Genomic DNA, 72,089 nt, shown 5'->3' with positions numbered 1-72,089 from the left:
CCTGAACTCAGAGGAAGCTGTTTATTCAATGCTGGCTGTCATCCAACCTAGAAGACTGAGAACATCTGTAAAAACACACACAGGAGGGAACAACCACTTTGTGCATTACCATAGATAATGTTTATTTATTCCACATGGACAAATGGATACTCACATGCAAGTAAAAAAAACATCAAGCAACACAGATCTGCTCCAGCTGGAAAGCAATGCAGTACATCCTGGGAAAAAATGACTAGATACCCAACGCGTTTTTGGGGTCATGCCGGGGGCACATGCCCCTGGAATATCGGCAAACTACGGTACTTACTCTTATGCGTTTTTTCCAGTGCTCTTTATTGCTACACCAATTTTAGATGGAGGCTGGCTGGTGACACACACCCCTAGTCACCTGCTCTCCATCTACTCATTAGCACTTGTATGCCTCTACTGAGGAAACTAGAAAAGTTTAGTTAGGACCACAGGAATGCAGAGAGCCTTGTAAGCGGCCTGTGGCTTATCCATATATTTGCAAATGTGTGCAACCAATCCTCTGCTTTTAACATACTAAGTTAGACAGTTGAATTCGGCTTGCAATCTGGTTGGTAAGTTTGAGCCTGGTTATTACGCTATACAACTTTATTTATTTACTTATACATACTATTTGCATCAACACGCATCTCATTTAAAGTCCCAACCTTTTCTTTCTTTAAAAGCCTTTACGGGTTACTAGTTTAGAGTTACACAGGTGGTCTGGTGCTAGAAGTATTGCTTTTGCTCTAATGTTTGTGGCAATACCACACATATCCAGTGCAATCACCATTTACATATGCATGCGTGTAATGCCGCGTACACGCGATCGTTTTTCATGTCATTGAAAAAAGTTTTTCTCAACGTGATTCCTCTCAAGCCTGCCTTGCATACAGACGATCGTGAAAAAAAATGCTCGAGCAAAGCACGGTGACGTACGACACGACACGACACGTACGACACCACTATAAAGGGGAAGTTCCATTCGAATGGCGCCACCCTTTGGGCTGATTATGCTAATTTCCCATTTCATAACGTGCTTCTGAGCATGTGCGTTTTTTCCCGTCGTTAAAGCGTACACACGACCGTTTTTCACGACGAGAAAAACGACGGCGTGAAAAAAAATAGAGCATGTTCTAAATTTTTAATACCCATTTTTCCCCGACGAGAAAAATGCTCTGGAGCCCACACACGTCCGCTTTTAACTACCAATTTAAAAAATTGCATTTTTCTCGTCATGAAAAACGGTCGTGTGTACGCGGCATCAGCGTTAAAGTTATAGACCCATTTTTGGACATCCTTGGTATGCTGGTGACATTTTTTCATTTTGACTTTGAATGGTTCCAGCCATTGGTCACTGCAGCACCCACTCATTTGCACAGGAACATGCGTTGCGTTGGGATCAGTACGCTTTATATATATATATTTATTTAAATGAAAAAAAAATGTACGTTTCTTACATTTTTTTTTATTCCACTTTGGGCCAAATTCTCAAAAAGTCTGCCTAACTTAAATTTCAGCAGTTAAGTTACACTGACTTAAAATTTCTACCTAAGTGCCCGATCGTCAAAGCACTTACCTAGAAATTTCAGGCCGTGTAACTTAAGTGCCGCCGTCGTAAGGCGGTCCTCCTCTCCTGGGGGCGTTTAAAATTTAAATGAGGCGCGCTCCCGCGCCGGCCGTACTGCGCATGCGTGTGACGTCATTTTCCCGACGTGCAGCGCGCGAACGTAATTAACGCCGGGCGGCTTTGAGAATTTTGACGGGACACTAAAGTTGCGACGGGTGAAAAAAAAAAAAGACGCGCCGGGAAAACAAATAATTATTCAAAAAAATGACAGCGTCGCTCAGCATGCATTCCTGAGAGGGAGAACTCCATGCCAATTTTCAAAGAAAAAACCGGCATGGGTTCCCCCCCCCAGGAGCATACCAGGCCCTTAGGTCTGGTATGGGTTGTAAGGAGACCCCCCCACGCCGAAAAATTGACGTAGGGGGTCCCCCTACAATCCATACCAGACCCGTATCCAAAGCACGCTACCCGGCCGGTCAGGAAGGGAGTGGGGACGAGCGAGCGCCCCCCCCCCTCCTGAGCCGTGCCAGGCCGCATGCCCTCAACATGGGGGGGTTGGGTGCTCTGGGGCAGGGGGGTGCACTGCGGGCCCCCCCACCCCAGAGCACCCTGTCCCCATGTTGATGAGGACAGGACCTCTTCCCGACAACCCTTGCCGTTGGTTGTCGGGGTCTGCGGGCGGGGTGCTTATCGGAATCTGGGAGTCCCCTTTAATAAGGGGGCCCCCAGATACCGGCCCCCCACCCTAAGTGAATGGATATGGGGTACATCGTACCCCTATCCATTCACCTGGAGGCAAAAAGTAAAAGTTAGTAAACACACAACACAAGGCTTTTTAAAATAATTTATTATTCTGCTCCGGATGCCCCCCCTGTCTTCTTTATTAGCTCTATTTCCAGGGGGGGCTTCTTCTTCCGCTCTCCGGGGGTCTTCTTCCACTCTCCGGGGGGGTTTCTTCTTCCGCTCTCCGGGGGGGGGCTTCTCCGCTCTCCGGTGGGCTTCTTCCATCTTCTCCCCTCTTCCGCTGTTGACTCGGCGAACCCCGGTTCTTCTCCAGCTGTCCGGTGCCTTCTTCTTCAGCGCTGGCTGCCTGCTATGTTTGTGTGTTAGCTCAATTAGTAACAGGCAGCCGGCGCGGTCTTCTGTGACGTCAGGGTCTTCTGTTCTTCTCCCCTCTTCCGATGTTGACTCGTCGCCTGTTGTCGCTGTAATGATGGAAGCGCGCCTTGCATCCCATTTATATAGGCATCACCGTCCCATCATGCTCCGGTAGGTACCCACGTGGGTACCTGCCGGAGCATGATGGGACGGTGATGCCTATATGTATGGGATGCAAGGCGCGCTTCCATCATTACAGCGACAACAGGCGACGAGTCAACATCGGAAGAGGGGAGAAGATGGAAGAAGCCCACCGGAGAGCGGAGAAGCCCCCCCCCCCGGAGAGCGGAAGAAGAAACCCCCCCCGGAGAGTGGAAGAAGACCCCCGGAGAGCGGAAGAAGAAGCCCCCCCTGGAAATAGAGCTAATAAAGAAGACAGGGGGGGCATCCGGAGCAGAATAATAAATTATTTTAAAAAGCCTTGTGTTGTGTGTTTACTAACTTTTACTTTTTGCCTCCAGGTGAATGGATAGGGGTACGATGTACCCCATATCCATTCACTTAGGGTGGGGGGCCGGTATCTGGGGGCCCCCTTATTAAAGGGGACTCCCAGATTCCGATAAGCACCCCGCCCGCAGACCCCGACAACCAACGGCAAGGGTTGTCGGGAAGAGGTCCTGTCCTCATCAACATGGGGACAGGGTGCTCTGGGGTGGGGGGGCCCGTAGTGCGCCCCCCTGCCCCAGAGCACCCAACCCCCCCATGTTGAGGGCATGCGGCCTGGCACGGCTCAGGAGGGGGGGGGGGACGCTCGCTCGTCCCCACTCCATTCCTGGCCGGCCGGGTAGCGTGCTTTGGATACGGGTCTGGTATGGATTGTAGGGGGACCCCCTACGTCGATTTTTCGGCGGAGGGGGGTCTCCTTACAACCCATACCAGACCTAAGGGCCTGGTATGCTCCTGGGGGGGAACCCATGCCGGTTTTGAATTTAAAAATTGCCGTGGAGTTCTCCCTCGGGAATGCATACCAAATGCCGTCGCTGGAATGGGCCTTTACAATGTGTGACTAACTTTCCACATTATAAAACCAGCCCTAGTTTTGCGCAGGCAAATTCGGAACTTAGGCAGAAATCACAGTGATGAAATGCTTTGAAAATCTGCTTAAGTCCTCATTTGCATACGCAAAGCTGCATTTCAATGAGAAATGCCCCCAGTGGCGGATGCGGTACTGCATCCTAAAATCTGACCGTGTAAGTGTCTTACACATGTCAGATTTTCTGCCTAACTTTGGAAAAAGCCTTTTGAAAATCGTTTCCAAAGTTAGGCACAGGGATACGCAGGCTGAACAGCAGTTAAGTCTGCGTATCTCTTTTGAGAATCAGGCCCTTTATTGCTATCACATGCGATGAACAACATCCCTTGTTATAGCGTGGGCAGTGATAGGTACTCTTTATGGAGACATCTCTCTGCTGCCCTCCAAAGCAGCCGATCAAACTGAGAACAGTTTGATCAGATGCTTTACTAGATGGCAACGACTAGTAAACAAACAAATTGAAACCCGAAGTGGCAAAATCCTTGTTGCTTCTGGTTTCATACACCACGGAGGCGATGTTCCTCCTTCTTCCAAATGGTAAGCTGGCCAGACTGCCCACAGTGGTCCTGGGCTCTTTCATTCCACTGGTGGTGGGCAGCAGTGGGCAGGGGGAACCCCCTTCTACTTCCTGTAAAAGTAATCGACAGCTGTATATAAAAAAAAAACGTCCCATTCTTCTCAACATGGGTTATACAGCTCTACTGAATTTAGCCACAAACCTGGGAATTATTTAAGCTTTCTTTAGAAAACAGGTCCAGGAAACTGCATGGTCTTGCGACTTCTATCAGTGTCTGGGTAAAGCTTGTAGGAAGAGTTTTCGTTCTCCTCTGTCTGTCCTATGGGGCTGCAGGACCCCTAACCCTTTGTCTGGACAGTACTGATTGGCCCTGTGCTGATCACATGCACTCTCCCAATAAAATAAAATAAAAAAACTCTCTAGTAATATACTCCAAACTGAGCATGTGCAGAGTGCCCACAACTGGGTGTCACAACTCGGTGGACTCGGTCGCAGTGCTCTGCGCCCAGAGTCCACCCTTTTTTTAAGCCAATTAAAGCCCATGCCTCTAATCACATGCTTCTAAAACATGGAAAAAAAACCCTATTGGAATCCATGCGTCTGGCGCCCTGCATGTAGATTAGGGGTCAGGCGCATGGATTAGGAGGGTGGAGCCCCTGCGCGCCACTGTAGTTAGAATGCTGAAATGTGGGGCGGGGCTTATGGTCATGTGACCACTGTGATTGGCTGTCACGTGAACGGAAAGCTTTTGATCGCAAGCAGCGAACAGGAGATTTCCATTAGCCGCCAGTAACTATGCCTCTCAGCACAGCTCTATTGGTGCTATTGCACGCAAATATGAGGCCACTCGGCGCCAAGGCCCAGCCAATGAGAGACCACATATTTGTGTGCGCTCAGCGCAAAGAGGTTAATGAAGTGGCCCCAATAGGGTTGCCATCTGTCCAGAATTCACCCACACAGTTTGGGTTTTGAATCACTTGTCCGGGTTTCAGTCCACCTTAGACCCCAACACATTTTTCAGGCAGGAATGCAGCTCGGAACAGGGCTTGATCGGAGAGGTAGGGGGCACTATGTGCAGCACATTATTATTCAATTTGGAGTGCCCAAAGCTGTCCCAGGTCTGTTACAATCCTATAGTGTATACTAAAACAAAAGATGACTGTGCATCGCTAAAGTGTTCGGGTTTGGATGGAGGAAAAAGTGGCCCCAATGATCGGTTGCTATGGGCACATTGGCGTATCTAGTGTATGGCAGCCATGGAAAGTGCCATGGGCGCCATATGAAGGGGGTGCTGTTGAGTGGCTGGGCAGCAAGGCACTTACCAGGGTCTGAGGGTCTCTTCTTCCCTCCTCCCAAGCATAGGCAGGATCTCCTTTTCAGCACCTTTGCTAATGGACAATGGCAGCGCTATCCCTGCTGCGTTCAGCCACAGCCCTCCCCTGTTCTCCCGGGCTCTCCCATTCCATCTGGTCGGGTTGGCAGCGCACAAAGAAGAAGGAGGAACATCAGTTTCTCCCTCTCCTCTGTGAAAACTGAGGCCTTAAGTGATGAAGATTTCATCACTTCCAGTATTGGTTCTGCATTTTCCTGGCCTTGGAGGGCAGAGGAGGGATCAGGGGTCAAATAAACCCCAGATTTCTCCATAAAGAGGATATGTCACTACCCAAGGAATCACAAGGGATGATAAATATCACTAGTTTTGTTAGCTGTTTTTTTTTTTGTTAAGGTTATCTGAAAGATGGGTTTCAAATGTTTCCACAGGGGCGCAGTTTCAGCGCTTGCCATAGGCACAATTTTCACTAGATACGCCTCTGTATGGGCAGCAAGGAGTTTTCTTGTAAACAAACCTTTTATACCCAATTCCTACAATAGCTTACTGTAGGAAAACAGGCCTACTATGCCCAGCTCCAGTTTCAAATGTGCATTAGCAGTTGCATGTTTATTTTCTCACCTAACAAAATGGCTTCCTGAGCAAACATGGCTGACGGGTGTGCACTTTACAGGCCTCGCGCTGTGCCATGACTTCATTTCTGGAAGCTCACATCATTTCAAATAAACAAAGTAAAAGAGATTTACTGTTAGGAGTGGCATGACTTAAACTCGCAGCTCCAGAGCTCAGCCTTGTTTATCTCTTGGATCATCTGCAATGCCCCTGGCTCTATTTACAGCTCTGCACCGAGAGTCTCCCAGCAGATCCCTGTATTTGTCACGCTATGATAAATTCTCAAGCCCTTTTCAAGTACAGAAGGAGGAGGAGGAGGAGGGTGCCCCATGGCAACGTTCTCCCAATGAGAATTGTACTTCTAGTGTCGGATCTTTAAGTACTCCCAGTGCACCTGTTACCTTTACTGTGCATGACTTGCTAGAGCTCAGCAGTGCTCATCCTGGACTTTCTAATAATTATGCATAATATGTTTACTGCTAGAAGGAGACTTTCATTGTTAGGAGTGCCAATTCCTAACCATAGTATGTAACCGATGATTCATTCGGGCTTACATTTTCTATTTAACAAAAAAAAACACTACTAGGCATTTGTTGTTTGTCTAAAGCAATGAAAAAGTGAGGTTGCCTTACAAGAAAACATTTTTAATTTATTAAACAAAATTTCCCAAAACAATGAAAATTTTTCACTATTTGTGACTCATATTAGTGAAAATTTCCAATCACGTTCACTCAAACACATTTTGAGTTTCATTTACTGTTGGAAAGAGTTCTTTGGCGGAAAAGGAGACATGACGGAGGAAGCCTGAGGAGCCAAGCGGACACAGGAGCCACAGCCGCCGCTACAGAAGAAGAAGGAAGTGACGCGTATGACGGGTACAAGTGACTGCATATGGAGGGCACAACTGCTGCGCATGACGGGCACAAGTGGCTGCAAATAGTGGGCACAATGGCTGCGTATGATGGGCACAAGTGACTGCATATGGTGGGCACAATTGCTGCGTATGATGGGCACAAGTGGCTGCAAATAGTGGGCACAATGGCTGCGTATGATGGGCACAAGTAGCTGCATATGATGGGCACACTGGCTGGGTATGAAGGGCACAAGTAGCTGCATATGGTGGGCACACTGCCTGCGTACGATGGGCACAAGTGACTGCATATGATGGGCACACTGGCTGGGTATGACGGGCACAAGTGGCTGCAAATAGTGGGCACAATGGCTGCGTATGACAGGCACAAGTAGCTGCATATGGTGGGCACACTGGCTGCGTATAATGGGCACAAGTGACTGCATATGGTGGGCACACTGGCTGGGTATGACGGGCACAAGTAGCTGCATATGGTGGGCACACTGGCTGCGTATGACGGGCACAAGTAGCAGCATATGGTGGGCACACTGGCTGCGTTTGATGGGCACAAGTGACTGCATATGGTGGGCACACTGGCTGCGTATGACGGGCACAAGTAGCTGCATATGGTGGGCACACTGGCTGGGTATGACGGGCACAAGTAGCTGCATATGGTGGGCACACTGGCTGCGTATGATGGGCACAAGTAGCAGCATATGGTGGGCACACTGGCTGCGTATGATGGGCATAAGTGACTGCATATGGTGGGCACACTGGCTGGGTATGACGGGCACAAGTAGCTGCATATGGTGGGCACACTGGCTGCGTATGACGGGCACAAGTGACTGCATATGGTGGGCACAATTGCTGCGTATGATGGGCACAAGTGGCTGCAAATAGTGGGCACAATGGCTGCGTATGATGGGCACAAGTAGCTGCATATGGTGGGCACACTGGCTGGGTATGAAGGGCACAAGTAGCTGCATATGGTGGGCACACTGCCTGCGTACGATGGGCACAAGTTACTGCATATGATGGGCACACTGGCTGGGTATGACGGGGCACAAGTGGCTGCAAATAGTGGGCACAATGGCTGCGTATGACAGGCACAAGTAGCTGCATATGGTGGGCACACTGGCTGCGTATTATGGGCACACGTGACTGCATATGGTGGGCACACTGGCTGGGTATGACAGGCACAAGTAGCTGCATACGATGGGCACACTGGCTGCGTATGATGGGCACAAGTAGCTGCATATGGTGGGCACACTGGCTGCGTATGATGGGCACAAGTAGCAGCATATGGTGGGCACACTGGCTGTGTATGATGGGCACAAGTGACTGCATATGGTGGGCACACTGGCTGGGTATGACAGGCACAAGTAGCTGCATATGGTGGGCACATTGGCTGCGTATGACGGGCACAAGTGACTGTATATGGTGGGCACAACTGCTGCGTATGATGGGCACAAGTGACTGCATATGGTGGGCACAACTGCTGCGTATGACGGGCACAAGTGACTGTATATGGTGAGCACAACTGCTGCGTATGATGGGCACAGGAGCACAGGAGCCAGACATATAGGGCCAACTTCTCGTAGAATGGCATATCTTTGCGGCGGCATAACGTATCCGATTTACGTTACGCCGCCGCAACTTACACGGCCAAGTGCTGTATTCTCAAAGCACTTGCTCCGTAAGTTGCGGCGGCGTATTGTAAATCGGCCGGCGTAAGCCCGCCTAATTAAAATTTGGATCAGGGGGGCGTGTTTTATGTGATTGACGTGATTGACGTTTTTCACGAACGGCGCACAAATAGAGATTTCTTTGGTGGTATTTGATCACCTCTGCATTTTTTATTTTTTGCGCTATAAACAAAAAACGATGGGGTAGATCCACGTACCTGGGTGCATTAATACGCTGGGCGCAGCGTATCTAAGATACACTACGCCGCCGCAACTTATTTTTATTTTTTTCGAATCCACAAAGATTTTGCGCCGTAAGTTACGGCGGTGTAGTGTATCTCTGGCGGCGTAAGGGCGCGGAATTCAAATGGATGTAATGGAGGCGTGTTTTATGTTAATACGTCGTGACCCGACGTAAACAACGTTTTTTTTTTTACTTCGCATGCGTCCGTGGGGGTATCCAAAATTAACCCGGAAAAAGCCAATGCTTCCGACGGTGACGTCATTCTACGCAAATCCCTATTCGCGAACGACTTACGCAAACAACGTAAACATTTCAAAATTGTACGCGGGAACGACGGCCATACTTAACATTGAGTACGCCTCATAACAGCACCTTTAACTATACGCCGGAAAAAGCCGAACGAAAACAACGTAAAAATATGTCGGATCGATCCCAGATGCCGTCGTATCTTGTTTTGTGGATACAAAACAAAGATACGACGCGGTAAATTTAAAATTACGCCGGCATATCAATAGATACACCGGCGTAATCCTTTTGTGGATCTGCCCCTATATTTTTTAATTTCTGCTATAAAACAAATCCTGTAAAATGTCTTTTTAAAAAATGTATTTCTTTATCAATTTAGACCGATATGTATACTGCTACATATTTTTGGTAAAAAAAATCTCAATATATTGATTGGTTTGCACAAAGGTTATAGCATCTACAAACTATAAGATATATACTGGAATTTTTTTTTTTTTTTTTTTTTTTTTTTTAATACTAGTAATCAGTGACTTATACTGTAAAAACAGCAAAAAACACCAGCGATAGAATTGGTGGACGAACATGAATGACGAACATGAATTACTCTGACCATCAAGAGGTGCAAAAATCCAAAGGAGGATGTGAGTCCAGAGCAGCAGGATAAAATTCGTACCCAGAAGTACCAAATATACAACAATCAAACACTAAAAAAACGCGCTCATGAGCAGGCCCGGACTGGGACAAAAAATAGGCCTGGGCATTTTGGATTGAGCAGCCCATGACATGCTAACTGGCACCTCCGGCAGAGAACATGGGGGGAGGTGGAGAGCATGGGGGGAGGTGGAGAGCACAGGGAGGGCGGTGGAGAGCACAGGGGAGCGGCAGAGAGCACTGGGGGGTGGCAGAGAGCACTGGGGGGGGGAGGTTGCGAGCACTAGGGGGTGGCAGAGAGCTCTGGGGGGTGGTGGAGAGCACTGGGGGCTGGCAGAGAGCCCTGGGGGGGTGGTGGCAGAGAGCACTGGGTGGGTGGCTCCTATCCAGGTTACAGGAGGGGGGGCTGCACTCACGTTTTCTGCTATCCGGGCCGGTGTTGTAGCAGCAGGTGTCTGCTCTGGCTCCTATCCCCTCGCAGTCACGCAGTCACGCCCCCCGGCCATGGAGAGCGTCTTACAGCTACTTCAAAGCAAAAACGAACAATGAGGACATGAAACCAGTACTGCAGTAAGGTAAAGGAAGCTATTTAGCTAAAAAAAAAAATTCCTTTAGTGACCCTTTAAGATGACTTCCGTGCAAGGGACATGCAAGCTGACATGTGGAGGGGCTTATACTGTAGTGACTTATACTGTAGTGGGACTGCGATATTGTAGCAGGCAGTCTGCCATTTTGTGGTTACTCGTGACACTTAGGCCTCGTACACACGACCGAACATGTCTGCTGAAACTGGTCCGCAGACCAGTTTCAGCAGACAGTTCCGACCGTGTGTACAGCCTAGCAGACAGGTTTCCAGCAGACAAAAGTTTTAAAGCAGGCTTTAAAACTTGTCGGCTGGAAACCCGTCCGTCCGACATGTCCGCTGGTTAGTACACCTAACCAGCGGACAGAAATCTCCCGCATGCATCGAATGGATTCGACGCATGCGAGGAAGTTTGCGGACGTGGCGGCGTCAACGTCACCGCCACGTCACTGCGATGTCTGTCCGCGGGGATTTCGGTTTGATGGTGTGTACAACCATCAGACCGAAATCTCCGAGCGGACATGTCGGATGAAAACAGTCCGCGGACCGTTTTCATCGGACATGTCCCCTCGTCTGTACGGGGCCTAATACAGTGATCAGTCCTAAAAATATGCACTGTCACTGTACTAATGACATTGGCTGGGAAAGGGTTAAACACCTAGGGTGATAAAGGGTTAAATGCGTGCCTAGTCAGTGTTTGTGTTTACTATGTGTGCTGCTTTCACTAAGGTAAGTGATGGATTTTATTCCCTGCTTTGCAATGACACAAAATCAATTACTTTACTCCTGTCAGAACAGAGCGCTGCCTTATTTACATAGGCATCTACTGGCCGGTACCCGCTACGTGGCTTATGCGGTGTCAAATCACAGCCACGGCGCTGGCGGCACAGACACACGCGCTCCCTAAAAGTGTCGGATAAAGTACTAGGTGCCCAGCACAAATGCCCCCCAATCACCCCTACTAGCACAAATCCCCCCCCTACAAAAAAAAATCTCCTCCTATCACAAATCCCCTTTCCCGTTCTACCATATCACCTCTAGCACAAATCCTCTACCTTCACCCCTCTCCCAATACAAATCCCCCTGAATCATTACCCCCCCTCCAATTTCCCCTTCTAGAACAATTCTTACCCCCTGCCACCCCCCAAATGTTCTCATCCAACACAAATAACCGCCCCCCCTCAATCTCCTTGCGGTGCTCCCCCACCTCACATCATAGTACTTTAGTTCCCAGGGCAGCCTCCCCTCCTGCCCACTCCTTGTCCCAGCCATGACTGAGAGACAAGGATAGATCACTATCATTCTATAACAGGAAGTATCTAAACAAGGATCCAAAAGCAGGATCACCATGAATTATCCCAATAAAAACTGAAGATCTAAAAATATTAACAACTTTTTTAAATTACAGTAACATAATAAAGGATCATGCAAGATTTTGGTGACTGGATTACCATCTACTATAAAGGGAGGCCCGGAATGGAGAGACAAGAAACAAAAGTAATGGAGGGCTGGTCATGACGAGGTGGAGAAGAGAGGCAACATAGGGTTAAAATTGGTAAAGGTTTGGGGGGAAGTCCAGAGAGGCGGAGGCTGGAGGAAACATGAAGCAAAGGGGGTGGAGCAGTATAAACGGAGGGGCGGGAACTTGCAAGGGCACTTGGGGACGTTTCAGACAGAGAGAGGAAGCTTTCCCACCCACCAGTGGCGGCTGGTGCTCACAATTTTTGGGGGGCGCAAACGGAAAAAAAAATTGCAGCCTCATGCACTGTGCCCATCAAACGCAGCCACTGTGCCATTAATTGTCACCACTGTGCCATGCCATCAAACGCAGCCACTGTGCCATCAATTGTCACCACTGTGCCATGCCATCAAACGCAGCCACTGTGCCATCAATTGTCACCACTGTGCCATGCCATAAAAACAGCCACTGTGCCATCAATTCGCACCACTGTGCCATGCCATTAAACGCAGCCACTGTGCCATGCCATCAAACGCAGCCACTGTGCCATCAATTGTCACCACTGTGCCATGCCATCAAACACAGCCACTGTGCCATGCCATCAAACACAGCCACTGTGCCATCAATTGTCACCACTGTGCCCTTTAATTGTCACCACTGTGCCCTTTTATTGTCACTGCTGTGCCCTTTAATTGTCACCGCTGTACCCTTTAATTGTCACCGCTGTGCCTATTGTCGCCACTGTGCCCATTGATGTCGCCGCTGTCCCCTTTAAAGTGCCCCTTTCCCCCCCCGCCCCGGCACTTACCTTTACTGGAGTCAGCCATCCACGTCCCTCGATGACTGACAGGCGTCTCAGCCAATCAGGTTAACGGTAGCCAGAATCGGCCAACCTGATTGGCTGAGACGCCTGTCAGCCTTATCCAAGGAGCGCATCCCTAGTGCGTTCCTTGTATAAGCTTCCGGGACCCGAGGGCCGTACAGCCAACCAGCTGCCGTTATTCAGATGGCCGGACATGAGCACCGACCATCTGAATAGAACACCGCCACTGCCACCCACCCTCCCTGTTGTGTTGTGTTTTTTCTGCGTTGTTGTTTTGTTCTCTTTTCTTTCAGGATGTATGGATTCAGAACGTCATAGCAGCTGGAACAGGCGGTGTCTTTGGTCTTTGACGGTGACAAAATCAGATGTCATGGAAATGGTGGGGGGGCTCATCGGTGGTATGTGCCCCTCTGATGTATTCCAGTGGAACGGTGTCTGCTGGAATACGGGTATGGTTGCACTGCGGGAGGGGGTTGTCTCCGAGCTGGTGATATGGCGGAGGCCTGGTATGGTAAAATTATGATCCCGCAGTGTAGTGGTGGAAAGTGGAAACGTTTCGGGGTGCCGTCAGAGACCAACAGACTGGGAGTTAAGAAACTGTGTCTTCAATTGTGGAAAACATGTTAATAGAAAGTTATTTGATTAAAGTTATTTAATATTTGGAGTTATTTATTTTATTGGTTAAAAAAAAGGCTGTTATGGCCAGTTATACTCCAACTCCGGTGTGGTCTATTATTATTTTGAAATAAGGGGGTAAGATATGGGGAAAGGGGGTGTAAAGGGAAAATGGGGGTGTTATTTGGAAGGTTGGTAATATCTCGAGTACACTGGTCATGTGTTTTTTACTGTGGTTTTCTAGAGACAGCAGAGGATCCTGCTAAGCCTATTTCCCTTCTGAAGTTGGCATATCCTGAAAGTGACATGAATGAAAATGGGGACTTTATTAATATGTCTGTGCCAACAGGAACTCTGTATATTCTAAAAACAGGTTTGTAAAGAAGACACCTTTTTACGCCTGGGGGCATCAACTAATATCCCAACACCGGTTTTCCCGTCGGAATAAACTTTTTTTGGACGGAATTCCGCTCAAGCTGTCTTGCATACACATGGTCCCACCAAATTCCGACTGTCAAGAATGCGGTGACGTACAACACTACGACGAGCCGAGAAAAATTAAGTTCAATGCTTCCAAGCATGCGTCGACTTGATTCTGAGCATGCGTGGTTTTTAATCGAAAATTCCAATAGATAGACATGTTCTCTATCTAATTTTGTCACAATTTCTGACGGAAAAAGTCAGTTGGGGCATACACACGGACGGAATATCCGATTAAAAGCTTCCGTCTGACTTTTTATGTCGGAAATGCTGCTCATGTGTACAGGGCATAACAGTGTCAATGGTTGATGTACATCCAGGAGTGCCCATCAGAGTCTTCCCTTACATCAAGGAGAGTCCTTCATTGTCCCCCCTTACATCTAGGAATGCCCATCAGAGTCTTCCCTAACATCAAGGAGCACCCATAATAGTCTCCCTTTACATCCAGGATTGCTCATCATAGTCTCCCCTTACATCTAGGAATGCCCATCGGTGTCTTCCATTACATTCAGAAGGGTCTATCAGAGTCTCCCATTACATTTAGGAGTGCCCATCATAGTCCACCCTTGCATCCAGGAGTGCCCCCTGCAAAGTGCTGCCCTAGGCCTGGGGCTAGTTGGCCTAGGCCAGGATACAGCGTTGGGGTACAGTTAGATTTAGACAGTTGTCACAAAATCCTGTGTCCCCCATTGGAAGCTTTTCCTTCTACTCGTCCTTTGGTGATAACTGTAACATTTAAAAAATCCCCCCCCCCCCCCTACTGTCTGTTGCAATGACATTGGTTACCAGGACAAATAGAAGACGGAAGGAATCTCCCCACTTCTCTACTGTTTCTGCACTCTACTACTCACTAATAGAGTGGGTCAAAGTGGTAGGGTGTCACCACTCACCAGCATACTGAAATTGGCAAAGCAGGGACATGTGCGGGCAAAGGGTGCAATAAAAACCTGGTAGAGGGTCTAAGCACTTCTTACGGTGTCTAAAACTAAAAAGCATAAAATATTTCCCATTACATACACAAAGGCTCTATCAATGACTCATCCTAAAGCTAATAGCTTCTCTGTTGGCAAGCAACAGTTTCATGATTTGTTCATTTCCAACCACTTGATCCTCATGTCACCCCATAGAAAGCAGACAAACTGGATTACATCTATAGAGTTATTCAATTATTGATAGCATCATCTTTTAACATGAACAAAGGGTTTATTTAAAAAGAAAAAAAAAGAAAAGTTAAATATGATCTGGATTGGATTAAAGAGTTGCTTCTTCAAAAGTGATTAAAGTATGATTCGGGTGCTTACATTATACCACCCCCCAAAAAAATGTAGTCCTTTGACTGTGGTGGCTTCGTTAGTTTTCTTTTTCAGACTTTTCTTCCTTAATTTTCACCTAGTGATCCTGCCAGTAACATACTTCCTCTTTTAGGGTGACAACACTTAAAGCGGGAGTTCACCCAAAAATCAACTTTCTGCAGTTAGATCCAGCATACTGCTGACATCTGCAGTATGCTGGTCTTTTTTATTTTATTTTGGTACTTATCGTTTTAGCAGTATTTCTTCTATGGCTCTGAGCGGGGAATCCTGCGGGGAATGGGCGTTCCCGAAGGCAAGCAAGTTGATTGACGGCCTTCGATAGCGCGTCACAGCTTCCGAAAACAGCCGAGGTGACACTTGGCTGTTTACAGCGCCTGCACCTGCCGTGTAGAGCTGACTGAGCAGGCGCCGTAAATTGCAGAGCGTCACTCGTGTATCTTCGGAAGCCGGGACGCGCTATTGAAGGCTGTCAATCAACTTGCTTGTCTTGAAGGGAACGCCTATACCAGGAAGTAATCCCCGCTCGGAGGCATAGAAGAAATACTGCTAAAACGATAAGTACCAAAAAAAAAAAAAAAAAGACCAGCATACTGCAGATGTCAGCAGTATGCTGGATCTAATGCCGCGTACAGACGGTCGTTTTTTGTGATGAAACAAAACGACGTTTTAAATCATGAAATAAAACAACGTTTTTGAAACATCATTTTCAAAAACGATGTTGCCTACACACCATCGTTTTTTCACAATGCTCTAGCAAAGCGAGGTTACGTTTCACCACTTTTTTCCATTGAAGCTCACTTCATAACTAGCTTCTGGGCATGCGCGGGTTTAAAAACGTCGTTTGAAACGTCGTTTTTTGGTACACACGGTCAATTTCTGTGAAACAAAAAACGACGTTTTGAAAAACGACACAAAAAATTCGAGCATGTTCGAATTTTTTTTTGGTCGTTTTTTTGAAGACATAAAACGACGTTTTGCCCACACACGATCATTTTAAATGACGTTTTTTAAAACGTCGTTTTTTTTCATCACAAAAAACGACCGTCTGTACGCGGCATAACAGAAAGTTGATTTTTGGGTGAACTCCCGCTTTAATTAAAGCAGAACTAAACGCTCTCAAATCGACATTACCTACTTTTAAAACGTATGTTGCCAGCCTTATAAGATAAATAGGAAAGTATATTCTATTTAGTTGTTTTAACTTTTTTTATTTTTACATTTCTTCGGTTGGTTTCTGGCCTAGGCCAAAATGATGTCATATGTCCCAGGAGTCTTCATAGGCATTTTTTTCTTTCATCGGGGAGGAGAGGAGGAGGGGCTTTGTCAGCCTAACATGCCCTCCTGTCTGCCTAAACGGATTCCCCAGGAAGTAAATCCTACAGGAAGCATCTGCCCTTACTCAAAATGGCCGCCACTAGAAAAGCTAGGGGGTGTTTTTCAAAGTGATTTCATAGCAAAATAAAACATGGAGTCATGGGTGGACTGGTGTGTTTGAATATTAAAAATGAATTAAATAGCCTCAATAGTTTGTGGTTTTCAGGTACAGATTAGTTCTGCTTTAAGGAGTCTATTGGGGAGATTTACTAAAACTGGTGCACACAGAATCTGGTGCAGCTGTGCATAGTAATCAACTTCTAACTTCAGCTCCAATTAAACTTTGATAATGAGCCTAGGTTCACACTGCTGCAAATTCAAAATCGCGGTAAAATGCGCGATTTTACCGCGATTTCGCGGCTGCGATTTTGCCGCGATTTTGGCCGCAATTTAATGTAAATCACGGCCCGAAATCGCAAAAAGTAGTACAGGAACTACTTTTTGAAATCGCAGATGCGGCGTCGCACTGATTAGGACAGTGCCATTGCCGACAATTGCCGCCGATTTGAGATGCGATTTGACATGTCAAATCGCATCTCAAATCGTTCCAAATCGTACCCAGTGTGAACCAGGGCTAAAACATAGAAACGGATTGGTTACTATGCACAGCTGCACCAGATTCTGTGTGCACCAGTTTTCCTAAATTTCCCTATGTATTAAACTGTCACTGGGCGGATGTCTTAAGCGTTCCCACCGTCACCAAAACGTGACCGCGATCGTCAACTCCATCTAGAAGCCATAATACAGTATTTTTTCCACAAAAAAAAAACATTATAGCCACTAGATGGAGCTGACAATCATGATAGATAAAAATACAAATGGTGCGCTATTTTCTTAATTTTCTCTATAAATCCCTGTAACCACGTACTACAAAATTGTGTTACAAGGGGCCAGATCCACATACAAATAGATTGGCGCAGCGTATCAGAGATACACTACGCCGCCGTACCTTACCTGGCGCATTTTCGAATCCTCATCGATTTTGCACCGTAAGTTACGGCGGCGTAGTGTATTTCTGGCTGCGGATTTCAAATTGGGCGGGTTGGGGGCGGGTTTCATTTAAATGAAGCGCGTCCCCGCGCCGAATGAAATGCGCATGCGTCGTCCAGAAATTTCCCGCCGTGCTTTGCGCGAAATGACGTCGCAACGACGTAATTTTTTGAACTTAGACGTGAGTTACGTCTATCCCTATTCACGGACGACTTACGCAAAAAAAAAAATTCAAATTTCGACGCGGGAACGACGGCCATACTTAACATGGCAATTCTATCTATACGCCGCATAATACCAGCTTTAACTATACGCCGGAAAAAGCCGACTACAGACGACGTTAGAAAATGCGACGGCCGCGCGTACGTTCGTGGATCGTCGTATATCGCTAATTTGCATACCCGACACGGAAAACACCACCCAGCGGACACCGAAGTATTGCATCTTAGATCCGAAGACGTACACCTGTCGGATCTAACCCAGAAGCCGTCGTATCTTGTTTTGAGAATTTAAAACAACGATACGACGCAGGAAATTTGAAAGTACGCCGGCGTATCAGTAGATACGCCGGCATACTTCGTCTGTGAGTCTGGCCCCTGAAATGTGAATTCAATATTAAAGTGACCAGTGCATTATTGCAAAAAATGTAAATCCAATATTAAAGTGACTGGTACGTTGGAAATTATCAGAAAAAAAAAAAAATTCTAAGAAAATTCTAAGGATCCCAAGTGTCCAAAATGTCAATATACCCATCATAAAAAAAATAATACAGTTTTTGTGAGTTTATGGTGGTAAATAAACTCCTTATGCATGCTAAAGTGAATGGCCATCAGTCCACAGCCCTACTATACATCAAGGACTCTACCCCAAGGTGAAATGTTAGCCTGTGGGTAGGTGCAGCGGGGCATGGCAGCAGTAAACACTCAAGCCTCGTACACAGGTACGGTTTTCCCGATGGCTGTGTGTATGCTCCTCGCAGTTTTTCCGACAGGAAAACTGCCCAAAAACCGCAGGACAAAAAAAGAGAACTAGCTGTCTTTTTTCCTCCTGGGAAAACCGGCGGACTTTTGCCCAGTGTTTTTTGGCAGTTTTCCTATGGAAAAAACTGCGATGGAGCATACACACGGCCGGGATTCCCAACCAAAGCTCCATCGTAGTTTTCCTGTCAGGAAAACCTCTCGTGTGTAGGGGGAAAGACTGAACGAGCAGGTTCTCGGCTTTCCCCTCAGAATTTCCAATGAGAACTTTTCACGTGGGAAATCTCGTATGTGTGTACGAGGCATCAGAGTCCAGATGCAGAACTGTATTAAAGTTGAAGTTCAGTAGTGCACAAGCCCATCGTGAAGACAACCCAACCAGGTGCACTCACAGAATGTACAGCGTGGAGTAGTAACAACAGTTCTCCAGTGTGCTGATAGTGTCTGTCTCGAGTGGCAGAATGTGGCCTGGCTGGTCAGTACCCAAGAGGAATCCAGGAAGAATAGCATGTCTCTGCAGTTTCTCTACTCTACTGGAACCTTCTCCCTATTGCTAAGCACTGTCCCTGGCAGATAGGTCGCTTGTTAAGGTTTTGCCCACACATGAAATGTGCTCCAAGCCTGGAAGCCAGGGTTCTAAATAGACTCTGCGTGACCTAAGATGGCCACCGGAGTCAAATGGGCCGCCAGCACTCATAGCTGACCCAGGAAACCATAGAAGAACCATGTTCCTCTCAACTTCCTCTCCCTCTGCAATGCTGTGGAAGTTGAGGGCCACCTGCAGTGTAGAAAACAGACTGCACCTGCCTACAAGCCAGCCCAATCACTGAGCATTCCTATCACATAGGGGATAAAGGGGTGCTACACTGGAAAGGTCAGGAAAATCTACCAGTAAGATTTTAACAAATGGATTTACATGTGCTTTAAAGTACTGTATATTATACTGAAAAATGTGCTCAGCTATCATCATCCTGTCTATTTAGAGTAGAGAAGAAGATACATGACTATAGAGACAAAGAAACGTGACTATACAGGTTACCATGCACATAGAGCTCTGTATGTGGGAAAGAGGATGTTTGTTTATTCATGATTCCTAAGCAGTGATTTTGTTTGGCTTTGCTTATTTTAAATTGACATTTTATTATCACATAGTTTAGGGATGGATGCTTGAAAAATAAACCCATTACTCAAGATTTATGGCAGATAGGCAGACCCAGTATGTAACCACTAACTCCACTGTTATTGCTGTCAGGTTTATGTACTGTGGCAGTCCTAATATTGAAGGGAATCACAGCTGCAGTGTAAATGAATTATTGACAACCTTAATTAGTGTTATAAACAAGGAATCTAATAAATAAAAGCAAATATATTGGCGTTTCTTTTGCAGTATGGCTTTGCTGGGGCCCTAGTTTGGATATTTGTTTCATTCATTTCTAAGAATCTCTTATACTAGAATTAGAGAATAAAGGACTGTACTGAACGATGTATATATGTATATATATATAAATATATATATATTCTATATCATATTTTCCATCCATTTACATCACGTGAGCTGTAATTGACTGACAGCTGATCACATGGTAAGGGGCCGAGATTGGCCCCTTATTCTGATCTGTGATCAACCGAGTCTCATTGACTCAGTGATCATAGAGCATGGCACGCCCCCCCCCCCCCCGCTGGGGGACATACAGGTAGCTCATGCACAGGAGAACGTTATATAATGGCATCCCGACAATGTAGGTCGGCGCTGTAGCCATCATTCGGCTAAATCGCAGACACGAAGAGGTTAACACACCTGCTCTCCATTCACATCTGAGACCTTGTAACACTAACGAGTCACATGACACCGAGGAAGGAAAATGGCTAATTGGGCCCAATTTGGACATTTTCACTTAGGGGCGTACTCACTTTTGTTGCCAGCGGTTTAGAAATTAATGGCTGTGTTGAGTTATTTTGAGGGGACATCAAATTTACATGGTTATACAAGCTGTACACTCACTACTTTACATTGTAGCAAAGTATAATTTCTTCAGTGTTGTCACATGAAAAGATATAAAAAAATATTTACAAAAATACGAGGGGTGTACTCACTTTTGTTAGATACTGTGGCCCGGATTCAGAGAGCAGTTACGACGGCATATCTCCGGATACGCCGTCGTAACTCTTGAGTTGCAGGGTCGTATCTATGCGACTGATTCATAGAATCAGTTACGCATAGATTTCCCTAAGATGCGACCGGCGTAAGTGTCTTACACCGTGGTATCTTAGGCTGCATATTTACGCTGGCCGCTATGTGGCGCTTCCGTAGATTTACGCGAGGAATATGCAAATTAGGTAGATACGCCGATTCAGAAACGTACGTCCGCCCGGCGCATTTATTTACGTTGTTTACGTTAGGCTTTTTTTCGGCGTAAAGTTGCCCCTGCTATATGAGGCGTATCCTATTTTAAGTATGGACGTCGTTCCCGCGTCGAAATTTTGAAAATTTTACGTCGTTTGCCTAAGTCGTTCGCCAATAGGGCTGTACGTAAGTTATGTTCACGTCTAAAGCATTGACGATTTGTGGCGTAATTTCGAGCATGCACACTGGGATTCTTTCACGAACGGCGCATGCGCCGTTCATAAAAAACTTCAAATACGTGGAGTCACAATTAATTTTAATAAAACACGCCCACATCATCCACATTTGAATTAGGCGGGCTTACGCCGGACCACATACGTTACGCTGCCGTAACTTAGGGCGCAAGTTCTTTCTGAATACGGAACTTGCGCCCTAATTTACGGCGGCGTTACGTATCTGAGATACGTTACGCCCGCAGATAGATACACCATTGTATCTGAATCCGGGCCTGTATATATACAGCAATCAACCATAATTTTATGACCACCCATTACCATCATAACCTGTCAAGGCATGGACTCCACTAGACCGCTAAAGGTTTGCTGCGGTATCTAGCACCAGGCTGTCATTAGCAGACCCTTTAAAGTGATGCTAAAGTCTTGTTTTTTTTGTTTAAGGCTGCATTCACACCTTAGCGCGGCGTTTTGTACCGCGATTTGCCGTGACAAATTGCGGCGTTTCAGCGTTCGGCGTGGAGATGTAAACCATCTCCATAGACAACAATGTTATTTTTCCCCTCCAGCTTATCTGAGCGTCGCGCTTCAGGCGTTTTGTCGCTCAGGTGTGAATGGAGCCTAAAAATAAACATGTTATACTTACCTCCTTTGTGTAATGGTTTTGCACAGGGCAGCCCAGAACCTCCTCTTCTCGGGTTCCTCTTCGGGTCACCTGGCCCCTCCCTCTTGACGAGTGCCCCCATAGCAAGCAGCTTGCTATGAGGGCACCCGAGTCGAGTCGCAGCTCCGTGTTTCCTTTCAGACACGAAGCTCCGGCTAGGCCCTGCTCCCTCTCTCTCCTCATTGGCTCACTGACTTTGATAGACAGCAGTGGGAGCCAATGGCGCTCTGCTTCTGTCTCAGCCAATGAGGAGGAGAGTCCTGGGCAGCCGAGTCTCTTCTGCAACATCGCTGGATCGAGATGGGCTCAGGTAAGTATTAGGGGGGTTGCACACAGAAGGTTTATCTTAATGCATAAATGCATTGAGATAAAAAACCTTCTACCTTTACAACCACTTTAAGCCTTGTAAGTTGTGAGGTAGGGCCTCCATTGATTGGGCTTGTTTTTCCAACAGATCCCACAGATGACAATTGGATGAGATCTGGAGATTTTCGAGAGGGCAAGGTAACACCTCTAACTCATTGTTGTGTTTCTCAAACCATTGCTGAATTCATTAGACCAGACCTCCATGCTGTCTATAGCATGGAGGCTAGCTGGAGTTTGAGAGCCATTTTTCTGATTGTAAGCAATTTATACTACTAGATTTTGAAATGAACATTCGTAGGGAACATTTGTACGAAAATTCACATGAAAATTCTTATCAGTGCATTTAACTTGACGAATGTCATTCAAAAGGACTTTAAAAAGTTTGCTCATACCATTTGTTTTTGCAGTGGATGGACTTTTCTGGTCGGAATCCACATCACTGGGAGAAATTTGTTAGTTTGATAAAAAATGTCCATGCTGCTTATTTGTATGTTCACTGCAGTTGAAAATAAACATTGATTTGACCCCACTAACAATTGAATGAACATTCTTAAGGCCAGGTTCACACTATTTCGAACTGGATGCGGGATCCCTGCAACCAATTTGCAATAGCAGGAGAATGTGAATGGCTCTCTGTGAACCCAGCCTCAAACTAAAATTTACTGTAGCACTACCCCAGAAGCAGCTGCTGGTTTGTTTTGGGAGGCATGTTACCTCTATCTCCTCGACGTCCAGGGTATCAGATGAGAGTTGAGAAAAAGTTTATTGTCCACTGTAACGGATCTCAGATACCCCAAGTGGGTACACCCGCCAGACCTGTGTCTCCTGACCTCCAAACGCACCCGCAGCCTGCAGATTCGCCATAACCCCTCAATCACAAGACAATTGGGGGTTAGGGTTAAACATGCAGAGCACAAACTGTTTATTAAATCCAAGACATACAGTTTTACACACAATTAGGGACACTCCCCTTAGCCTTGTCAAAGAGGGGAGGGGGACAAGGAACAACCAATGGGAACTGAACATTTGTACATTGAAACAGGCTACAGATAAACACAATAAGATTATGGTAAGCAGGCAGCCTCTCAATACACATCCCCTACGGAGAGATGTCTCCAGTCCAGACCATTGTCTATGTGCAATGAACCAAGACAATTAGACACAGCAACAAGGGGGGGGGGGGAGAAGGCATGTAGCATTACATTACATTATCTCAATGCCAGCTTGTCCCCAGGTCTCCAGTCTCTTCTGGGCCATAATCTGTGGGTAACAGGCCAGCCCACAGTCCCTTCCAAAACACACAGTGACAGTGGGTTCTGTCACCTCCACACCTTAGACTTCTTGTTCTTTGATTTATTTGCCCAACTTGGTAAAAGAATAAAAGTAGTAGTTGAAGAGGTGGAAAGATAATAGGTTCAGGTAATTTTTGTTCGGAAACACTCCTGCTTCCAGCAACGCAGCTCTCGTCGCCACTCTAGCCAGAGCGGGTATTGTGCACCTGGATAAGCCTCTCTCACTAGCCTAGCAGCCAGGGTGTCACACGGAATCCTGGTAAAGTCTCTGCCACAGACCTTCCCAAAGATGGGGATATAATTGGTCCAGAATCCTCTCAGCGTAGGATTAAGCACCCGGATCTCTCCTGATCAACTTCTTATGAAATTAGAACTGACAGGCGACCATCATTCAGCCTTTCAGTAATAATGCGTCCTTCGATGAAGTTCAAGGTCTCCTGAGATACCAGCCTCTTGCTCGGTGCTCTCCAAGACAGGTTCTTCATCAAGTGCCTTTCTCCCTCGGGACGGACAACACAGGACCACTCTGCAAGCGTAGAACCAGTCTGACTACCGGGTCTACTAAGTAGATCACAACTCCGGACCAACGTGGTCCCGGAGCCAGGAACACTTGAACACACACCCCCCGCCAGGAAGGCCACACACGGGGGGTGTTCGGACGACAGCCCAGGATCGACGACGACCCCTACTAATGACGTCTGTCCCTTAAGTACTCCTCCCCAGCATGCAAAGTGGGACGATCAACTCCCTCTGACTGGCTGCTGAGGGGGAACACCCAAAACACCTTGACCTGACTGCTGCCACCCTTGGCCTGGGATGATACCAACACCCCAGACAACAATAGTGGTCACTCACAGTACAGCCATGGCTGGAACAGAGACCCAAATTTTGTGAAAATAATACAGTCTGAGTCAACTAACTCTCAGACTACCCTCTAAATTTAAAGCAGCACCGGCTAGAAAGTAGCAGGCCACTACATTACTAACACAATTAGACTAATGTATGGCCAGCTCTAGAACATGACAGCCCACCTGCCTGCTCTCAGCTTTCCCAGAGGGAAGTTTCTTATACATGGGGAGGAGATGGCCACAAGCAAAAAGAAAAAGTAAAAACAATAGACGTATGCTGCGTACACATGACCGTAATTTCCGATGGAAAAAGTCCTTCTGACTTTTTTCATCGGAAATTCCGACCGTGTGTAATTCCGACCGTGTGTATGCCCCATCGGAGAAATTCCATCGGAAAGTTTAAGTATAGAATATGTTTTATTTTACTCCGATGGAATTCGTCAGAATTCCACTGAGCTTTTGGTCGGGCAAAAGCCTGATCGTGTGTACGCAGCATTAGTTGCCTACGGAGACTTATTTTGTCTTGCATATCTGAAATTAACTTGTAAACAAAGCAGCTTTTAAAATGTCAAGGAAATAGTGAACCTTAACTTTCCGGCAATGCTTTATTTATGAGATTCTATTCTGCAGTTGCCTTTTGAGAGTCAATACTCCCTGTGCAGGATGTATCATTTGACCCACAAAGACATTTATTTAATTTGACAGTGAGAACTTCAGCAAACTGTTTGCCTTGTGGATAATTTAATACTTTTCCTAATTAGCCAAACCAACATCACTAATTAGAAAACAAAGTCAACTGTCTTAAGCAACAAATAACGAGCATTTATACGTTCCTAAAGCTTCTAACATTCATATATTTACATACAATTTTCCAATTTAAACTGCATGAATTATTTTAATTGAACATCTCAAAGCAATATTTGTATGCAAAATGGCCCGTGTATGATTTAGCCCCAATATGAGTTTCAAAATGTTATGGTCCTTTGCTATAAAAACGAAACATTGGCATAGGTGTGCACCCCAAAGCTTAAACAAAGAGAAACAGAGGCAGTGGGTAGGAGCGTGCACATGTCATGGCCGCAATGCTATGCAACTATGGCAGAAATTATAAGAGTAAAGCAAAGTCCTTCATTTTTTTAAATAATTTTTTTTTTAATTAAAATTTTCTTACATTTATTTAAATTATACAGATTTATATAGATTTAGATTTTTAATTATATTTAAATTTATTTAGATTTTTGTAACTGGCCTGTTGGGGCACCTTGGTGAACTATCAGGGGTCTAAACAGACCACTGATGTCTCATATTTAAGACCGAGAAAGGGGCTGAGGACGTTGATTCTTCGGTTCCTTTCTCTGCAGCCTCAGCTGTAAACAGAGCCTCAGCAGTAAACATAGTTTACTCTGCTTCAGCAATGAATGGACACAGGAGCCACCGGTACCAATTGCTTACTGTGTTCATTCAGAAAATGAAGGGGCTGCTAAAGTACATATTTACCAGCCCTTTTACTCGCTCTCCATTTTAAAAGATACCCCTGTGTGCGCACACCAGCTGCCAGTGGGAGAAGAGGGAAGCCGGAAGCGCTACGTTGGAGAGGGGCACACAGGGGGGCCTGGACAGCAGGGAGTGGGGGCTCAGATGCTAGAACTTATTCTGCTGCATCGCAGCCGGAGGGAGGGAGAGGAGTAGAAGACGGCAGCGCTGCAGGGGGAGAGACAAGAGGATCAGTGTCAGAAATAAGGCAGTACAGCTGGTCCTCCTGCTCGGCAGGAATGCCCAGGCGCCCCCTTTATGAACTAATAGGGCCCTAACTCGGTACAAGAGGGGCAGCTGTACTGCCTATTCATCGACCCTGGTGTACAGGGTGATTGGGTGTGCATGCCTATGAACATTGTTTTTTGGTGACCACATGCTGCTAAAGTCTTGTTAACATTTTCTTTCATATAAAACTATAATACTAAAGCTGGCCATACACAAGTAGATTTTTGAACTAACGTTCATATGAACATTCACATGAAAATTCTCACAACATTTAAACGCTTGCTTTTAAGATTCAATTTAGGAACAAATGCACTTTTCTGAATAAAAACCACATTCACTTTTAGAAATGTGTTCATTCGAGAGAAATTTTCCATCCAGAAAAGCCCAGAGCAGGGGAACGCAGTGTACTCGGTGGAGGGCTGGCATGACTGACGTCACAGGGGACAGCAGAGCAACCATTGGCTGTTGGCAACCGGGGGGGCGGAGAGAGGAGTTTATTTAAGGTTTGGCTCCCGCCCTCCCGGCAACACAGCGCGGAGGAAAGTTCCCGCCCACCCACCCCTTATGTATTGGTTAGAGCATCTTTGGTATGTCGTGGTATACGTGGTTGTGTGGTTGTGTTTTTTCTGTTTTCTTTTCATATACAGGTTCAGACATGGGATTGTCGTGGCAGCGTTGGTTGGTCCCTGCGGGTAAGGAATAGACTTTGAAAAGTGGAATTTATGACCTGTCGGTGACAGGCGATGATGAGGGTGATGCCAGTTAACGGAGGTTAGCTGAGGAATGGAGTATGGAGCACTACGGTCGTGAGACGCCTTTGAGCCTGTTCGGCTTGAGGCCTGCAGAGGAATCCAAAGACCGGAGTGCAACAAGAAGGGCATATATATATATGTTTATATATATATATATAGAGTTTTACGGAAGGATAGAGGCTTTGCCTGCGGGGACCAACTTCAGGTAGTTCAAGTTAGCAGATGTTCTTGCTCAGTTGTGTAAAAATCTATTATGTTTAATAAATCAGGCTGCTACGGCCTATTTTTCCCCAACAAGCAATGGTGTGGTCTCAATTTAATGGGCAGAGGTTGGGAGGGGGTACTATGGTTTTGGGAAGGTGGTAAGTTAGGTGGAGTAAGGACATCTGTTGTACTAAAGTCATGCTTCTTCAAATTTTCTTATCACTGCAGTTGAAAGTGAATGCCAATTTGACCCTGCTAACAATTAGAAAATTGAGTGAACATTCTTAACCACTTCCCACCCGACCACTGCACATAAACGGCCGGGTGGACTCTTCCTCCTGAGTGGACATTCCTGAATGTCCTTCAGAAGGAGAGGGATCACGCAGCCACGCGATCCTGATGCACACGTGTCCCCTGGACACGCCGCATCATGGATCAGCAGGAGGGCTCTGTGATTTGCCCTCGTGATCACATAATGGCTGTGTCCAATCACAGCCATCATGTAGTAAACAGAGAGCTGTTGCTAGGCGATCGGCTCCGCTTCTCCTCACACAGAGTCAGCGAGAAGGAGGAGAGCGGATCTGCAAGCTGGGGATCAGTGTGTATGAGCCAGCTAGTGTCCCCAAACAGTGTCCCCAAATTGTTAAAAACACCAGTAAACATCTGTCCCACTGAACATCTTTCCCAGTAAACATCTGTCCCACATCTGTCCCAGCAAAACATCCGTCCCACTGAAAATCTGTCCACATCTGTCCCACTGAACATCTGTCCGTGTTCATCTGTCACATCTGTGACATCTCTCCATGATCATCTGACACATTTCTGTGATCATCTGTCACATCTGTCTGTGATTATCTGGTGCACATCTTTTCGTAATCATCTGGCGCACATCTGTCTGGGATCTTCTGTCGCACATATGCCCGTGATCATCTGGCGCACTTCTGTCTGGAATCTTCTGTCGCACATATGCCCGTGATCATCTGGCGCACATCTGTCTATGATCATCTGCCACATCTGCGCATATCTGTCCGTGATTATCTGCCCGTGATCATCTGCCACATCTGTCCATGATCATCTGCCACATCTGTCTGTGATCATCTGCCACATCTAATTGCATTGTCCTAGTCCTCCAGGGCCTTCAAAAGACTTATAAGGCCTCCTAGAATATACATTGGAGTGTTTTCTTTCCAAAATGGGGTCATTTTGTGGACGTTTCTATTGTCTTGGTGTCAGGAAGAAACTAAATGTGTAATTTATAATTTATACCACCAAAATAAAGCTCTATTTGTGTGAACAAAATGAAAAAGATTTAATTTGGATATAGTGTAGCATGACTGAGTAATTGTCATTGAAAGTGTGAGAGCACTGAAAGCTGAAAATTGGTCTGGGAAGGAAGGGGGTAAAAATTCCCAGTATTGAGATAAAACAAAACATTTTCAAACAAAATTCTACTGATATATGACCAGATTAAGGCTGATGTAAGATGGGTGACTATGCCACTAGCAATCCTGGCTATGGCAAGATTGCTAAAATCGCTCACATGGCATTACAATCCCGGGAAGGACCTCATAGAGGAATGCTTTCGAAGACCTGCAGTGGGCCCAAGGTGTCATCTTATGCGACAACTCCTTGCATCCAGCACGCTGATTTCCACCAAACCAGTCCAGCATGGGCAAAGCCTGTCTTGACCCGCAGACCAGTTCCCACCGTACTCTATTTGTGAAAAGAAAAGATAAGAAAATCATGGGGGAGCCACCTTGGCTGCAGCACAGCGAATGGAATGCATGGTCTCACAGAATTCTGTTTATAGTGACTCAGACACCACCACAGCTGAGTCAAAGGGTCACTCCACCCCCCACTACTTCTTCAATCAGAGGGGCTGGCACCACTTCACAGGGGGTGAGGGCCTAAATTGGGCAGATGTGGCACCTTCTTTTTGGATAGCATACTGTCGACCATCATGGACATTTTTTCCCAGCCAGAGGCCCACTCACAATTTCCCGACCTGAGGTCTACATTTGAAATAAAGGAATGTCCAAACTCTGATGAATTTTCAGAGCTTAACTGCAACTTCACATTTCTTCCCATAATGTATCGCATTTGACATATTGACAGAACTTCGATCTTCAGGGTAGATCTAAGGGGGACACATCTTCAGGGGGGCTCTGATGGAGATGCAGATCTTCAGGGGACTCTGATGGGGACACAGATCTTCAGGGAGGCTCTAATGAGGATGCAGATCTTCAGGGAGGCTCTGATGAGGACGCAGATCTTCAGGGAGGCTCTGATGAGGACACAGATCTTCAGGGAGGCTCTGATGGGGACACAGATCTTCAGGGAGGCTCTGATGTGGAAACAGACCTTCAGGGGCCTGTGATGGGGAAACAGATCTTCAGGGGGGCTGCGGTGGGACACAGATCTTCAGGGGGGCTCTGATGGGGACACAGATCTTCAGGGTTATTGTGATGGGGACACAGATCTTCAGGGGGCTGTAATGGAGACACAGATCTTCAGGGGGGCTGTGATAGGGGCACAAAAATGCAGGGAGGCTGTGATAGGGACACAAAAATTCAGGGGGGTCTGACGGGGACACAGATCTTCAGGGGGCGCTGGTGGGGACACAGATGTTCAGAGGCTCTGATGGGGACACAGATGTTCAGGGGGTTCTGATGGGGACACAGATCTGTAGGAGAGCTCTGATGGGGACACGGATCTTCAGGGGGGCTCTGATGGAGACACAGGTGTTCAGGGCCAGCTCTGATGGGGAATCATGTTCAGGGGGATTCTGATGAGGATACAAATGTTCAGGGGGGCTGACCACGTGTCCCGGATTGCCCGGGACAGTCCCGCATTTTGCAGTTCTATCCCGGGTCCTGGGCACCTTCATTCCAGGACAATACAGTGTCCCGGAATGAAACTCACACAGCCACCGAATGAGAGAGCGGGGCTGGGAAGCCGGCATCCCTAACAACTGATGAGTCTTCAGCTGTCAATGGGCTTTCCGGCTGACGGCTAAATAAAAAATAAAGCTGCGAGTAAAAAGAAAAACACAGCGTTAGGGCCCCCTCTTCTAGTCGATTCCAGACCCTTTGCGTCCTTTGGGGGCTTCCAGATTCTGCTAACCCCCCTACCTGCATGCCACAACAACCACCAGCCAGGGTAAGATGGGGACGTGATGCTTTGGGGTGGGGGTGGGGGTAGAGCCTGTGGGTGCTGGTATGGACTGAGGGGGGGGGGGGCACTATTTTTTTTTTTGCTTTTTCTTTTTTTCAATTGCCGGGTGTCAGCAATAGCAACCGTGAGTGAATTTCTAATGTGATTTGACTATTTTTTTCTTTAGAAATTTCATTTTTGCTGCAGCATGTTCTATACATAATACACATGCCCCACTTTACAGGCAGACTAAGGGGGGCCCCCAGGCACTATATTTAGAGGATTTTTTCATTTTTATTGTTGCACTTTAAGCATCATTAGAATCACTGCTCCTGAAAAACGTCAAAATTGCCAATTTTTTGTGAAGGAGGGGGGTGTCCCTGAATGGCAGTTTGGAAATGTGGTCACCCTATGATGGGGACACAAGTGTGGGGGAGGGGACTGAGATGGAGGACACAAATGTACAGGGGGGCTCTGATGGGCACACAGGTGTGTGTGTGTGTGTGTGTGTGGGGGGGGGGCTTTGATGGGGACACAGGTGTTCAGGGGGGCTCTGATAGGCATACAAGTGTGAAGGGGGCTCTGATAGGGACTCAAGTGTGTAGGGGGCTCTGATAGGGACACAGGTGTGTAGGGGGGCTCTGATGGACAACATACTAAATATAAGAGATAGTTTGCCCAGTTTGTTTATAGTAGGGTGGACAAAGATTTGTATGTATGTAGGCCCTTGCTGACAATTTCCATTCCTCAGGTGTCTCACCTCTCTCTCTTCCATAGCCACATGAACATTCAGCCAACAAGAACATGCAGGTTTGCACAAAAATCCTTGATCCTTCATTAGAAAGATTGCTTGGGGCCATATTCTCAGTGAAGTTACGATGGAGTAAGTCAGATACTCCATCGTAACTCCCTTTTTTGGCCAGTGTATCTATGCTCCTGATTCTCAGAATCATTTTTGCATAGATACACTTAAGATCCGCCATCTGTAAGTCACTTACACTGGCGGATCTTAAATGCAATGACGCCGGCCGCCGCTAGATGGCATTTACATGAAGGAGTCATTTGCATATGCAAATGATCCTTCTACGCCGATTCCCGAACGAGTTTGCGTCTCGTAACCGTCGCTAACGTCGTTTGCGTAAGCGGAAATTTAGTCCTGCTATATGGAGGATTAAATTTCCGCAAGTCTCGCGTAGGCCATGTTACGGATGGCGTCGGGTCCCCGTCGTGTTTTTTCGTCGGGTACGTCGTTTACGTAAGTCGTTCTTGAATACGACTTTACGTCAATGACGCACATGTCGGCGTCATTGACGTTTTCCGCCGAGAACTGGAGCATGCGCACTGGGCTTTTTTGCAGCCCGGCGCATGCCCAGTTCTTTCGCATCGGGGGCGCGCTTCATTTGAATAGAAGACGCCCCCTTGGAGATCCGCCAGGCTACGCCGGGACACTTACACTCCGCTGTCCCAACTTATGGAGCAAGTGTTTGGGGAATACAACACCTGCTCCAGTAAGTTGGGACAGCGGAGTGTAAGTGCCCTAAGCGCAGCAGGCGGATATTTTTTGAGAATATGGCCCACGGTTCCCTGATTTCAGCTACATATAGTCTACAGCAGGGGTCTCCAAACTTTCTAAACACAGGGCCAGTTTACTGTCCTTCAGACTATAGGGGGTACAGACTGTGTACATTAAGAGTAGAAATTGCCCTGGTGTCAGTGAGAGTAAACAATGCATCTTTGTTATCAGTGGTAGGAATAATGCCCCATTGTTGGTGTCAGGTGGAGGAATAATGCCCCATCTTTGGTGTCAGTAGGGGGAATAGTGTCCCATCGTTAATGTCAATAGGAGGAATAGTGTCCCATCAATGGTGTCAGTAGGAGAAATAGTGTCTCATTGTTGGTGTCAGCAAGAGTAATAGTTCTCCATCATTGGTGTCAGTAGGAGGAATATTGCCATGGCATTGGTGTCAGTAAAAGGCATAGTGCCTTTTCATTAGTGTCAGTAGGTGAAATAGTGCCCCATAGTTGGTGTCAGTAGGAGGAATAGGAACATATTGCAAAGTTTCGGAGCCATGCAGGACCCCTTCCTCAGGCATGTGGCGATGGGGTCCTGCGTGGCTCCGAAACGTTGCAACCTGCTGTAAGGATGTGATCACTGATTAAAGCTCTGGACCTACTCTGGAGATCCTTGGTGTGCTTGTGACATTTGTTTTCCTTGAATTGACATGGTTCCAGCCATTGGCCGCTGGCGCACACTTTTATATGTACAGCCACTCCTGCAGGAACGTGTGCGTCGGGATTAGTACGTTGGAAGTAGAAGGAATTGTGCCCCATCATTGGTGTCAGTAGGAGGAATAGTGCCCCATCGATGGTGTTAGTAGAATAAATAGTGCCCCATCATTGGTGTCAGTAGGAGGAATATTGCCCCATCATTGGTGTCAGTAGGAGGAATAGTGCTTCATTATTGGTGTCAGTAGGAGGAATAGTGCTTCATTATTGGTGTCAGTAGGAGGAATAGTGCTTCATCATTGGTGTCAGTAGGAAGAATAGTGCTTCATCATTGGTGTCAGTAGGAAGAATAGTGCCCCATCATTAGTGTCAGTAGGAGGAATAGTGCACCATCTCTGGTGACAGTAGGAGGAAAAAGTGCCCCATCGTTGGTATCAGTAGGAGAAATAGTGCCCCGTCATTGGTGTCAGTTGCGAGGAATAGTTCCCCCGTAGTTGGTGTCAGTAGGAGGGATAGTGCCCCATCCTTTGTGTCAATCGGAGAAATAGTGTCCCATCCTTGGCTTCAGTGGGATAAATAGTGCCTCATTGATAATGTCAGTAGCAGGAATTATGCCCGATTGTTGGTGTCATTGGAAGGAACAGTGTCTTGCATCAGTGGGAGGAAAAGTACCCCAATGGCTGTATAAAGGCAAGAAATATCCCCCCCGGCCCCCGGTTTACAGGATCGCTGAAAAAAAACGACCCATGTTGCACTAAAAGAAGCTCCTTCACTTTTCTCATGGCAGCACATTGGACCGGTGTAAACTGGCCTCATAGGCCCAGATTCTCAAAGAAGATACGACGGCGTATCTCCAGATACGCCGTCGTATCTCTGAGTCTGAGCAGTCGTATCTATGAGCCTGATTCTTAGAATCAGTTACGCATAGATTTCTATTAGATCCGACCCGCGTAAGTCTCTGTAAATCAGCTAGATACGTGAATTCACAAACGTACGCCCGGCCGACGCAGTACAGGTACTCCGTTTACGTTAGGCTTTTCCCGGCATAAAGTTACCCCTGCTATATGGTGGCGTACATGCGGCGTACCAATGTTAAGTATGGACGTCGTTCCCGCGTCGAATTTTTAAAATTTTACGTTGTTTGCGTAAGTCGTCCGAGAATGGGGCTGGACGTAATTTACGTTCACGTCGAAACCAATACGTCCTTGCGGCGTACTTTGGAGCAATGCACACTGGGATATTCCACGGACAGCGGGTCACAAGTTATTTACATAAAACACGCTCCCCTGTTCCACATTTGAATTAGGCGGGCTTACGCTGGCCTATTTACGCTACGCCGCCGCAACTTACGGAGCAAGTGCTTTGAGAATACAGCACTTGCCCGTCTAAGTTGCGGAGGCGTAACATAAATAGGATACGTTACGCCCGCACAAAGATACGCCGAACTACGAGAATCTGGCCCATAGTTTATAATGGGTCTCATCTTGTCATGCTTTGCAGCCTGAAAGCCGAAGCACAACAAATTGCATTGAAATGAACCAGGACTAGCAAAACATTACTACAGAATGTAGTTGAACTTGATGATAATACATTGAACTTATAAAGATGTTGAAATAATTGACTTGCGTGATTGTAAGGACTGGAATTAATAGAATGTTTGGTAACAGCATGACATGGATAGAACCAGGAGTAGATAACATGTCTTTATGGCAGCACAGAGTAATAAAAATATTTAGGTCAATTACGTGCTATGTACAGTATAGCGTAGTCTTGGCAGCCCTCCAAAACATTTGCATTGTCAGATATTATTAAGGATTTGCCAGGAGATCCAGGGACCTTTTCTAGTGCTTACACAATAGGGCCTATTCATTAAAATGCTAGGGGTGCATTCTATGGATTTATCACTCTCAGAACTTAAATCTTTATAGCACGTCCAGATGGCTCAGAGTGTTTCTGACACATTCTACATTTTCCTTACAGTACAAATTTGGTAGATATTTACACTATTGGTGCTTTTGTTGGTTAAATAATTGGCAGTTTGTGTTAAAGAGACAGTGGGACAATTTTAGTTATTGCTCATAGCAACCAATCATTTTATAGAAAACTGAAAAAGGAATTCTGATTGGTCATTATGGGCATCAACTGGAATTTTGTGCTCAGTTTATTTTCTCTGGTTTTAATATATCAACCCAATAGGACTTCCTATAAACAATGTGATGGAACAGAGAGAGCGAGAGAGTACACTAAAACTTAGCAGCCTATGTGCCTGATTTACCAAGCCTTTACTCCATGACTCATGGAGTAAAAGCAGGAGTAGCAGCCGTTTGGCCATTTACTAAAGAAATACGCTGCTAGTGCAGTGTATTTCCCTAGTTACTAATGTGCTCCGTGCGCCCAGGAGAGGGTGCATTGTGCACCAGTACAGACCTGGCGCACGGCACATTAAACTGTAAATTGCGGGGGTTCGGGCGGGAGTTTATTAGGGGGGGAGGTGGGGGGATGCAGGGGAAGTGAAGTGACATGTGTTTTGAAGTGTTTGGCGGGCCGAATTGAAAGGGAAAGTGTTTTTTGAAAACAGATCCCCGTACGCTTGCACAGTGCGCCTGAACCTCGGGAGGTTCATTTGCATACTGGGCATGCGCAGAGAGAAAAGTCAGGGATTCCCGTGCGCCTTGTCAGTACGCCGTGAAAATCTTGGTAAATACCAAGCGGCGTACCCGTGAATGCGCTGCGTGACGCGGCGCACGGGAATCTCCGAGCTGTTTTCAGCCCTGAAGGGGAACTCGGCGCCAAATTTCAAACTTGAAATCGGCGCGGGTCCCCCTTCAGGGCTACATTAGGCTCTTAGGCTTGGTCCGGAACGTGAGGGGTTAAACCCGCGCCAATTCGGCGCGGGGGTCCCCCCCAGATCCAAACCAAGCCCTCATCCCAAGCATGCAGTCTGGCACGGACAGGAATGGGGGCGGGGACGAGTGAGCGCCCCCCCCCCTCCTGAGCCGTACCAGACCGCATGCCCTCAACATGGGGGAGTGTGTGCTGTGGGGGAGGGGGGCACTGCCCCCCCACCCCACAGCACTCTTGCCCCCATGTCGATAGGGACAAGAGCCTCTTCCCGACAACCCTTGCCATTGGTTGTCGGGGTATGCGGGCGGGGCTAATCGGAATCTGCGAGCTCCCTTTAATAAGGGGGCCCCCAGATGCCGGCCCCCCACCCTATGTGAATGAGTATGGGGTACATCGTACCTCTACCCATTCACCTGGGGGAAATGTAAAGTAAAATAAAACACACCACACAGAATAAAATATTTTATTGATCTGCTCCGGAGCCCCCCCTTTCTTCTTTAGCTCTCTTAGAAGGGGGGGTTTCTTCTCTCCCGATCTTCCGCCGGGACCCTGGGCTTCGGTGATTTCTGCCGGGGGAGGGCGCCATCCCTCAGTCCTCTCCGGAGCCTTCCGCCGGATGCCCCCACCCCATTTAAGCTCTTTTTCATTAGGGAGGGGCATCCGGACTTCGGGGTCTTCTGCCGGGGGATGGCGCCTATCCCCCGGTCTTTCCGGTGCCTTCCGCCAGGGTTCCGGTCTTCCTGGTCTTCTGCCGGGGGTGCGCCAACTCCCAGGTCTTTTCTCTTCTGTCTTCTCTGCTCCCTCTTCTGCCTGGCTCCCCCGCGGAGCCAGGGCTTTCTTCCGTCTTCTTTCTTCTCTCTTCCTTCTTCTGCCTGTCTCCTCCGCGGAGCACAGGGCTTGTCTCCGCTGTCTTCTCCCTTCTCTTCCATTGGATGTTGACACGACGAGGTCCGGCGCTGGAATGCCGTCTGAGCAGTGGGCATGGACTTATATAGGGCAATGCCACCATGTGACCTCAACCCATGTGACATCACATTCCCATCATGCCCAGGGAATGTGATGTCACATGGGTTGAGGTCACATGGTGGCATTACCCTATATAAGTCCATGCCCGCCGCTGACACGGCATGTCAGCGCGGAACCTCGTCGTGTCAACATCCAATGGAAGAGAAGGAAAGAAGGAAGAAGACAGCGGAGACAAGCCCTGTGCTCCCGGAGGAGACAGGCAGAAGAAGGAAGAGAGAAGAAAGAAGACGGAAGAAAGCCCTGGCTCCGCGGGGGAGCCAGGCAGAAGAGGGAGCAGAGAAGACAGAAGAGAAAAGACCTGGGAGTTGGCGCACCCCCGGCAGAAGACCGGAACCCTGGCGGAAGGCACCGGAAAGACCGGGGGATAGGCGCCATCCCCCGGCAGAAGACCCCGAAGTCCGGATGCCCCTCCCTAATGAAAAAGAGCTTAAATGGGGTGGGGGGCATCCGGCGGAAGGCTCCGGAGAGGACCGAGGGATGGCGCCCTCCCCCGGCAGAAATCACCGAAGCCCAGGGTCCCGGCGGAAAATCGGGAGAGAAGAAACCCCCCCTTCTAAGAGAGCTAAAGAAGAAAGGGGGGGCTCCGGAGCAGATTAATAAAATATTTTATTCTGTGTGGTGTTTTATTTTACTTTACATTTCCCCCATGTGAATGGGTAGAGGTACGATGTACCCCATACTCATTCACATAGGGTGGGGGGCCGGAATCTGGGGACCCCTTTATTAAAGGGGTCTCTCAGATTCTGATAAGCCCTCCGCCCGCATACCCCGACAACCAACGGCCAGGGTTGTCGGGAAGAGGCTCTTGTCCCTATCGACATGGGGACAAGAGTGCTTTGGGGTGGGGGGGCAGTGCCCCCCTCCCCCACAGCACACACTCCCCCATGTTGAGGGCATGTGGTCTGGTATGGCTCAGGAGGGAGGGGGGCGCTCGCTCGTCCCCACCCCCATTCCTGTCTGACCAGACTGCGTGCCTGGGATAAGGGCTTGGTTTGGATCTTGGGGGGGGACCCCACGCTATTTTTTTTTTGCGCGGGTTTAACCCCTTATGTTCCAGACCAAGCCTAAGAGCCTGGAGGGAACCCACCTTATTTTTTTTGGGGGGGTCTGGAGTTCCCCTTCATGAACAGCGATCTGTCATTTACACATGTCAGTCCCACCCCCCCCTACAGTTAGAACACACCCAGGGAACATATTTAACCCCTCCCTCGCACCTAGTGTTAACCCCTTCCCTGCCAGTGGCATTTTTAGAGTAAGCAATGCATTTTTACAGCACTGATCGCTAGAAAAATGCCAATGGTTCCAAAAAAGTGTTCGATGTGTCCGCCATAATGTCGCAGTACCGATAAAAATCGCTGATCGCAACAATAACTAGTTAAAACAAAAAAAAAAAATATTTAGTAGACGCTATAACTTTTGCAAAAACCAAACACTAAACGCTATTTGCGATTTTTTGGAACCAAAAAGATGTAGAATACGTATCGGCCTAAACTGAGGGGTTTTTTATTTTTTACAATATATATTTTTGGGGATATTTATTATAGCAAAAAGTAAAAATAATTTTTACATATGTGGGCGGGACTTACGCAAGTCCCGCCCACATATATAAACATCGTTCAAACCACACATGTGAGGTATTGACGCGTGCGTTAGAGCGAGAGCAATACTTTTAACACTAGACCTTCTTTGTAACTATAAACTGGTAACCTGGAAAAAAAAGAAAAAGGTCGCCTATGGGGATATTCACGGAATTCATTTTGGCCCCATTGCAGGAGTGTTTCCAATAGTAAAGCGTGACATGTAAGGTATCTATTTACTCAGTGTAACATCATCTTTCACATTATCCCCAAAAATTGGGCTCACTTTTGTGTTTTGTTAATTTTTAACCACTTGAGCCCGGACCATATTTCTGGTCAATGACCGGGCAAGTTTTTGTGATTCGGCACGGCGTCGCTTTAACTGACAATTGCGCAGTCGTGCGACGTGGCTCCCAAACAAAATTGGCAACCTTTTTTTTCCCACAAATAGATTATTAAATGTGCGTGTTTACTTCTGTCTTTAACACCTCCCCTTCAGGCTGGAAAGCATCAGATCAGGGGAAACAAAAAAAAAAAAAAGCTCTCATTCCATTGCAGCTTGGTTCCTACATGTGTGATGAACTGAGCATGCTCAAACACTTAGAACAAAAATATCCTTTCTTTTTAAAAGGTGAAAAACACTCCTTGGATGCTCATAGAGCGTGGTTTGGGTTAATTGCAGGTGTGCCCAATTACAAGCTCACCCAAACTAGAGACTGCAATTTGTTCATGTGATTTCAATTGCTTCATTACTAGCACTGTTATAAAAAGCTTGGATCGATCAGTCCTCAGCTGCCCTCAGAAGGGGCAGGCTGGCAGAAATGCTGTTGCTAAACACAAATGTGGTTTGTTGCATGGGTTTTGTTTTATTTTGCCAATGGTTTTGGTTTATTTTTAAATGATGTTCACTTTGATGTATTTGTCTATGTGGCCTTATTTTATGAAAAATGTGTGAAGCTATGGTTAGTTAGAATTTTGAAATGTATTTTTGTTTGTGTTTGTTTGTTTGTCTTTTTTCGCTTTCCTTGTTTTGTTGACCAATAAATTTTTTTTTTAAATTGTTAAGTTTGTCTTTTGTTACTTTTTCATGCTACATATGTTGACAGCTGCAGCTGAAATCGGTTTGGGCCTAACAAATTATGTGTGTCTAAGCTTCTTTCCTGGTGTGTAATCATGAAATGTTTGCCATGTTTATTCTCCATGACTTTAAAGAGAAAACTGGTATTTATTTTATTTTTTCTGCAGTGGTCCTAAGCCCTCAAGTACCCCCGACAGGACATGTTTTGTGGATTTCTCTTATCAAGAATTGCTGTCCAGACTGTATTTTAAAGCACATGTACAAGATGAAGGAAAAACTGCAAACATGGCCTGGGGGGGGGGGGGGGCGGTTTGCTATTGGTGGACAGGCTTGACGTGCTGATTTACAGCACTGTGCTTAAATCTAGCGCAAGGCAATCCTATTCAAATTGTGGGTGTTTGAGGGAAGCCAAGTGAGTGTTAGAACCCCTGCTTTGTGTTTTTTTATTTTTGTGTTGAGCTTTGTGTCCCTTTTCTTAAAATTGGCTTCACTTCCTGTCACACAGCTGAACAGGAAGTGAGGTTAAAACCCTACCCTACACCTCACAAATGTTGTCACTATCAGGGGTGCAGACATCCCCAAAAAAATTAGCAGATAATACTTATTTGCAAATTAATAATTTTTTAGTTAACATTGGGTGGGGTGCTCTAACACACACATTCCTACATATTAGCAACGCTCTATCCTGGCCTATTGGCATGGTTATATTTTCTTAGGGCTCTCAATAAAACTCTATGAAATTTGTGCTTAAACTAGAACCAGGGGCGGACTGACAACTCATGTGGCCCCTGGGCAATAGAAGATTATGGGGCCCCTCTGGCTTACAGATGGCCACCACGCCAGGAGGTAGTGCAGAGGCGGGCAGCTAAAATCTTGGGATATTCACATTAAAAGCATGTCATTTTCGGACATATCAGGGACAGATCTAAAAAAAACACAGATTTTTACATACTGTCCCTGGTTTTACTGAGCCTGGCAACCCGGATGGGGCCCCCTAGTGGCATGGGGCCCTCGGGCAGTGCACGAGTGACTCAATGGTCAGTCCGCCCCTGACAAGAACTATAATCAACAAGTTTTATTTTCTTTAATTTTGGATAGTGAGGAAGGGTTATAGGCCCTGTCAGTTTATTTTGTATTATCTGTGTCCAATTGGGGAGATTTGCCTTCACTTCCTGCCCCATAGCCAAACAGGAAGTGAGAGAAAAACTATGCAAATTAACCACTTCCCGCCCAGCCTATGGCCGATTTACGTCCGGGAAGTGGTTACACAATCCTGACAGGACGTCCTGCAGGATTTCATGCCGCGCGCGCCTGTGGGGGCACGCGGCGATCGGTGATGCGGGGTGTCAGTCTGACACCCTGCATCTCCGATCTCGGTAAAGAGTCTCTCACGGAGACAGACGCGAGTATAGGAGAGCCGATCGGCGGCTCTCCTGACAGGGGGCGTTCGCGCTGATTGTTTATCAGCGCAGCCCCCCCTCGGATCACCACACTGGACCACCAGGGATGCCCACCCTGGACCACCAGGGTGGGCAAAAAAACAAAAAAAAAATAGAAAAAAAAAAAAAAAGCATTAAAAAAAAAGAAAAAAGATGCCAATCAGTGCCCACAAATGGGCACTGACTGGCAACCTGGGAAAATCAGTGCCACCCCACAGTGTCCATCAGTGCCACCCCACAGTGTCCATCAGTGCCACCCCACAGTGCCCACCTATCTGTGCCCACCTGTGCCACCCATAAGTATCCATCAGTGCCACCCATAAGTGCCGCCCATAAGTATCCATCAGTGCCACCCATAAGTGCCGCCCATGAGTGCCCATCTGTGCCGCCCATGAGTGCCCATCAGTGCCGCCTATGAGTGCCCATCAGTGCCGCATAGCAGCGCCGCCAATCAATGCCACCTCATCTGTGCCCGTCAGTACTACCTCATCGATGTCCATCAGTGCCATCTCATCGGTGCCCATCAGTGCCGCCATATCAGTGCCCGTAATTGAAAGAGAAAAAGTTATTTACAAAAAAATTAACCTAAAAAAATAAAAACGTTTTTTTGTTTTAAAATTTGCAGTATTTTTTTAGTTGTTGCGCAAAAAAAAAAATCGCAGAGGTGATCAAATAACAAAAAAAGAAAGCTCTATTTGTGGGGGAAAAAGGACGCCAATTTTGTTTGGGTACAGTGTTGCATGACCGCGCAATTGCCATTCAAAGTGCGACAGTGTTGAAAGCTGAAAATTGGCTTGGGCGGGAAGGTGCGTAAGTGCCTGGTACGGAAGTGGTTAAGGGAATCCAGTGCCCCCCCAGAACTAGTGTGTGGGTCCCCTGAAAATTACTGGACGGGTCATACAAAAACAGGTTGTGGCTTTGACAGGAAGGGGTGGGTCATTTTTCTATTAGGAGGTGCAGATATGTAGTCAGGCCTAGGGCAGAACAAAACCTAAATATACTACTGCATATTAGGGCTTATTTAGACCGGATCCGATTTACAGCGTGTTTTTATATTGTGGGAGGAAACCCACGCAGGCACAGGGAGAACATGCAAACTCCATGCAGATGCTGTCACGGGCGGGATTCGAACCAACGACTCTTTTGCTGCTAGGTCAAAGTGCTATACACTACACCACTGTGCTGAACGAACATGATTGCAGCTGAAAGCATGAGAACTTTTATTTATTTTTTCAATACCATGCTTTCCAGCCTTATTGACCCCGCCTCTCTCCATAAAGAGGACCTGTCACACACTAGTCCTATTACAAGGGATGTTTACATTCCTTGTAATAGGAAGAAAAGTGATCCAAAATCAAAAAAAGTGTCAAAAAAGTGCAAGAATAAAAATATGAGGTAAAAAAAAAAAAAAAAAAAATAAAATAACGCCCCTGTCCCTAGAAGCTCGCACTCAGAAGCAAATATGCATGTAAGTCCCGCCCACATATGTAAACACCATTCAAACCACACATGTGAGGTATTGACGCGTGCGTTAGAGCGAGAGCAATAATTCTAGCCCTAGACCTCCTCTGTAACTCTGAACTGGTCACCTGTAAAAAAAAAAACAAGCATCGCCTATGGATATTTTTATGTCCCGAAGTTTGGCGCCATTCCATGAGTGTGTACAATATTAAAGCGTGACAAGTTAGGTATCTATTTACTCGGTGTAACATCATCTTTAACATTATCCATAAAAATTGGGCTAACTTTACTTTTTTTTTTTTTTTTAATTCATGAACCGTGTTTTTTTTTTGGGCCAAAAAAAAGTCGTTTGAAAAATTATTGCGCAAATACCGTTGGAAATCAAATAAAAAATGACCGCTAACTTTATTCCCTAGGGTGTCTGCTAAAAAATTATATATAATGTTTGGGGGTCCTGATTAATTTCCCAGGAACAAAATATAATTTTTACATGAAGGAGAGAAGTGCCAGAATAGGCGCGGTATGGAAGTGGTTAAAGTGAAATAATAAAAGTGAAATATTCCTTTAAATTTCATACAGGGGGGGAGGGGGGGTACACGCATGTTTCCCGTGCTTAGAACTGTCCCTGTACAAGATGTCATTTCTGAAGTGAAACAAAAAAAAGGAAGTTTAAAGTACTCATGGCTATAAAGAATACAGTCATTGCTCATTAAAAAAAAAAAAAAAAAAGGGGTCCCTCCAAATTAAATTACCAGGCCCTTCAGGTCTGGAATGGATATTAAGGGGAACCCCGCCGTAAAAACCCCCCCAAAAAATGGCGTGGGGTCCCCCCAAATATCCATACCAGACCCTTCAGGTCTGGTGTGGATTTTAAGGGGAACTCCACCCCAAATTGAAAAAAAAATGGCGTGGGGTCCCCCCAAATATCCATACCAGACCCTTCAGGTCTGGTGTGGATTTTAAGGGGAACTCCACCCCAAATTGAGAAAAAAAATGGCGTGGAGTCCCCCTAAAAATCCACACCAGACCCTTATCCGAGCACGTTGACCTGGCCGGCCGCAGAAAAGAGGGGGGGACAGAGTGTGCCCCCCCCCTCTCCTGAACCGCACCAGGCCACATGCCCTCAACATGGGGAGGATGTCCCCATGTTGATGGGGACAAGGGTCTCATCCCCACAACCCTTGCCCGGTGGTTGTGGGGGTATGCGGGCGGGAGGTTTATCAGAATCTGGAAGACCCCTTTAACAAAGGGGACCCCCAGATCCTGACCCCCCCCCTGTGTGAAATGGTAATGGGGTACATTGTACCTCTACCATTTCACCCCAAAAAAAATGTCAAAGTGTTAAAAATGACAGTAGCCGGTTTTTGACAAATCTTTTAATAAAATCTTCTTTTCTTCTTTCCTTCGGGTTTCTTCCGCTGCTTCTTTCTTCTCATCCACATCTTGCCCGACGTCTTCTTCTATCTTCTCCGTCCGTCCTTCAGCCTCCTGGTCCCGCATCTTGCCCGTTGTCTTGTCCTGTCTTCTTTTCCGTCCGTCCGCCAGCCTCCTCGTCCGCATCTTGTGTCTTCTGCGGTCTTCTTCTCGGTCCGCCAGCCTTCTCGTCCGCATCTTGTGTCTTCTCCGGACCCAGCGTTTGAATTTGATTTGGCCGCCGTGTTCCCGCTCCTGGGACCCGCCCCCCTCTGACGCCACAAGTAAACTCCTTAGAAGGTCATGTGCATCAGAGGGGGGCGGGGTCACATGAGTGTGACACGGCGGGAACTTCTTCTCCGGGCGGCGCGATTGAAATTGAATTCCCCCGCTGTGTGACGCTCTGTGACCCCGCCCCCCTCTGACGCACATGACCTTCTAAGGAGTTTACTTGTGGCGTCAGAGGGGGGCGGGTCCCAGGAGCGGGAACACGGCGGCCAATTCAAATTCAAACGCTGGGTCCGGAGAAGACACAAGATGCGGACGAGAAGGCTGGCGGACCGAGAAGAAGACCGCAGAAGACACAAGATGCGGACGAGGAGGCTGGCGGACGGACGGAGAAGAAGACAAGACAACGGGCAAGATGCGGGACCAGAAGGCTGAAGGGCGGACGGAGAAGATAGAAGAAGACGTCGGGCAAGATGTGGACGAGAAGAAAGAAGCAGCGGAAGAAACCCGAAGGAAAGAAGAAAAGAAGATTTTATTAAAAGATTTGTCAAAAACCGGCTACTGTCATTTTTAACACTTTGACATTTTTTTGGGGGTGAAATGGTAGAGGTACAATGTACCCCATTACCATTTCACACAGGGGGGGGGGTCAGGATCTGGGGGTCCCCTTTGTTAAAGGGGTCTTCCAGATTCTGATAAACCTCCCGCCCGCATACCCCCACAACCACCGGGCAAGGGTTGTGGGGATGAGACCCTTGTCCCCATCAACATGGGGACATCCTCCCCATGTTGAGGGCATGTGGCCTGGTGCGGTTCAGGAGAGGGGGGGGGCCGCACTCTGTCCCCCCCTCTTTTCTGCGGCCGGCCAGGTCAACGTGCTCGGATAAGGGTCTGGTGTGGATTTTTAGGGGGACTCCACGCCATTTTTTTTTCAATTTGGGGTGGAGTTCCCCTTAAAATCCACACCAGACCTGAAGGGCCTGGAATGGATATTTGCCGGGAACCGCACGTCTTTTTTTTTTTTTTTTTTTTTACGGCGGGGTTCCCCTTAATATCCATTCCAGACCTGAAGGGCCTGGTAATTTAATTTGGGGGAACCCCTACACATTTTTTTGTTTTTTTTATGAATGAATCCCTTTAGAATTGTCAGAGCCGACAATTCATTATAGCCGCGTGTGAATTTTTAAATGACTTTTTTCCTTCTGAATGTCATTTTGTGCAGGGGGAGTTCTAAGTGCGGGAAAAATGCGCTATTTCACATGCTGACATTACACCCCCCCTAGGTACGAAATTTAAAGGAATATTTCACTTTTATTGTTTCACTTTAAGAATTATTAATTTCACTGCTCCCGAAAAAACGGCCGTTTTAAAAAATAAAAAAAGCATTGATACATGTTCCCTGGGACAGGACTGAGGTCCCCAAACACTTTTTAGGACAAAACTAGCAGATTAGCCTTTAAAATGAACACTTTTGATTTCTCCCATAGACTTCTATAGGGAGTTCGGCGCGGCTTTACATATTACTGCTACGCTGGTTCATGCGCCCAATTAAGCCTCCACCCGGAGTACTAATTAACGCATGAACCAGCGCAGCGCACAGAGCATAGTAAATCAGGCCCTATGTGTCTACTTAGGCTTCTAGGCTAAATTTAGTCTTTGGCGTTACTGCAGTCAGTGCAGCAGTGATCTATTATTTTTGTCTGGTCTGGGTTTCCTAGCTTGGTGTTTGATTTCTCCCACCTGCATCTGGAAGATGCCTTAGCTAATCCCTGGAGGGAGGCATCCAGAAGGTGGCTGGGGAGGTGAAACATGTTTGGGAGAGTTCTTTCTCTCCAGGAAGGGTTCCTGTTTCTGGGGTTGCCACCCCTAGGAGATAGCTAGCGAGACTGAGGCCTCAGCAGGAGCTGGGCAGAGAGGCTGCGGAAGTCCCAGGGTCCTGTAGGAACCCAGTGGGAGTAGAACTGAAATTGCCCACCTTCCAACACAGAGTATAAGTAGAACATCATGTACCAGAGTTCTGGTGGCAATGTACGGAAGAGACAGTAGAACAAGTCTCAGTATCCTGTAGGAATACACAGTAGAAATAGAGTATCAATAACTACTTAAAGAGGAGCTCTAGTCTGGGCAAAAAGATAAAAGGCAACAGCTGCAAATACTGTAGCTGCTGACTTTTAATATAAGGACACTTACCTGTCTAGGCTTTGGGTGCAGGCCCCGGCATCTTGGGTAAGGGAAACCGACCGTGAAGTTTTCCTGCTGCGCATGCGCGAGTTGCGATATGCTTTCTGAATGGTCCCGTAGTCTTCTGGAACCTATGTGTGTCCCAGAAGGTTGCGGGGGGTGGAGACAGGGCCAATGATCCTCTGACCCAAAAGTGGGAGCGAGAAAACCTCTGTAAATCTCAACATTCAATCTGATTGTACAACCTTCTTTAGATCTATGTATGTACTGTATGTATGAAATGCAAAGACCCACCTTATTGGATAAATGAGAATACTAATGCCGGCAGCCACTCAGGTCACTGAGTGGCTGCCGACATGAAATGGTGTTCCCACCCTCCACAAATAAATCATAAAATGGTGTTACCATATTTATATATTTTATAAGCGTTATATTTATATACAGTATTGTATGCCTTATAGGATACATACTGATAAGATAGTTTAGACCCATGGTCTAAGACCTGTGTAAGCTCCTTGTCAATGACCTGGTCAGCTTTCCCATATTTTTAGTCCTGGGGAATGACTACCCAGATTGAAGTACACTATCCAGAGGAAAGGGAAGAAAGTCACATGCTCTCCAATACTTGAAAGCACCAAGTCCTTCTGAGGCCTCTGACGAACGAACAGAGTGCAGCAAGTATTAGTGGGGGTGGGGCAATGGGCTTTCAAAGGAACCCCTGTTACTTTTTACTTTAGTAGAACCAAACCCTCAGAACAAACATATTTATTAAAGGTATTTTAGACTGATTTATTTGTGCTTTTTTTTAATGTAATATTTGTAGATCTAGTTGCACATCTTCTAAACTGCTAGCTGCTTTCTAAGCATGCAACAGATCCAAGAAGGTATGGCTTTTGGATTCGCTGTCAGCCAAAGCATTAAATGCTCTGGCACATCAGAATATAGTTCTTGGAAGCACCAAAACAGTCTTCTAAGCTAATATTCCCAGTGTCTCCTCAGCTAAAAGACGACGTTTGAGGTTTGCAATTCTGCAAAAAAAGCCACAATTTAAAGACGTTTGTATTAAGGTACAGGGTAATTGTGCATAGGAACACCAAACATTACTATATGGAATATAATTTTAAATAATATACTTTTTAATTTTATTTGTTTTTTACTGATTACTAAACCACAATGTTCGGAAATTGCTGGCTGGGGTGGTGGAAGGGCTTAGAATTTACACCACAGCATCAAATCATATAATCCAAAAAAGGTTAGCAGATGCTGAAAAACGCTGGTAAGTTGTCTCTAATACACTAACACATTTCCATTTATATAGCATAACTTTTACCACACTATCCAAAAATATTAAAACATTTCCGCTTACTTTTTTCAGCGCTGTTTTAAAAATTCCAGGACTAAAAATCCCACTTAGCTTTTTTTTTTCAATGAAATGTTTATGAGGAGGGTGGGGAGTTAATGCTACATGAATAATCTGCCCTTACTCAACATGGCCAAGGCCAGAAATGCTAGGATGATGTTTTTCAATGTGATTTCTCAGCAAAATAAAGCATTGAGACATGGATGGATACTTTGAATAATCAAAATGAATTAAATAGCATTTCTGGTTTATGGTGCTCAGATGCAGTGTAGTTTCTTTCCTCACATGATTTGAATAACAGCAGCAGGGGCCAATGGCTCTTGCTGCTGACTCTTTTCTGTGAGGAGAGGAACAGAGAGCAATCGGCACTGCAGATGGGTACAGCGCTGGATTGAGATAGGACTCAGGAAAGTATATAGGGGAGTGAAGGGGCAACACTTTTAGTGGGGCATTGTTTAAAAGTGACACATGGAAGACCTTGACAACCGTGGATGCAGAAATAATCTGCAGGTCCGTGGTGTCCCAGAGTTGATTGAATATGATCAAATACAAAAAACAGTAACAACCATCTTTAACAATCTCCTAGACAGACCAACCACAGAACATAGTGAGATGTAAAGAATACACTGTGCATTACGTCCAAAAGGGAGAGGCACAGATCCACCACGAGACATAATCTGCTGCCTAACCAGTTTGCGCATTAAGGAAGAGATACTGAGAAAAGCATTCAACAGAATACATATAACCCATTAATCCGCCGATATCAAAATATATCAAGATCTCCCAAACATAACTGCAATATCGCAAAGCTCTCAGACCGCTATTAGATGTTCTGCAGACAAGAGGGATTCACTACAAATGGAAATGTTGGTTCTGCCTCTCAGCATCCATAGCTTCACAATTCTGCGATTGCCTAGCCATCCCTATGGTTCAAATTCCTGAATGGTATGCAGAATTCCATTCCCCTTCTTCCATTGGAGAACACCACAGAGAAGATAGAATGGAAAAACAGACCTTCCACTACAGATGACACAGATCACCAGGACCAGATGCACCTCACCAGACTGTCCGAAGATCTCAACAGGGCCCAAGCTCCACGGCTTCGCCTGCTCACCGGAGGCCCTGACAGGAAACATAATCTACCTTACATTAATAACATCCTGGATTACATCTAAGTACCATACAGAAATACACCAATATACACATGACTAATCTGTTTGCTTATTAGTCTCGTTCGACTTGGCAAGGTTGATCTGATGATCGCAATTATCCAAAGACTTCAATTACCATTAATTGTAGTAGAACTAAAACGTTTATGTTTCTTTCTGTTAAAAAACAAAAAACATTTATGTTAGTTGGTTTACAAAATAATAATAATAATATCTTTAAAGAATGAACACACACCCCAAATAGGGCCCTATGATCAACTAATCAGAACCTCCTCCACATCTCCAAGTCCTGCTACAAATCTATAGGAGAACGAAGATTCGCAGTCCAAGGACCACGACTATGGAACACTCTACCTACAGACATTCGGATGGACATTCAGAAAAAAAACTTAACACAAATCTATTCTGAAGCGTGGCTGGACGACGACATTGGATACAGCGCCTTTTTTTAAAGCGATTTATGGGAACGAACGAGGCATGGGTGTCCGCTGAATTTTTTTCAGAGGGGGGCGCTTCGGCAGCGCCCCCACGTTAAAATGTAAAAACACCCACTGTGTCCCCTGCATCTTTCAATATCTCTTTGTCACTACTGTGTACCCCCTCTCCACAACTGCACCTCTGTACCCCTTTACATTACACAGAACACCACAGCTCTGGACCCCTTTACATTACACAGCACCCCACAGCTCTGGACCCCTTTACATTACACAGCACCCTACATCACTGGACTTCTTTACATTACACAGCACCCCTTTTCCTTGACTGAAACACTACACTATATTGACAGTATATTTATTTCAGGTCAAAAAGAGGAACCTTTTGGAATGAGGGACACATGGATTTGATTCCAGAAGAAGGACAGGCACTCTAAATAAGGGACAACTAGAGGGGAGGGGAGCGCTGCAGTCACCACTTAAATCGGCCCCAGGGCCAGTTCGGCCCTGCTTCTGGCTCTCCCTGGCGATTCCAGGGGGGGGAAAACTACCCCCCTTGCCCTATGGAGCGGATGCCCATGGAACAAGGGACACCGGTTAGCAAAAGTATGTAGGCATAGGACACCCCCCTGCTGCACCCCTTTTAAGGGAATTATAAAAAAAAAAGATTTGTTAAACCCACAAGTTCTTTTTTTTTCTTCCACTGCTATTCCTTTATATTGGCTTTTAAAAATGTACAGATGCAGCAGTTAAGAAATTGGATGCAAGGTTTTGCACTGGGAAACACTTTTTGAAAGATAAAAAGTGAATTTTATCTTCAACTATATAGATCAGACCAAAATGAGGGACAAGAGAGGAGGAAAGAGGGACAGGGGGACAGAGGGACTTTGTTCCTAATCAGGGACAGTCCTTCGAAAACAGGGACAGTTGGGAGCTATCCTCTTCCACCTCTCAGTTCTTCACCACTTTCACAGCTAACCTCGGCACAAAGTGCCTCTCTTCCACAGCTCACATCTGCACCCCCGTTTACCGCTCTTTCACAGCTTGCCTCTGCACCCTCTTCTACGGCTCACTTGTGCACCCCCCATACCCCTCTTCCACAAATCACTTCTGCACCCCTGGGACTATTGCATCTTTCTTCTACCGCCTAGTCATCTCAGGTGCTTTTTTGGTTACCACACATGGTGCCTGCCCCTTTTGGTGTCAATGCACTCCCCATCCAACACTTACCTCTGCACCCCTCATCCATAGGACATGTGTGCACCTCTCCTTCACAACTCCCCTCTGCCCCCCTTATCTACAGCTCACCTTTGCATCCCTCCTCCACCCCTAACTTCTTTACCACTTTCACAGCTCACCTCGGCACCCACTGCACCTCTTTTCCACAGCTTGCTTTTGCACAATTGTCTACAGCTTACATCTGCACCCCCATACCCTTCTACCACAAATCACCTCTGCACCCCTCTACTGGAGCTCACTTCTGTACCCCTGGGGCTATTGCACCCCTCTTCCACCATTTATTCATCTCAGTTACTTTTTTGGTTACCACCCACGGTGTCTGCCCTTTTCTGTGTCCATGCAATTTTCATCCAACGCTTACCTCTGCACCCCTCATTCACAGCACACTTCTGCACCTCTCCTTCACAACTCCTCTCCGCTCCCCTTCACCCCTCTTACACCTCTCACTTCTGCACCCCTTTCCCAGCTCCCCACTGAACCCACTGCACCTCTCTTCTACAGCTTACCTCTGCACCCCTTTTCCACAGCTCACATCTGCACCCTTGCACCTCTTCCACAGCTTGCCTGTGTACCCCTCTACACAGCTTACATCTGCACCCCTTACACAGCTCTTCCACAGCCTGCCTCTGCACTCTTTTTCTACAGCTTACATCTGCACCCCCCCCCCCCCATACCACTCTTCCACAGCTCTTCTCTTCCACAGCTCACCTCTGTACACCTGGGTCTATTGTACACCTCTTCCACCACTTCTTCCCCTCAGCTCCTTTTCTGTACCCACCCATGGTGACTGCCCTTTTCTGTGTCCATGTCACTGCCTGCACATGACATACTTGCTGCTCTTCAGCTCCATTGCCCCTGCACAGTTTTTCTAAATGGAGTCAGGCAACAGCTGCAGAGCAGATATTGTAGACTAAGATGGCACGGCTGGCAGACTGAATACCTAGTAGTAGCAGTAGCGTGCCCTTCCTCTCCAGTATCACTGTGTCCCCGCCAAGGGGGAATGCCCAATACTTAGTTAAGAAACGTATGCCTCGTACACATGACCCTTTTTCTCGGCTGGAAAACAAATAACGTTTTTCCGGCCGTGATTCCTCTCCAGCTTGACTTGCATACACACGTTTATGCAAAAATCGTCCGACCAAATCGCGGTGACCTACAACACGTACGAAGGGACTATAAAGGGGAAATTCCTTTCAAATGGCGCCACCCTTTGGGCTGCTTTTGGGCTGCATACTTGATTCTGAGCATGCACGTTTTTTTCCCCTCGGAAAAGCATACACACGACCGTTTTTTCGCGACGAGAAAAAGACTGACGGAAAACACGACGAGAAAAAAGAGAGCTGGTTTAAATCTTTTTGCGGGCAGTTTTTTCGTCGAGAAAACTGCTAGGGAGCATACACATGACCGGTTTTCATGACCAATATGAAAAATGGCATTTTTCTCATCGTGAAAACCGGTCGTGTGTACAGGGCATCACACCTAAAAGGTATCTTATGGCAAGGAGGAGTTTATTTTCTTGGTTTAGCCAAAGAAAAGGTTCATTTTAAACATCCATGTACATACAGCATATCCTAATATTTTTAGTTAATTTTTCTTAGTTTCCCTTCAAGAACATTCAATTCTCCTGTATATTTCCATCCACAATGTTTTTTTCTTTTGATTGACATTTGTTTTCTTCCTTATTCAGTTCATTCAGCATTCACCTCTGTATAATAACCTCCATAAACTCATGCATTCCAAGTCAAGATCACTCATGAGTAACCTAATTAATATGTTGATAAAACAATACAGTGATTATTGGCTGTCATGGGAATTGATGGACTTAAATATTCTGGGTAATATTAAACTCATGCTCAGTGAATGTATACAAGAGGAAAACAAATAAGGCCCTTACTTACAGCTCCATAGGGAATGTGGAGAGCATTGAATTCATCGTTGTGGAAATCGGAAACGCTGTAGATGTTAATCTTACACCTTCTCCTCCTCAATGTCAGGATGCTGTCATCTCCTCTGCCAAGGAACCGTAGATTTTTGGCAGCAGCATAAATGCTGGATGAATATATTTTAACAGCCTGTTAATTATTGGCACAAAAGATATAATACAGAACACAGTAAATCCAAATTATTTATTCTAGACATTAGATAAAACCATACCATAAATGTCTTTCTTGTATGGACACTAAACCTAACTGTGCATATATGTCAGTGGTCTTCAAATTGCGTCATGGGATGGTTAAAGCCTTTGGAACTATATTCTTCCCACTGACACCAATGATGAGGCACCATTCTTTCCAGTGACACCAACAATGGGGCATAATTCTTTCCACTGATATGGAACACTATTACTTTCACTTAAATCAGTGATGGCACATTATAATTCCTGCTGACACCAATAGAGGGGTCCAATTCCTCCTACTGACACCACCGATGGAGCACTATTCCTTCCACTGATACCAATGAGGGGGCACTATTGCTTCCACTGATACCAATTATGGGGCACTATTTATAGGTGTGCACAGCCTATTGCATTAGGCTGTGCACCCCAAAGCTCCAATACATATGCGCTTGACATATTTACTGGCCTCCTCCCCTCTCTCCATCCTAAAACAATGGGAGGAAGGGGAGCAAGGGAACACATGGGGGACCTGGGCAGCAGAAGAAAGAGGAACAGGGAAAAGAGGGGTGGCATATATTAGTACCGATCCCCTATGTTTTCCTCCTGCGGCAGCTGAATGTTGACAAAAGGGAGAGGAAGAGAAGCCTACTTTCAGCTGCTGCAGGAGGAAAATTCAGATCGGTTCCACTAAATTCCGTCCCCCGCTGCCTCTCCTGTCCAGGCTCTGAGGATCGGAAAGGAAGGATTGCGGTTTACCTGTCACCTGCCCACCATTGACAGGTTGCCAACCCCATGATTAGGGTGTGCCAGGGCACATCTGTCACACCCCTTGCGCACGCCTATGGCACTATTTCTCCCACTAAGACTGATGGAGATTTCAAGCCTCCATGCCTGCACACATTGCACAGATATAGTAGGATTTATTGTTGTCATTATAATCAATATATTGTGAGGGGTTAGCTCGGTAGCGGGGTGTGTGACCCCTTGGATGGGTTCACCACACACTGAATTTCTACAGACTGGCAGTCGAAGACGGTTGAAAACAACGTTTCTGGTTTATTTTTCCATCTTGCTGGAAAACAATTGCAAGCATTCAAACAGCATAAACAAAATCAAACATAAAATAAATCCTAGCCACTCTGGGCGTCTACCTTCCACACAGGAACCTATCTATGAAGTCTAACACAGCCTACTGCTGGGTAGACAGTGCTGGTCATACAGCACACAACAACAGTCTTTTGATTTTTATCACACAGAAAAATCAATCCTCTTCTCACCTTTACACAAGGCTTTCTGGCACTGCTCTTCTACTCACACAGACTCAGGATGTTGCAACCAATTTGTGGTTATCCTCTGGGCTACTTTATAGAGGCCTTTAATTGCCTCACTCTGAACAGCTGGAGTCTTCCAACGGCCCTTAGCCTTTCTGGCTATTTCTGGCAGCCGACGCCTAATAATGATTGGTGTATTGTCTAACAAGGCAGAAATGTATGTCCCGACTGTATATATATATATATATATATATATATATATATATATATATATATACATATATATAGTAAGTGCATGGTGGTGGAAAGGATAAATCCAAAAAGATATATCAACTGAAAAGAGTAAGACTATATATTGTTAAGGCATCATATACACAAGCCATAGATTCATAAACTTATCCATTTATTTCAAATATTCACAATAATATATAAAGTTGCTCATATAAAAACCTTGAGAAAGAATAGTGTTGCTTAAAATATGAATGCTATTCTACCCAAATGATTTTATATAAACACATTTTTTCGGATACTTTTTATGAATAATATATATATATATATATACTATATATATATATATATATATATATATACTATATATATATATATATATATATATATATATATATATATATATATATATATATATATATATATATATATATTTATATATTTATATATCTATAATCTATGGCTTTTGTATATTGTGCCTAATCCCTAATGAGGGATCAGCAGTATTGAGATGAAAAAAAAAAAAGGATAAAAACATTATTTATTGACAAAAATTCCAATTGTTCACGATATACAAGGCTTTGAAATGCTAAATGTCTTTTAGTTAGGGTGTAGGTATACTTTCAATGAATAGAAAGGGAAGTGTGTTGAACAGTGCATACAGATGCTGCCTGCACCGAAGTTCCTAGGGGCATTCCTAAATGGCAGCGATCAAGACACATTTCATATCCTTCTTGACTGATTTTGGCCCCTTGGGAGCAGTTAGCTGTAACTGTACTGTCTGCCTTGATGTTGTAAAGCGCTGCGCAAACTGTTGGCGCTATATAAATCCTGTATAATAATAATAATAATAATAAGGCAACTGTTATCTCATTCTCGTAGGTCAGTAAACACCTAAGATACTCAATATAAATAAGACATGAAAAATACTTCAGCGTTTGAAAAAACAGTCCATAATGATGAAGCAGAAATAAACCACTGTTTTGCCACATCTGTTTCCATATTTATTTATTTATTTTTTATTGCTGATGGATTTTCTTTACTTGCCTGCTTCAGATTATATTCTTCCCATGAAAGGTAATTAAGAGAAAAGTATATTTTTTTCATTTTTTTTTTACAGTTTCATACTTACCTAAGTGGATGCTGCATCTGTCCCTCGGCACCTCTGCACTGAGACCCCTTTCACACTGGAACGTTCTGCAGGCGCTATAGCATTAAAAATAGCGCCTGCATTACGCCCTTAAAAATCTGTCCCCATTCACTCCAGTGTAAAAGCCCGAGGGGCTTTCACACTGGAGCGGTGCGCTAGCAGGACGGTAAAAAAAGTCCTGCTAGCCGCATCTTTGGAGCGGAGAAGGAGCGGTGTGTTTACCGCTCCTCCTCTGCTGCTGCCCATTGAAATCAATGGGACAGCGTGGGACTCTACTGCTGCCATGCACTTTACAACATTGATGTCCTTTTTTATCTACCAAACTGTAAGTGTTTTTAACCGGTAATAAACGTTCCTGTTTTTACGGTATCACGCTATGTGCCTTTCGTTTTCCTCTACATAACCTGGGCAAGCTCTTCCATTCTTACGAGCCATCTCCCAGCTGGGGTTATCCCTTCCACCCGATATCAAGTGAAGACTTCATCGTTATTTACTGGTCGTTTGTTTTGGTGTGTTCCTGTATATCACCTCATCTTTACCATTTACAAGCCTTACTGACCCTTTGGGTATATGCTCACTTGGGTCCACCCTATCTGGTAAGCCTCCTCGTTTGGTGGCGGGCGTTATCACTATTATTATATTCCAATCTAGAATCACCGTGGGTGTTTTGTCACTGCAACTTCTGATTGAGGATTTCAATTTGTTCCACGTTCAATTTTATGGACTCACATTTCCACGTTTATTTTCATGGACTCATATGTGTATAGATATAGATTCTTTCAACAAGGTCTATAGGGCCAGATCCACAAAAACCTGACGTAACTTAAAAAATCCAATTTAAGTTACACTGCCTTAAAGTTTCTACCTAAGTGCCTGATCCACAAAGCACTTATCTAGAAATTTCAGGCTGTGTAACTAAAATTCCGCCGGCGCAAGGCGTTCCTATTCAAATGGGGCGAGTCCCATTTAAATGAGGCGCGCTCCCGCGCCGGCCGTACTGCGCATGCGCGCCGGCCGTACTGCGCATGCGCGAAGTTACGTTACGCCGAGTTTTGAGGATCGCGACGGCTTAAAGTTGCGTCGGGGATAAAAAAAATGACAGCGGCATGCATTCCTGAGGGAGAACTCCATGCCCATTTTCAAAGAAAAAAACGGCATGGGTTCCCCCCCCAGGAGCATACCAGGCCCTTAGGTCTGGTATGGGTTGTAAGGAGACCCCCCCACGCCGAAAAATTGACGTAGGGGGTCCCCCTACAATCCATACCAGACCCGTATCCAAAGCACGCTACCCGGCCGGCCAGGAAGGGAGTGGGGACGAGCGAGCGCCCCCCCCCTCCTGAGCCGTACCAGGCCGCGTGCCCTCAACATGGGGGGGTTGGGTGCTCTGGGGCAGGGGGGCGCACTGCGGGCCCCCCCACCCCAGAGCACCCTGTCCCCATGTTGATGAGGACAGGACCTCTTCCCGACAACCCTTGCCATTGGTTGTCGGGGTCTGCGGGCGGAGGCTTATCGGAATCTGGGAGTCCCCTTTAATAAGGGGGCCCCCAGATACCGGCACCCCACCCTAAGTGAATGGATATGGGGTACATCGTACCCCTATCCATTCACCTGGAGGCAAAAAGTAAAAGTTAATAAACACACAACACAAGGCTTTTTAAAATATTTTATTATTCTGCTCCGGACGCCCCCCCTGTCTTCGTTATTAGCTCAATTACCAGGGGGGGCTTCTTCTTCCGCTCTCCGGGGGGGGGCTTCTCCGGACTCCGGGGGTCTTCTTCCATCTTCTCCCCTCTTCCGCTCTTGACTCGGCGAACCCCGGTTCTTCTGCAGCTCTCCGGTGCCTTCTTCTTCAGCGCTGGCTGCCTGCTATGTTTGTGTGTTAGCTCGATTTCAAACAGGCAGCCAGCGCGGTCTTCTGTGACGTCAGGGTCTTCTCTTCCTTTCTTCCGATGTTGCCTCGTCGCCTCTTGTCGCTGTAATGATGGAAGCGCGCCTTGCATCCCATTTATATAGGCATCACCGTCCCATCATGCTCCGGTAGGTACCCACGTGGTGGGTGCACGTGGGTAGGCACCCACCACGTGGGTACCTGCCGGAGCATGATGGGACGGTGATGCCTATATAAATGTGATGCAAGGCGCGCTTCCATCATTACAGCGACAAGAGGCGACGAGGCAACATCGGAAGAAAGGAAGAGAAGACCCTGACGCCACAGAAGACCGCGCTGGCTGCCTGTTTGAAATCGAGCTAACACACAAACATAGCAGGCAGCCAGCGCTGAAGAAGAAGGCACCGGAGAGCTGCAGAAGAACCGGGGTTCGCCGAGTCAAGAGCGGAAGAGGGGAGAAGATGGAAGAAGACCCCCGGAGTCCGGAGAAGCCCCCCCCCGGAGAGCGGAAGAAGAAACCCCCCCCGGAGAGCGGAGAAGACCCCCGGAGAGCGGAAGAAGAAGCCCCCCCTGGTAATTGAGCTAATAACGAAGACAGGGGGGGCGTCCGGAGCAGAATAATAAAATATTTTAAAAAGCCTTGTGTTGTGTGTTTATTAACTTTTACTTTTTGCCTCCAGGTGAATGGGTAGGGGTACGATGTACCCCATATCCATTCACTTAGGGTGGGGGCCCCCTTATTAAAGGGGACTCCCAGATTCCGATAAGCCTCCGCCCGCAGACCCCGACAACCAATGGCAAGGGTTGTCGGGAAGAGGTCCTGTCCTCATCAACATGGGGACAGGGTGCTCTGAGGTGGGGGGGCCCGCAGTGCGCCCCCCTGCCCCAGAGCACCCAACCCCCCCATGTTGAGGGCACGCGGCCTGGCACGGCTCAGGAGGGGGGGGGCGCTCGCTCGTCCCCACTCCCTTCCTGGCCGGCCGGGTAGCGTGCTTTGGATACGGGTCTGGTATGGATTGTAGGGGGACCCCCTACGTCAATTTTTCGGCGTGGGGGGGTCTCCTTACAACCCATGACAGACCTAAGGGCCTGGTATGCTCCTGGGGGGGAACCCATGCCGGTTTTGTTTTTTACAAATTGCCGTGGAGTTCTCCCTCGGGAAAGCATACCAAATGCCGTCGCTGGAATGGGCCTTTACAAGGTGTTACTAACTTTACACTTTGTAAAACGAGCCCTAATTTTACACTTGCAAAATAACACTTACGGCGCAAAAAGGAAGCTAGAAAGCTTTGTGGATCGCCTTAAGTGCTAATTTGCATACTAGCAACGGCATTTCGACTCGAAATGCCCCCAGCGGCGGATGCGGTACTGCATCCTAAAATTAGGCAGTGTAATTCAATTACACATGCCGGATCTTCTGTGTAACTTTGGAAAAAGCCTTTTGAGGATCGTTTCCAAAGTTACACACAGACTGAACAGCAGTTAAGTCGGAGTATCTCTTTTGAGGATAACCCCCATAGTGTTTCCATTACAATGTTATGACCAATGTATATATTTATGGATTCACCCATTTACATTCACACCTGTGTATGTTTAACATAGACATCACTGTTTTTTCACCATTCATTCCCCAGCGCTGCATTTTTTGGATTTTTGTTTGTAGTTCTTTCCTTGTTTTCACTGGATTGTATGTAGCCGCTTGTCACCTTGATAGCGCAGATTTATTATTTTTTAATTTTTACTGGCTATACCGCCCGCAATGCGCTGCTTTAGCGATTTTAACCCTTTCTCGGCTGCGACCCAGAGCAGAGATCTGCTGACTGTCCGACAGCGGCTTTCCGCTCTGCCTCCCCCACACTCATTGGAGCACTGAGCTGTGGAGGGTGTCTGATGTCTTAGAGAGCGGACCTTAGCATCAGCAGCGGCTGGTGCTCAAAAATGTTGGGGGGCGCAAAAAAAAGTAATATTCTAAAAAAAAACAAAAAACAATTGTAGCCTTACTGTGCCCATCAAACGCAGTCACAGTGCCATCAAGCGCAGCCACAGTGCCATCAAATGCAGCCACAGTGCCCATCAAACGCAGCCACAGTGCTCATCAAACGCAGCCACAGTGCCCAAACGTAGCCACAGTGCCCAAACGTAGCCACAGTGCCCATCAAACGTAGCCACAGTGCCCATCAAATGCAGCCACTGTGACATCAAATGCAGTCACTGTGCCATCAAATTCAGTCACTGTGCCCATCAAACACAGTCACTGTGCCCATCAAACGCAGTCACTGTGGCCATCAAACACAGTCACTGTGACCCCCCTGCCCACTCGACGTCTGCTCCGCAGTTACGCTGTCTCGGTGGGTGACGGCGGCGAGTGGTGTCCTCCATGCGTCTCCTCCTGTCCCCTCCTCCTGATAGGCATCCAATCAGAGCGCCTGTCGTTTGAGCTAATCAGCACCTGATTGGCGGAGAGGCGGTTCAGTGTTAGGAAAGCGAATATTCATTTGTTTTTCTAACACACCTGGGTGAACTGCGAGCGCCAAACGATCTGAACCAGAACCAGAATTCCGATCAGCGTATGGCCCTAATACTCTGAGTCCAGGCTGCATGATGACTCCCCAGGGAGTGGGCCCATGACAGAATGGGCTCAGAGGAAGTGGGTTTTATGATGTGGGTAGTTTACCTTATAAGATTCAAAACATCCTATGGCAATACTGCAGGCGGCAGCTCCACAATAAGGGTGAATATTGGAAGTAAAGCTTCTTTTTTATTTTATCTATTAATAGGCTGTTATTTATTTTCTGTCCGGAAATCTGCTTTAAACAGGCTGGTTGGGTAACCACATAGAACATACCACTCTGCAAATTTTATCTTAGTACTGCTTGTGATAAGTAGATTGGAAAAATATTTTTGTTCCTTTTAGAAAGTGTAATCCTGGCAACTAGCATGGTTTACCCACTGGCACCATGATGGAAACTTACTTATCAGTCATCAGTTTAAGCTTTCAGTTACCTCCATTAGATCCAGAATGGATTAACATAATCTTTTATTAAAATAAACAGCTGCCCTTGTTAAGTAATTAATTATCAGATGCCTTTTAGACTGCCCCAAAATGTAGAAAGCATTGCTCAATTGATTTATCTAAGCTTAAACATCCTTAACTGTAATTATCTTTCCTGAATTATATATAAACATACCATGAATTAACAAATGTCAATGATAAATGATACATCGATACAACAAATAAAACCTACTCATTAAACCTCATCATCCAAGAGCAGAAATAGTGCCATTGCCATCTGTCTGGGAAAGCTAGGTTTTCTTACTACTGGATATTATGTATTGTGAAAATATAAAGCGGAACTCCGGCTCTGAGTCTATCTCCCACCCCTACTCTGGCTCCTTTCTCATGCTCTTGATCAGGGTCCTTCAAACTTTCAAAACAAAGGACCAGTTTACTCCCCCTTAAACTTTAGGGGGGCGGACTGTGGCCAGTGGGAGTAGAAAATGCCCTGGCATTGTTGGGGCTAAACAATGCCATAGGCTTGGTAATCAGTGAGAGTGAAATAAAAATGACATCATTGGTGTCAGTGGGAGGAATAGTGCCCCCCCCCATAGGTACCTAGGGCATGATCCTCAAAAGGGATACGCCGGCGTATCTACTGATTCGCCGTTGTATCCCTGTTTCTATCTATGGAACTGATCCACAGAATCAGTTTCACATAGATAGGGAGAAGCTCCGACATGTGTAAGAGACTTACACTGTCGGATCTTAGGATGCAGTACCGCAGCCGCCGCTGGGGGCAATTCTCGTCGAAATGCCGCTTCGGGTATGCAAATTAGCACTTACGGAGATCCACGAAGCTTTTACGCTTCGTTTTTTCTCCGTAAGTATTAGTTTGCCGTCGCAATATTAGGGCTGCTTTTACAAGGCCTAAACTGTTTAGACCTTGTAAAAGTAGACCCTTCTATCCCGCGTCGCTGTCTTTTTTTTTTCTAAAAAAAAAATTTCCCGCCGCAACTCCTATTTTTTTTTTTACGCCCGTCGCGATTCTCAAAACCCGGCGCAACGTAAAACCGCGCAAAGCACATCAGGAAAATTACGTTGGGAGCATGCGTAGTACGTCCGGCACGGGAGCGCGCCTAATTTAAATGGGACTCGCCCCATTAAATTAGGAACGCCTTGCGCCGGTCGGATTTAAGTTACACAGCCGAAAATTTCTAGGTAAGTGCTTTGTGGATCGGGCACTTAGGTAGAAATTTTCCGGCGGTGTAACTTAAATCCGAATATTTAAGTTACACCCGCTGGCTGTGGATCAGGCCCTTAGGTACCAGTGGAAGGTTTAGTGTCCCATAATGAGGTCAGTGCGAGGAATAGCACCTTGTATCAGTGGAAGAAAAAGTGCACCCAAGGCCCAGATGAAGGCAAGCAAAGGGCCACATCTGTCCCGCGGGCCGCAGTTTTGAGACCCCAGCTCTTAATGATACATCAATACCCCATAAATCAAACTTTCTCATTAAAACTCATCTAAGAGCAGAAATAGTGTACTAATATGGCTACAATCACCTCAAGCATGGAAGTTATTTCCAAATGGCTTCTTGGGTAGCCATCTTTTCCTCTTGGCCATTGGGTGTTACATCAACGTCAATAAAAGAAGGCCTTGTCTATCACAGCAGAAGGGCATTAGAAGGTGGTTACAAATCTGCTTGAGTCTTCTTTAATCTATCGATGGCATGTGTCTCAAAACCAACCAACCATAGGTCCAAGAAGAAGAAATCTCCTTGTGATGTCACAGTTTGTTTGGGACCAAAAGATTTTTTTCTTAACTTGCATGATGGTACCAGTGTGAAGTCCAAACGTGACCTGAAACATGTGTAGCACTAACCCCCGAAAGAGCTGCTGAGTATTTCGGGCAGCATGTTACCTCTATATCTTTGCCATCCAGGGTAGTAGAAGAGAGTTGAAAAAGTTCAATGTCCACACTTTACACTTCTTTTTCTAAGATTTATTTGCAGAACTTGGTAAGGAAAGAAGAAGTGGTTGATGGGGTGGAAGGGTAACAAGTAGATAGGTTCTGGTGTATAATCTCAATTCAGAAACACTCCTGCTTCCAGCAAACAGTTCTCATCGCCACTCTAGCCAGAGTGGGTATTGCTCACCTGGATAGGTCCCTCTCACTGACCTAGTAGCCGGAATGGCACACGGAATAAAGTACAGTCTCTGCCACAGACCTTCCTTTACGATGAGAGACTTTTGGTCCCGAATCCCCTTAACACAGGTTTTAGCACCCGGATCTCTCCAGATTCACTTCTGTAGAACTCAGTTCTGATAGGCGATCACTATCAAGCCTCTCAGTGTATGGTGCATCCTTGGATGAAATTTCTAGACCTACTTTCGAGATACCAGCCTCTTGCATGGTCCTCTCCAGGATCCTGGCTTCCTTCATCAAGCGACTTCCTCCCTCTAGGACAGATAGCACAGGATCACCTTGAAACTTAGACAGATCACAACCCCGGACCAAGTGGTCCCAGAGCCAGGATTTCAGGAGCACGTACCCCCGGCCAGGTGGGCCACGAGGTGGTGGGACGACAGGCCGACGACCTCAGTCCAGTAGCGTCTGTTTCTTAAGTACCCCTCCCCAGCATGCACAGCGAGACGATCACCCCCACTGATTGGCTGCCGAGGAGGACTCCCAATACACCTTGACTCTGCTGCTGCCACCCTTGGCCCGGAGTGGTAATAACACCCCCAGGCGAACATTGGTGGTTACTCCCAGCACAGTCATGGCTGAAACAGAGGCTACATTTTGTCAAAATTACACATATCTGAGTCAACTAACACTCAGACCCCCTCTAAATTTAAAGCAACACCTGCTCAACAGGAACAGTCCGCTACACATGTTTGTGGGTAGTATATTTGTGTGTTTGCCTTAATGTTAACTTAGTCTTGGGTGCTCAGGGTGCTTCCAACAACCCCAAAACAATGATAGGTTAACAGACTGTTTAGAATTGGTTGTAATGTGTGTGTGTGTGTGTGTGTGTGTGTGTATGCTGTAAGCTCTTCTGGTGTGAGAAGTTATTTATTTTATGATGTTTAAACTGCTAAGTGTTGCTAATACATTGTTTCCAATGTGGCATTACATACCATATGGAGAATTTTGCACAAAAGCACGTGACTCACTCACGAAATGCAGTACTGCTTTGTGTTTTCCGTACTAACGTGTAATGTTTGTAAATTGGGCCTATCTTAGATTTGCAGGGATAAATGATTTCATGAAGTCAACAGGGTCATCTTGGAAGGGAAACGATAAACCGGGACTTGACAAAAGATAATGCATGATGCCGAGAATCCAGCTCTGCGATATTACAGTACCACATCTGTGCGTCATTACACGGCTACTCGCAGACAATGTTCTAAAAGATCAAAGCACCAACACTGCCAGTACGCTTTAATAGGAAACAGGGCCTATGATTCAGCTTGTCGGTGTCTACTATTTCTGTCCTTTCTTTCCTCGTTATCTATTTTTCTTTATTATTTTCTGCTTTTTTTTTCATGAATTTCTGTAAAGGAACTTTTGGTGTGAAGGTGAATGAAATGAGTCTTCAAATTGCTTCCTGTATAACAGGGATATGCAATTAGTGGACCTTCAGCTGTTGCAAAGCTACAAGTCCCATCATGCCTCTGCCTCTGGGTGTCATGCTTGTGGCTGTCAGAGCCTTGTTATGCGTCATGGGACTTGTAGTTCTGCAACAGCTGGAGGTACGCTAATTGCAGAACAGGACCTGACAGGAGGGTGGGGGGGGGGGGGGGCACTATGCACGCCACATTACTACTTACCCAAAGGTGTCCCAGGTCTGTTATAATCCTATAGTGCAGTGGTCATCAACTCCTGTCCTCAGGGCCCACTAACAGGCCAGGTTAGCAAGATAACTGAAATACATGACAGGTAATATGATTTGCTGCTCAGTCATTGCAGTATTCTAGTCTGCATCTCCCCAAGGTGATACATAAAACCTGGCCTGTTAATGGGCCCTGAGGACAGGGTTGATGGCCACTGCTATAGTGTATGCTAATGTGTTTGGGCCTCAGCCTGGGATCCTGGGAAAGATCAGAGTCAAAACCTACAAAAAGATGTTCCAGTACTGTGCAGGATTCTTGGGAATACTGGAATACCTGTGAAGAGACCTGCGCCGTCTCTACACGACCAGAAACCTCTCCCTACACTGCATCTCCCTGACAAATCCATAGCTCCCAACTGTCACTGATTTCAAGGGACTGTCCCTGATTTGGAACAATGTCCCTCTTTCCACTTCATTTGTCCTTCATTTTGGTCTGATCTATATAATTGTCCATAAAATGCACTACTTATTCTTCAAAAAGCGTTTTCACAGTTCTAAACCTTTCATTAATTTCTAAGTTGCTGCATTTGTAAATGTCAAAAGTTAGGAATCATAGTGGTAAACAAAAAAAAAAGGAATGGGGTATTGACTCACCTTTTATTATTTTTTTTTGGTTTGTATAATTCTCCTTTAACCACCTGACCCCCTTCATAGCCAGGCCAATTTTTGCGATACTCCACTGCGTTATTTTAACTGACACTGTACCCAAATAAAATTGATGTCCTTTTTTCCCCTACAAAAAGAGCTTTGTTTTGGTGGTATTTGATCACCTCTGCGGTTTTTATTTATTATATATACATAAAATAAAATATTTTTTACTTTCTGCTATAAAACATATCCAAAAAAATTATAAATGTAGGCCACTATGTAATGTGCTACATATTTTTGGTAAAAAACAAAACAAAAAAACAATAAGCATATATTGATTGGTTTGTGCAAAAGTTATAGGGCCAGATCCACGTAGACCGGGCGCAACTTAACTTTCCCGATTTAAGTTACACCGCCGCAATTTTTCCAAGTTAGTGCCCGATCCACAAAGCACTTACCTGGAAATTTGCAGCGGTGTAACTTAAATCCGTCCGGCGCAAGGCGGGCCCAATCGAATGGGGTGAGTCCCATTTAAATTAGGCGCGCCGGACGTACTGCGCATGTTCCGTCGGGTAAATTACCCGACGTGCATTGCGCTAACTGACGTCGCACCAACGTCATTTGCTTAGACGTTAATGTAAATGCCGTCCAGCGCCATTCACGGACATCTTACGCAAATGACGTTGATGTTTAAATTTTGACGCGGGAACAACGGCCATACTTAACATGGCTTAAGAGAACTAGGGCTCAGCCCTAGTTTTACGCGGCGTAACCCGACGGAAACTACGTAGATTTAGATCGACGGGACGTTCGGGGATCGCCGTAAGTCTTCATTTGCATATTCTACGCCGGCCGCAATGGCCTTGCCACCTAGCGGCCGGCCTAGAATTGCATCCTTAAGATCGGACAGTGTAATTCAATTACACCGGTCGGATCTTAGGGCTAGCTATGCGTAACTGATTCTATGAATCAGCCGCATACTTAGAAACAGAGATACGAAGGGTTAAATGTGTGCACAAACGTAATCCCTTCACCCCGTCAGAATGATGATCTGTCTTGTTTACAAAGGCAGATCACAGTTCTGTCTCTCTGCTTGACGATCATCGAATATCCTGCACCTGTTGATCAGCTTCCGCTGTGTGCAATGATAGCGGAAGCGAACAACCAGCAGTGTGCCCCTTCTATCCGGATGTGTCAGATCACGTACTAGGTAACATGATCTATCTGGTGCAGTGGGGTCGCCTTTCCCGTATATTTATGTTATACACTTATCAAGCGGTTAAGGGGGTGTGGCAGGGTGTGTGTCTGTCAGAAACCATGAATCAGACCGAGACAGAAGTACAGTTAAATCGCACTTGTTTAATAAAGATAATAATAATAATAATAATAAAAATATAAACAGAGGGCCAGACTCACAGAAGAATTATGCCGGCGTATCTATTGATACGCCGCGTAATTTCAAAGTTCCCGCGTCGTATCTTTGTTTTGTATCTACAAAACAAGATACGACTGCATCTGGGCTCGATCCGACTGGCGTTCATCTTAGTACGCCGTCGGATCGTAGGTGCATTTTTCCGCCGGCTGCTAGGTGCCGTTTCCTTCGAATTCCGCGTCGAGTATGCAAATTAGCTAGATACGGCGATCCACGAACGTACGTCCGGCAGGCGCATTTTTTTACGTCGTTTTCGTAAGGCTTTTTTCGGCGTATAGTTACCTGCTATATGAGGCGTATCCTATGTTAAGTATGGGCGTCGTTCCCGCGTCGAATTTTGATTTTTTTACGTCGTTTGCGTAAGTCGTTCGCGAATTGGGATTTGCGTAGAATGAGGTCATCGTCGTAAACATTGGCTTGTTCCGGGTTATTTTCGAGCATGCGCACTGGGATACCCCCACGGATGGCGCATCCGCCGTTAAAAAAAAACGTCATTTGCGCTGGGTCACGACGTATTAACATAAAACACGCCCCCATCACATACATTTGAATTGCGCGCCCTTACGCAGCCAAAGTTACACTACGCCGCCGTAACTTACGGCGCAAATTCTTTGAGGATAAGGAAAATGCGCTGTAAGTTACGGCGGTGTAGTGTATCAGAGATACGCTACGCCGGATGTAGGAATGTGCTGCGCTATGAGGATCTGGCCCAGAGTAAGCGTAGTCAAAACATAGCCAGAGTTCAGGAACCAGATCGGACCAAACCAATCGATAAACGCTTATTGCGATTTTTTTTACCAAAAATAGGTAGAAGAATACATATTGGCCTAAACTGAGGGAAAAAAAAGAAATGATATGTTTTTTGGGGATATTTATTATAGCAAAAAGTAAAAAATATTGTTTTTTTGTTTTCAAAATTGTCGCTCTATTTTTGTTTATAGCACAAAAAATAAAAACCGCAGAGGTGATCAAATACCACCAAAAGAAAGCTCTATTTGTGGAAAAAAAAGGACGTCAATTTTGTTTGGGAGCCACGTCGCACCACCGCGCAATAGTCAGTTAAAGCGGCGCAGTGCCAAATCGCAAAAAGGGGCAAGGTCATTAACCTGCATATTGGTCCGGGTCTTAAGTGGTTAAGCCGCGGATGTTTATGTGCGAGTGAAAGCAGTTGTCCCAATACTTTTTGTAGTATAGTGTAAATAAATACAAATGAGTGTCAAATATTGCATAGAGTTTAAAAGAAAAAAATAGGTATGGCAAGGTCAAAGCCAGAGGAAAAAAATAAAATAAAAATCGGAAATTTGTCAAGCGGTAAGACCTGACAGTAAGAAGTTTGGAAAAAAATCAATACTTTAAACAGAGCTACTATGGACGGCAGGTAAATGAAAAATTATCGTGTGTACGCGGCATTAGCCTTTCAAAAGCTATGGGGCTTTCCAAAAAAGATTAGCAAAATAATTGCTTTTTCATTATGGCACATTTGTGGCTTTTTCACACTAATTGTATCTCAAATTTGTAAAGGTCAGAACAGAAAATTGGAGGATGAATTAAAGTAGATGAAAAAAGACAAAATAATCCAATTATTCAACCAGACTCATTAAAAAAAGGCAAAAAAGAGCCACATTATTTCATCCACCTCGTTTAGTGTAGAATAAACTATCACAAAATGACACAAAGGGCCAGATTCACAGAGCAGGTACGCCGGCGTATCTACTGATACGCTGGCGTACTTTAAAATTTCCCGCGTTGTATCTTTAGTTTGAATTCTCAAACCAAGATACGACGGCTTCTGGCATCGATCCGACAGGCGTACGGCTTCGTACGCCTTCGGATCATAGGTGTAATACTTCGGCGCCCGCTGGGTGGAGTTCGCGTCGTTTTCCGCGTCGGGTATGCTAATTAGCTGTTTACGTGAATCCACGAAGGTACGCACATTCTCTTACGTCGTCGCTAGTCGGCTTTTCCCGGCGTATAGTTACAGCTGATATTTCTTGGCTTATATTTAGACTTGCCATGTTAAAGTATGGCCGTCGTTCCCGCGTCAAATTTTAAAGTTTTTTTTTTTTTGAGTAAGTCGTCATGTGAATAGGAAAGGACGTAACGCACGTCGCCGTTCAAAAAATTAAGTTGGTGCGACGGCAAAGCACGGCGGGAAATTTCAAAACGGAGCATGCGCAGTATGTTCGGCGCGGGAACGCGCCTAATTTAAATGATATATATATATACTCGCCAGCACACCAGGAATCATAACGTCCAAAGATTTAATGCATATCTATTATGTCAAAAAGAGCATTTTGCCGGAAGGTGTGCAATCGGAATATTTTTGAGATAATTTAAATGATACACGCCCCATTTGAATTAGGCGGGCTTGTGCCGGACGTATTTACGCTACACCGCCGCAAGTTTACAGGCAAGTGCTTTGTGAATCAAGCACTTGCCCGTAAAACTTGCGGCGGTGTAACGTAAATGCAATACGTTACGCCGCCGGAATTCTACCTGAATCTGGCCCAAAGCCTTTATAACATAGTGTAGTGCTTACCCTTTACTGTTGGAAATAAACCAGATCTCCCCTACCTGTTCAGAGGCTACCAGCTCCAGTGCACCCCGACAAATTCTAGTCGAGGGGGGCCTTTTTGAAGATTTATTGCAGTACTTGATCTAGAGTTGCCACCTCATCCCTTTAAACCCAAACACATATGCATTACACAGGTTCTGAGGCTAATTAACCACTTCAGCCCCAGAAGAATTGACCCCCCTTCCTGACCACTTTTTGCGATTCCTCACTGCGTTGCTTTAACTGAGGTCGCGCAACGTTGCACCCAAATAAAATTTATGTCCTTTTTTTTCCCACAAATATAACTTTCTTTTGGTGGTAGAAAAAGAAAAACTGCGCTAGACAAATAAGCAAGATGAAGGCAGCAGCTTAAAGTACAATACACACAGCATATAAGTAAACAAAAAAAGGTAAACTGTGCCAATAATGTTAAAAAGTCCACATCAGTTCCAAACATACACCAGTATTAAGCAGTTAAATGAATAGCCAACTCAAGGAAGTCCATAAGCTGTACAGTGGTCCATAATAAATTCTGTGTAATGACACCGCAGTGATTATCACAAATAAAGTGCCCACCACCATAATCAAATGGCCGCTTACCAGAAGGCAAGCACAAAAGCGCATTCGGCAATAACTCATCCGCGGCCTTTGGCTTGCATGCAGAGAGGTTTTAACCAGGAAGCAGACTTACACCTGGGATGTTCCTCACCAAGTCATCGGTCCTTCAACACATCATTTATATCGTTTAACCTCTTTCCCACTGCGCCATAGACAAAAGACGTCTACAGCGCGGTCGAGTTGTTCTGGGAGGACGTCCCTGGGACGTCCTCCCAGAATCCTCCTCTCGCGCGCCCCCTGTCAAATGACAGATCGATCACTTGTAAACAAACCGGCGTCATGTGATGACGCCGGTTCCTCCCTCTCCTCTCTGTACCGATCGGTACAGTGTGAGAGGAGAGGGGGGAGAGCGGAAGCAGCAGCAACTGCTGTGGGCTGGATCTGTGACAAATGCAGTCACAGATCCAGCCATCCCTCCCTGCGCAATACTCTGCAATAACACCAATACTCTGCAATACCCCCCATACTCTGCAATACCCCCCATACTCTGCAATACAACCCATGCTCTGCAATACAACCCATACTCTGCAATACAACCCATACTCTGCAATACAACCCATACTCTGCAATACAACCCATACTCTGCAATACAACCCATACTCTGCAATACCACCAATACTCTTCAATACCCCCAATACTCTGCAATACCCCCAATACTCTGCAATACCACCAATACTCTGCAATACCCCCAATACTCTGCAATACCCCCAATACTCTGCAATACCCCCAATACTCTGCAATACCAAATACTCTGCAATACCCCCAATACTCTGCAATACCCCCAATACTCCGCAATACCTGCTAATATGACAGAAACTAGATTTATTTTTATTTTTTTACAGAATTTGAAGTGTTTTTTCTTTTATAGCGCAAAAAATAAAAAACCCAGAGGTGATCAAATACCACCAAAAGAAAGCTCTATTTGTGGGAAAAAAAGGAAAAAAATTCAGATGGGCACAATGTTGTATGACTGAGTTATTGTCATTCAAATTGTGAGAGCACCGAAAGCTGAAAATTGGTCTGGTTAGGAAGGGGGTTTAAGTGCCCAGTGGTCAAGTGGTTAAATATCATGGGAAGAAAGGAAAATCACCATAGTGTAGTACTGTCTTAGATGGTTTTATAATAAAGGTAATGTACTTACAGAAAAGTAGAGTACGTTTTCTGTAAATACATTACCTTTATTATTAAACCATCTACTACCAGTAATGGTGGCAATCTGCGTTTTTTATCGTGAATGCGACATTATGGCTGACACATTGGACACTTTCGATGCTATTTTGGGACCATTGTCATTCATACAGCTACCAGTGCTGTAAAAATGCACTCATTACTGTGTAAATGACACTGGCAGGGAAGGGGTTAACCACTAGGGGGCGAGGAAAGGGTTAAGTGTGTCCTAGGGCAGTGGTTCTCAACCGTGCTAGTACCGTGACCCCTTGACACATTTTCCAAAATTGTGGGGACCCCTAACAGCAAAATTATTTTCGTAGAGTGGGTTGTCAGCATCCAAGGCAGGCCAAGTAATTTGCGCCCCTAATCCACGGACATTTAACGCTCCCTGGGTCCCTTCCACTCCTACAGTATTAAAACCCCTTATGGTACATTTTAGGATGTTCCACTCTTTCTCTTTGTTCTCCTTTCTTTCCCTTGTATCTCTCTATATCCTAATTACTTGTTTTTTTTCTCCCCATCCTATTCTTTCTCTCCCTTTTTTCTTTGTTCTTCCCCCTCTTTTTCTCTCCTTTCCATGTATTCTCTATTTGTATTCCTTCCAGGGCCGTCGCTAGTGCAAGGCAACCTGGGAACTTGCCTTACGGCGCCAGCGCCGGCCCTGGGAACAGGGCGGAAAATTGATTGGATCACTGCCGGCGAGACAGTCGCCCGCCCGTAGAGAGTCTCCCGCCCGTAGAGAGTGTGCCGATGCGCCTGCGGGCGGGCATCTGAAGGCGGGCTCGGTCTCTGAGTAAGCCCCCCCCCTGCAGCGGCGCTGACCTGCGTGCAGTGAGTCAATGTGTGTGTGAGTCGGCTACGCGGCAGCGCTACGCTAGTGACACCCACTCTTCAATGACGCTCCAAACAAACCAAACCACCTGGTAAGTATTACTCCCTGTTTTTTTTAAAGAGGCGATGGGAGATAGTGGTATGGATGTCCGGGGGGGAGGGGCTCTGCTGGCACCCATGGATGTCGGGGGGGGGCTCTAATGGCACCCATGGATGTCCAAGGGAAAGGGGGGCTCTGCTGGCACCCATGGATGTCGGGGGGGTGGCTCTTCTGGCACCCATGGATGTCGGGGGGGCTCTGCTGGCACCCATGGATGTCCAAGGCAGGGGGGCTTTGATGGCACCCATGGATGTCCAAGGGAGGGGGGCACTGCTGGCACCCATGGATGTCGGGGGGGGCTCTGCTGGCTCCCATGGATATACGCAGGGGTCTTTGCTGAGCATAAATGGATTTAGAATTACATTTTGCTGGGGATTCTTTTTTGGCACACCACAATGTCCGGAAGGAAGCAAGACTCCAGTATCCCGCCCATGTTCCCGGAGATCGGAGAGGCAACCCAGCTGACAACTGAAACAGTGGAGAACTCTCGTGCAGGATCCTTGTGCTGTGGAGCAGTGATTTATCAACACACCTTCTGAGAAGAACTCAGAGAGAGCACATGCTCAGCTAAAACTTCTCATTCTAGACAGACACCTCACAGATCGGAGACACATGTTGGGCCTCCAGTTAACACTTAGAGGCCCCTTTACTGTTTGATAAGTGTTATACAGAAGTGACTGACGCTGACACGCGATCAGTTCACCAACATTTGCCATCTAAAATACTCTGTTTGATTAACTTCCTCTTATCGTTCACCACTTGTGGATTATAAATTTAACGTGCACCGACCGGCCGCAACGTGGACTTTAACTGTTCTGCACGACTGCCCGCTAGAAGGCGCTCGCGAGCATAGACTGCCTACCTTAGTTTAAGTGAATGGTACCATTCTTAGTTTAGGTCTTTTCATTGATGTTAATTGCTGATTCCTGCAAGGGCCCTTGCAAAATCATTGTGAGCCTTTACCTAACAGTTGTTTATTTGTGATTCAACTATATGTTTGTTTCTTTAAGTTCACACATAGTAAACTTACCCTTTCTGATTTAAATATATTTATCGTGTGAAGTGTATTTTCTCGTCTGGAGGGACCATCCATAAAAGCAGGTAATACTATTGTTACATTATTACTGCATGTTGTGTGCCTGCTATTGTGACTCCAGCCCAGCAGGGGTCACAATACCTTACCCACCAGACTTCTGATGTGTCAAGGGAGGGTTCGAGCCAGTTAAATAGGGGTGAGCCAAGCAAAAGAGAGCAGATCCCAAAAACAACCAGCGGCTCCTGAGGGGGTAGTGCTACACGCATATTTGCGGCCTCTTGGCTGGTGGGCCTTAATGTCAAGAGGCCACATATGTGCGTACCACAATGTAAAAAATGCTGTGCCGAGAGCTCGCAACCTGTGTGCTCCCGACACAGTTATTGGCTGGCAATGGAAAGCTCTCCATCG

The sequence above is a fragment of the Rana temporaria genome, chromosome 1 (genome assembly GCF_905171775.1).
Source record: "Rana temporaria chromosome 1, aRanTem1.1, whole genome shotgun sequence".
Taxonomy (NCBI): domain Eukaryota; kingdom Metazoa; phylum Chordata; class Amphibia; order Anura; family Ranidae; genus Rana; species Rana temporaria.
This window is presented reverse-complemented; position numbering follows the sequence as displayed.